Here is a 72,089-nt window from a genome sequence, read left to right on the forward strand (position 1 = left end):
ATGAACAACTACATCTACCTATGGCTTTGAGTGTATTATAAGAAGCTTAACAGAGTCTCAAACAACTGGAGTTTTCCACTGTAGTTTTTGTCCTCATTTACTCTGGTAATCATTCAAGCTTAGCAACATTGGTTGAATTCAGATACAGGTCAACTGTATTTTGATGAAGTTCAAGGAAATGGGTGCAGCTGATTGAGCAATACCATAAAAAAATTTATAGAGAAAAAAATATTATGCCTGTCCTGATCAATGTGATCATATTTTGCTTTTCATCTGATTCAGTACCGTTTCTATATATGGATTAAACTATCTTTCTGAAAATTCTAGCTAGATGGTAAGAAATTTGCCTTATTGGAAAATCTTTTGTTAAGAAATATCTTCTGTGATGCTAGATACATATGTCACCTCTTTTCTGCAAGTAAACAGATAAAATTCAGTATTTTTGACTGATCACCTTGCATAAAGTCATTTTCATTTGTTTGTATTGTATCTGCAGCACGACAATAAAAGTGGAGTTAAAAATTGCCAAATTTGTGGCTATTACATTAATAGTAATGGGACATGAGACAAGATTATAGGAATCAGGCCAATTGTTAGTGTATAGCCATGCATACAGAAACAACTGTTTTGAAGTGACCAGGACCTTGGCTGCTCTGATCAGGACACTGTAAAAGGCCTGACTGATAGAAAACATTCAGAGCTTAACTGTGGAAAAAAAAATAGTTTTATTCTATTTATTTCAATGCAGACTTGAATCAGCTAAAATCACAAGTCATTGAAACAGGCTGAGATTTTTTTTTTCCTCTTTGTGATAAACATTATGATAGACTCTGAAAGCTGGAGAAGGCAGGATAATAGCAGCAGGCTGTACCAATCTACTGTTTCACACTGAACAGCTTCTTGCTGCTTGAGTTTAGTCTCCCTGAAATGTGTATTGAATGTTTGGGAACAGGCAAAGAAAAGGAGGCAGAAGCTGCATCCTGTAGGATGCATCCACTGTCATTCTGTTCTAGACTCCTGGCACCTCCTGGAGAGGCTCCATCGTATCTGATGACTGGTGGAGCACAGAGCATGTAATGAAGTCATATTTGATCATCACTTATTAAAACAGCTGTCTGAGGTCATAAATACGAGGAACTGTTTTCATCACCAGGAGCACGCCCAGAAGTGTGAAGGTGATGATTAACGTTGTATCTCTAGTTCTGCTTCTGTCTTCAACCTTGTGGCAGATGCTTGTCTCTGGGGTTGTTTAAAAACCATCAGAAAATGTCTTAATCACTGGTGACCCCTGCAAGAACTTTGGTGGCTTCCACATCGATCTGACATACAGAGTGCTCCTGAGGCAAACATGAAGACAGGCTTTTTTTATTGATTAGCCAGATTGTCTAGCCTTCCTGTTTTGTCTCCTCATTGGCAATTAAGAGAGAAATCCATTGAGGGAGTGGTGGCAGTGAACCTTCCCCTCTGATACTTTAACCAGACCTCTTAGTTAATTTGAGAAATTGCTCTGTATCGACCTTGCTTTGAAGCAGGATTTCATCCTATGGCCCCATCAGTAGTACATATACATCTTCCTCTTAGGAAGCAGGCTTTTTCTAACCATAGCACCTTTTGTTTCTTATTTACAATCCAAATCCTATCACTGATTCCAGTAATCTTTGTTGCATCATGACCTGTCATTTCCTTGACGGAAAACCTGGGTGGGTTTTGTAATTTTTTTATTTTTTTTTAACCAAGATAATTCATATTAAAACAAAGAATAACAATCTAGGACCTTTGGGGGACACATTCTTGATGTGTTTTTAACATCCAGATAGTAAAGAGGCCACAGTGTTCCCCAGCTTGAAACTAAGACTGAACCTAAAATAGAACCTGAACATCCATTTTGGTGACTCAACTAAACTATGTGGATTAGCTTTCTACAACCAAAAATATGATTGTGCAGGTTAGGATAGCAATTGTTTATTCCAGAACACAGCATTTGGATGTTTTCTTATACATGTGACTCCTTTTGTGTCTGAGCAATGGAAAAACTGTACTTGGCTAATGAGAAATGAAGCATTTCCTCACCCTTTCCCCAGTAATCACTAATTTAATGCTCTACTCCAAATGAACGCATTGATCCTTTATCTCCATCTTCCCCATCTCTGCTTTTTGTCTTGTGGAAGGCCAGAACTTTCTTGTCCTTCTCAATGTGAAAGTGATATTTTAGACTTGGAACCATTTAGATAAATAATTGGGATTGTTCATAGTTTATGTCACCATGACTTCACTGCAGCTCTGTGATGAAGGGCAAAAGAACTTGGCTGGGGCAGAGGGGATGCCCTGGCCCTGGGGCACCAGAACAGGCTGGACCTGGGGCTGAGCACCCTCCAGATCTGACAACTCTTCCCCCTCTTATGCACATGCATTCAGTTTTGTGTGTGGATGATTCACCTTCCTGCTGTGTATGAGTTAAAAGAAAAAATTTTGTCTTTAAAATGATCCTTGAGGTTTGGTAAATGGAGGTGCCAGGGAAGCTCTGTGTGAGCAGAAGTATGATTTAGCATCTGTTCTCCTTGTTAGAAAGTGCCCCGTTGTACTCGGGGTGCCAAGGAGGATTTGGCAGGGGAGAAAGGTTTGACTCACCCAGGTGCCATCCCCATCAGCACGGAGCATTTACAAACCTGGCATCCACTCTCTCCATCTCCAAATCACAGCACAGACTGAAACGCAGTGATACGAAAGATTAGTCTTCATTCGGCAAAGTAATTGCCAAATTAAATGATGCCAGATGGAAAAACTAAAGGCCACGGTGTCAGGGGTCTGTCCATAGCCCTGGGCTTTAGGAAGAGGTAAATACACAGGTCTCAGCTGGTGCTGCAGGAGGTACGTGTCCGGCGGGAAGCCGGCGCTCGGACTGTGCCGAATCGATACCTGCTATCGAAGGGAGCAGTGCGCAGCGTTAGGGCCAACCCAGCGTTATCAGAAAATGATATATTGCACATTAGGATGGATAATTCATGTCGCCTTCATCGGCTCAGACCGTCGCGAAAATTCATAAATCATTTTCTCGTTCATGTATCGCCTAAGTGCGATTTGTCACTCGGCATCAGCGGGAGGGCGGCCGCGGATCCCCGCCGGATTCCCAAAATGGAGACCCGGCTGCGCTCGGAATCGCGGGGGCAGCTCGGATCCCCGGGCTGCGGGCCCCCCGGGAGGGCGGGAGGCGGCTCCCCCCGCGCCTATACACGTGTGTGGATATAAATATGTGTATGCTCCCCGCTGGCTGCTGCTGCTGCCCCCCGCATCACGCCGTCTCCACAGGAGCCTCGCGTGGGTGTCGCGCCTCGGGAGCACCCCGAGCCCCCGGGGATGTGTGCCCCCCTCCCAGCCCTACCTCCGGGGCTTCCTCCGGCCCGCACAGGCGGACACGGACACGGGCGGGCTCGGTCTCCCGGGTTTCGCCCGCGTTCCTCGAAGGCAGGAGACGTGGCCGCTCCGGGGGGCCACGGCGGCGGGGAGAGAAGGGCTAGAACTGCCCCGGGTGGCGTTCAGTGCCGGGCAGCGGCCGCTCCCCTATGGGCATCCACGGGTCGTTCCCGCAGGAAGGCAGGAGAGGCAGGATCTCCGCTGGCCGCGCCCGGAGCTGGCGGCAGCGGGCGGGCAGGTGAGCGGCGGCGCTTCTGCACGGGAAGGCAAGGCAGCGAGCTCCCCGTCCGCATCCCGCGGGCAGCGCCAGCAGCCGGGCCATTCTGAAAAAAGATTTTCAATTTGTCTGCAAAGCACCCACTGGAATCACCCCGCTACAGAGCCCGGGGGTGGGTAGGGAGCCAGGCAGAAGGGGAGAACAGGATGCAGTTTGGGGGAGAGTGGGCATCTCCCTGCCTGCCGCGCCGGCTGCCGCGGCCTCACAGCCGGCCAGGGGAGCGCGGAGCTGGGCGGAGAGGGGCGGCAGGGCCGGGGCCGGGTCCCGGAGCGGGTCCCGGAGCGGAGCGGAGCGCGCTGAGTGCCCCGCGGGGCGGCGGCGGCGGCGGCGCTGGCGGGCGCAGTGCGGCGCTGGAGGCGCTGGGGGGCGCCCGCCGCCCGCCACAGCGGCCGCGCCGCCGGGGGAGGGGCGGGGCGGGGGCGCGCCCGCGGCTCCGGGCGCTGGAGCCCGGCTCTGGACATCGCAGAACAGCTGGGATCGCTGGGAATTGCTGGGGAGCTTCAAGGCCGGCTGGCTCCAGCCCCTCCTGCCACGGGCAGGGGCGTCCTGCACCAAACCGAGTTACTGCCAGCCCCGTCCAGCCTGGCCTTGAATACTTCCTAGGATGGGGCATCCTCAGCTTCTCGGGGAGAGCTGTGCCGGGCCTCTCCATCCTAATGGGGATTCCTCTGTTTCCACAGGAAAAACGCGCCTGTAGTTCATTGAGATACGCGGACGGATCCGCTGCTGTGTGATGGATTAGCGATGGGGTTAGAGCAGGAGGTGCACGTCCCTGCTTTGTGCTGCTCTTCAAATAAAATAACATTTGGGGGGGAAAGCCTCCGCAAGAATTATAACTATTGTATTCTTTTACTCTTAATTTATTCATTCGGTAGCCTTAGGGACGTGGATCTCTCAGCCAGCACCGACAGCCGGTACCGGAGCGTTTCCCTTGGATTCCTCCGGTTATCCCTGAGAGAATATCGCACTCCAGGGATATCCGCCCCACCACCCTGAGCACCCAATGACAGGCAGTATTCCTCCTTCTCCCTCTGCCACCGCGCCTCACGGTCTCCTGTTGCACCAGCGGAAATTCCAAAATGGAAATAGGAAAATACCGGCGCAGGCTCGCGGTGCTTTAAATTGACTGGAGCTGCAAACACCGTACGGGTAAATGACGGAAAGTTGCGCTCTCTCCACTGTGGAACACACGAAGGGGCGGGGAAGGGGAATGGAACAACAACAACAACCGCAAGTTTCCCTCTGTTTACGCTTTTTTTTTTTTTTCCAAAAAAAGCTCCACTGGAAAGGAAAGTTGGTGGCGGCTGGGTGGAAAATCCCTCTCCAAGGAGCGGGGCTTGTTGACGTTTACCCGGGTTGCGTGTGTGTGTGCCAGGGACGAGCGGCGATCCAGCGGCCGCGGCGGGGGAACCATCACCCAGGAAGGGGAGAGAGGCAGGGAAGGAGGCAGAGAAGGGGGGAAGGAGGCAGGGATTGAGGGAAGGAGGCAGGGAAGGAAGGAGGAAAGCGGGCAGGGAGCGCTGAGGGGCTGAGGCGGCTGGCGCGCGCTCTGCCCGCTCTGCCCGCTCTGCCCGCCCAGCCCGCGCGCGGCCCCGCCCAGCCGTGACGCAGCGCCCCCGGCGCGCGACGCGACCAATGAGACACCGCCCCCGGGGGCGGTGCTGGGCGCCGATTGGTTGGCAGGAGCCGGGCGCTGCGCAAAAACAGCGGAGCGGAGCGCTGCCCGCTCAGAAACTGCTGGCAGAGATCGGCGGAGCCGGGCCGGGAGCGGAGCCGGGACGGGAGCGCAGCGGCGGCGGCACACATAGATACAGGGGCTAGGCGAGAAAGCAGCAAGAGAGGAAAAAAAAATAATCCCCACCGCGATCGGCACCGCCGTAAAAGCAGAGTGATGATGATGAACGTACTCGTAGCAATAACAGAAGAAAAGGAAAGACCTTTGACAGAGGAGAGAGAAATCTAAAATCTTTAAATTAAAAAAAAAAAAAAGGAAATACCAGGGACATCGGGGAATGAAAGTTTTGGGTAGCTAAGCTGCTCTCTGCCTTTTTTTTTTTTATATGAAATCTTTGTGCGGGTAATTTTTTTTTTTTTTTTAATTTCGCGGTTTTCTGCCTTTTCCTTGCATCCAAAGAGGGCATGCCCACCGGCTGTTCCAGCAGCATCTAGCCTCCAACTCCCACCAGGAAGACAAACCGAGGACAATCTTGAAATACAAAAATTTCCTCCTTGGAATTTGCTGCTGCTGCTGCTGTCTCTGCCGCCACTGCTGCTGCCGCGGTGCAGTGCCAAGACTCTCGGAATAAATAAAAGAGGGCTACAGTGTGTCTCTAGCTACAGCCGGCTAATAGCTATTTTAGTTGGCCGTACATCTCGAAGATCACAGATGAAGCGGGGACGCCTGTCTTCTTCGTTTGCTCAGCGTGTGAAACAATAATCCCCGTAACAGAAAGGAGGGAGATGGGGGAGAAAAAAAATCCTAACATGAATCAGAAGAAATAGTATCTAGCAACCCTCCCCCCCCCCAGCCCCCCCAAACCAACCTCTCCCCCTCCCCTTCCCCCGATCCCCCTCTCTCTCCACACGCTTGCAGGCGCGGGCACGCGCGCGCGCGCACACACAGACACACAGACGCGCGCACACAGACACACAGACACGCACACACACTGTACTGTGTATTTTCGAAGGAGGAGGTGGCTTTTGGAAGAGGAGGCAGCGGTGGTGTCGGGGAGGGGGGAATCTCTTTCCCCGTCTGGAGATGGTTGTGCTATTCCTCTTTGCCTTGCTCTGGATGGTGGAGGGGGCTTTTTGCCAGCTCCATTACACGGTGCAGGAAGAGCAGGAGCATGGCACGTTCGTGGGGAATATCGCCGAGGACCTGGGCTTGGACATTACAAAACTTTCGGCTCGGCGCTTCCAGACGGCGCCCAACTCCCGCAGCCCTTACCTGGAGCTTAACCTCGAGACCGGGGTGCTCTACGTGAACGAGAAGATCGACCGGGAGCAGATCTGCAAGCAGAGCCCCTCCTGCCTGCTGCACCTGGAGGTCTTCCTGGAGAACCCCCTGGAGCTGTTCCGGGTGGAGATCGAGGTGCTGGACATCAACGACAACCCGCCCTCCTTCCCGGAGCCCGACCTGACCGTGGAGATCTCGGAGAGCGCCACGCCGGGCACCCGCTTCCCGCTGGAGAGCGCCTTCGACCCCGACGTGGGCACCAACTCCCTGCGCACCTACGAGATCACCCCCAACAGCTACTTCTCCCTCGACGTGCAGACTCAGGGCGACGGGAACCGCTTCGCCGAGCTGGTGCTGGACCAGCCGCTGGACCGGGAGCAGCAGGCGGTGCACCGCTACGTGCTGACGGCGGTGGACGGCGGGCAGCCCCAGCAGCGCACCGGCACCGCCCTGCTCACCGTCAGGGTGCTGGACTCCAACGACAACGTGCCCGCCTTCGAGCAGCCCGTGTACACCGTGTCGCTGCCGGAGAACTCGCCGCCGGGCACCCTGGTGCTGCAGCTGAACGCCACGGACCCCGACGAGGGGCAGAACGGCGAGATCATCTACTCCTTCAGCAGCCACATCTCGGCCCGCGCCCGGGAGCTCTTCGGCATCGCGCCGCGCACCGGGCGCCTGGAGGTGAGCGGCGAGCTGGACTACGAGGAGAGCAGCGTGTACCAGGTGTACGTGCAAGCCAAGGACCTGGGGCCCAACGCCGTGCCCGCGCACTGCAAGGTGCTGGTGCGGGTGCTGGACGCCAACGACAACGCGCCCGAGATCAGCTTCTCCACCGTCAAGGAGGCGGTGAGCGAGGCGGCGGCGCCGGGCACCGTGGTGGCCCTGTTCAGCGTCTCGGACCGCGACTCGGAGGAGAACGGGCAGGTGCAGTGCGAGCTGCTGCAGGGCGACGCGCCCTTCCGCCTCAAGAGCTCCTTCAAGAACTACTACACCATCGTCACCGAGGGGCCGCTGGACCGCGAGCAGCCGGGCGGCGACGCCTACACGCTGACCGTGGTGGCCCGGGACCGCGGCGAGCCGCCGCTCAGCACCAGCAAGTCCATCCAGGTGCGGGTGAGCGACGTGAACGACAACGCGCCGCGCTTCAGCCAGCCCGTGTACCAGGTGTACGTGAGCGAGAACAACGTGCCCGGCGCCTACATCTACGCCGTCAGCGCCACCGACCGCGACCAGGGCGCCAACGCCCGCCTCGCCTACTCCATCCTGGAGAGCCAGATCCAGGGCATGTCCGTCTTCACCTACGTCTCCATCAACTCCGAGAACGGCTTTCTCTACGCCCTCCGCTCCTTCGACTACGAGCAGCTCAAAGAGTTCAGCTTCCAGGTGGAGGCCCGCGACGCGGGCGAGGAGCCGCAGCCGCTGGCCGGCAACGCCACCGTGCACATCATCGTGGTGGACCAGAACGACAACGCCCCCGCCATCGTCAGCCCCGTGCCCGGCCGCAACGGGACCCCGGCGCGGGAGGCGCTGCCCCGCGGCGCCGAGCCGGGCTACCTGGTCAGCCGGGTGGCGGCCGTGGACGCCGACGACGGCGAGAACGCCCGCCTCACCTACAGCATCGCGCGGGGCAACGAGGCCGGGCTCTTCCGCATGGACTGGCGCTCCGGGGAGCTGCGGACGGCCCGCAGGGTGCCGGCCAAGCGCGACCCGCAGCGCCCCTACGAGCTGGTCATCGAGGTGCGCGACCACGGGCAGCCGCCGCTCTCCTCCACCGCCGCCGTGCAGGTGGTGCTGGTGGACGGCGCGGGAGAGCGCTCCGGGGGCGGCGGCGGCCCGGCCGCGGGCACCGGGGCGGGGGGAGGCGGCGGAGGCTCCGGCGAGCATCGCCCCAGCCGCTCCGGCGGGGATAACTCGCTGGACCTCACGCTCATCCTCATCATCGCCCTGGGCTCCGTCTCCTTCATCTTCCTGCTGGCCATGATCGTCCTGGCGGTGCGCTGTCAGAAGGAGAAGAAGCTCAATATCTACACCTGCCTGGCCAGCGACTGCTGCCTGGGCTGCTGCTGCTGCTGCCCCTGCTGCAGCCGGCAGGCGCGGGCCCGCAAGAAGAAGCTCAGCAAGTCGGACATCATGCTGGTGCAGAGCTCCAACGTGCCCAGCAACCCCGCGCAGGTGCCGGTGGAGGAGTCGGGCAGCTTCGGCTCCCACCACCACAACCAGAACTACTGCTACCAAGTCTGCCTCACCCCCGAGTCCGCCAAGACCGACCTGATGTTCCTCAAGCCCTGTAGCCCCTCTCGCAGCACCGACGCCGAGCACAACCCCTGCGGGGCCATCGTCACCGGCTACGCCGACCAGCAGCCCGACATCATCTCCAACGGCAGCATTTTGTCCAGCGAGGTAAGGACCGGCACCCCCCGGCATCCCGCACCCCCCCAGCCCGCGCAGACTTCATCCCCGAGCATCCTTCCCCAAGCTCCCGCTCCTCCTCCTCTCCCGTCGCGAAAGGCGTTTTGCATTCCCAATCCTGCTCGTTTCTCCTTTAATCCGTCCGCTGCCTCTCCCCGCTTTGCCCTCTCATCTTTGGGGGGTTTTAGCGACAGGCGGGGGTCTCAGAGGCGATTGTGGGGTAGACACACACGCGCACCGCTGGCTCCCTCCCGCTCGGGCTGAGCAGCTGTTGCAGCCGAGCGTGTTCCCCCTGAGTCCCCCTCCCACCCCCCTCCGGTGCCTCTGAAGGAATCTGGGCAGCATCGTGGCGCAGAGATGCCCCCGAGCCTGCGGTAGCTGTGAGTGGATTGCCTGTGGGTTGGGAGATGGGCGGGGGGGGGTTACAGCTCTTTGCAGCATCTCTCCGCTTGACAAGGCTGAAGTGGCGTGGGGTGTAAGCACAGGATGCTCTGAAGGAAGGCTTTAAACGCGTGTGTTTTTCGGTCCTGAAATCTTTTCATGTGTGACTAAAGCTTTGGGGGAAACCCCCTTTGGGACTGTGACAATCACTGTAGTTAGCAGGAGCTTTAATTAATTTGTGAATTAGGGTTTTTGACTTTTCTTGACTCTGTCTGCACAGCTCTTTATAACCCCAAAGTTTGCAAAGAGCAGCAAGAAAGAGTTTCTGTAAAATTGTGTGCTGAGACTTAATGTCCCCTGCAGTCTTGCCTATGTTGTGTTGCCTGGTGTGTAGAGAATTTTTACTAAAGCATTTACCATGCCATATCACTCCCCCATTAATCTTTTTGTGCTGGCTTAGCTCATGTATATTGTCAGCACCTCTCTGCCTGTGCACTAGTGAAAACCTCACCTTCTCTCCTACCCTGAAACCTGAGTGCTGTCCAGTCTCACAAAGGTGGTTTGGATGGTGTTTTCTGAGGCATTAAGTTCTGCAGTGAAATTTCTAATATTGATTTGTAGTACTGCCCTTGCCTCAAAATGTCTACAAAACTCTTGACTTCTGCTGCTTTTTTGATGACTTGAGGGTATCTCAATGTATTTTTTTTTCCTTATGGTGCAATACCAGTACCATCTAAGCAGTCCACAACTCTAGAAATAGTTATGCTTATTTTTTGTGGGAGTCCTTGTGATGCTCAACAGTGTGCACTGTGAGAAAACGTCAGAGTCTTGTCTCAAAAAACTCCAGAAAAAAATCCCTTGTGCCTTCCCATCTGTGTGACTAAGAGCTGATTCTTTCCCCCCTTACGTTCTAGAAACAGATTTTGGAGGCCTACTTGCAGCTAAGCATTGCCATTTATAGTGACTATGGTGAGCTGCTCCCTTGTATATTCTCTGCTGCTGGTTACAGAAATATCAAGAGTTAAAATATCTCCCAATAATTTGTTTTCTCCTAGACAAAGCATCAGCGTGCTGAGCTCAGTTATCTAGTTGACAGACCCCGACGAGTAAACAGGTAGGAGCTCTGCAGCCTTGGTTTCCTCATGCATGCTTTAGCAAGTCTGAGTGCTGTGCAGAAATGTATTTACTACAGATGTGACTGGGTAGTAAAGCAGTGGGAAGTCGAATGGATGTAGATGCACCAAATAAAGTTCGATTTAAGGCTTTTCTAAACTGGTTTTCAAACTGACTGAAAAGAGAACAAAATCCCGGTTTGTACGAGTCTAAAACGTGCTTCAAATACTTAATAACACGCTTCTGTAGGGTCTCCCAGAAAACATTGTCTCACTGAGCTAAAGTTCAGCTAACCAGCTTAAGGAAATGCTACCAAATCACTTTTGCAGACCGCATGAAAACCAGGAGGGGCAATAACCCTTGCTGGCCTGAAAACTGCTCGTTTTGTTCAGGGCGGGCAGGGCACCTCGGTGCGAGCCGTGCAGGAGTGAGGGGGGGGTAATGCAGCGCCGTGTTTGGCCATGTGATGGCGGAAGAATGTTTTACGAGCTCCTCTTTCATGTTTATTCTAATGTAAAGATGTTTCTGTGTCTAGTTCTGCATTCCAGGAAGCAGACATAGTAAGCTCTAAGGACAGTGGTCATGGAGACAGTGAGCAAGGAGACAGTGATCATGATGCCACTAATCGAGGTCAATCCTCTGGTAAGTCTGATAAGAGAATGGAAATATTGGATCTTTAAGTAGGGAGACTAGAAGGAACAGTTACTTATAGGAATATAATACAAGAGAGGCATAAATAAGGTGAGCGTATTTATTTTTTGGGAGACTGGGTTTACATCAGCTTGCTGCTACAGGAGGCAGTTTTGAACCTCTTTTGGTCACGGGGCAGAATTTATTTTATTAATGTGGTTGGGGATGGGAATTGGTGTGTTATATTCCATCATTCACTGTAGCAAAACTTCCTGCACATTAAAACAAAGTTATTGGTACATTTGATAGTACATTTTCTCCTATGGCAGATTTAGAGAATCTCAAAGCATTAAGCAATTCTGTTTAGTAGGCACTTCAGCTGGCACAGCAGTGAGAAGTGAAGGAGGAGTTCCCAAGGGAAAGAATGAACCCAGTGATTGAATGACAGCCAGACTGTGAGGGTTTTTTTTTCCAGGGGATCAGTGGAGACACGTTGGGTGCTCTGAATGTGTAATACCTTCAAATTTTGGAGGATTGTCTGTTAATTCGAATTGAGGCACCATATAGAGCAAGTGGTCTCCATGTTAATAAGATATTATTAAATACATTTTCTTGACAGAGGAAAGAAAGGCTTTCAAAGGCTATGAATCACTTAGGAAATACACACATTGCAGTGTTATGCCCATATGTAGGGCTTGCTGTCTCAGTTCGCATACTGTCAGTTTGCTTCTGAAAGGAACATTTGTTCAGAGCCTGTGCATTAGAATTCACGCTCACCCTCTCACTGCATTTTAGCTACAAATGCTGGGCTTTCTTTCCTACCACAGCCTCCCCAGGTCTGGTACATCTTTGTGCAACACAGTGCTGCCTTTCCCCTTGTTTCCTTTGTGCTCTGTCACGTATAAAGATTTGCTACAACCGTGTCATACAAACCACTGTCAGTCCTCCTTTTCTGAATTCCCCCCGACCCCCACCTTAGGAGGCACAGGGCAGGGGACCCAGTGCTGCCACAGCAGTGCTGCCTCACCCTCCTGCTCTGTTAATGTCCCCTATTTTCCTGCTGCTGTAGTCACTGTGCCCTTAACGATGGGAAACCCAGGCACCAGGGGAAGGGGAGGCTGCCACAGGGCCTCTTTCTATTGCTGCAAGTCATTAATATGCAGACCTAATGAGACTTGAGAAGAGCCAAGAGTCTCTGGAGCTCCCTGCTTCTTGCAGGGCTTCATGCTAAGTGAACAGAGTGTCTATTTTGTGTCTGGGAACCTGACAACAAACCAGGTCTTGCCAGAAGTTTACATCTGAACACAGAGCCTCTTTCATTTTTGGCCTATATATGGCGTATGATTTATTATTGTTTGAAAAAGCCATGTATTTAGCCTCCCCCCACCCTTTCTTTTGCACTGTTTCTGATGCAGCAATCAGGGCTACTGAGTTATAAAAAGCTCTCTCTCCTCCTGCCCTCCCTGCATTCCTGTTTTTTTTTTTCCCTCCTCTTTTACGCATTTTACTGCAGCAGTCATCTCCATGAACATTTCAATCAGCTTAGTCCCTCAACATAATGAACCATAATAACCAAACAGGAGAGAAAAGAATAAACATCTGCAGAAGGGGCTGGATTTGACTGATGGTGGGAATATAATCACATAGTTGCACATCAACTGAAAGCTATTTTCTTTTAGATGCATTCTGTGCTGTTATTGTTGTGCCTCTGTTCTTTATGCTTTCCCTCCATTTTAAAAGTAGACTATGAATACTTTTCGTATTTGGCATTGATCCTTAGTGGGGTAAATTCTTCTACATTTCTATTTTATGAAATAGTAGAGAAAAACTATTCTGTACTTTTAAATAATTTCAAATCATTTAAGAATCTGATGTGATCTGTGAACTTCTGTATCTTCAGTGGTGATCACATAGTCAGTAATGAAAGCTGACAATTAGGCTTGGTCTACTCACAATTAGTAGGTTGAACCGAAAACTCAGACTACACCAATTTCATATATTGCTACTGAGATTTGAGAATAATTTGCATGCACCACTTTTTTAATGCTAGTCCCGGATGAACATTTCAATACAGATCTCTGTAGAAACTGCTTTAATCTTCTTCACACATATTATCTACTTTTCCTGTAAGTTTTGGGCTGAATCATGCTGCCTAAATGCAAAGAATGTGCCCTTTTACCTCAGTGATGACAAGATATTTTGACATAAATCTTCACTCTTGCTATGAGCTTTGGGGATGAATTTTAAGGGGAAAAAAGGAGCATAAATCTTGTTTGATCTCAAATGGCTACAGGAAATATAGAAGGAATGCCTTCTCAATTGCATTGGTCATTCTGATGCTCTATAATCAATTCTTTCTAAATTACTGAAGGAAAACACATTGATTGATAGCGTGGCAGCAGTTTGGGCTGTTTTATTTTCCCAAGATGTTACCTGATACTATGCAGCATCATATTTGTTTTCAAAAGCATCTGAAAATATTTAGTAGGTAATTCACAGTGGCAGACAAAACTCATTCCCCACCAGTTTAGTCAGCAGCATGTTCTGATGGCAGAATATCTATTTACTGCTCAGCACAGGACCTCTGCCACTGGTGAGCACTCCTGTGGCACACAAGTAGCTATTCTGTAGCAGTCCATTGCAATCCAAACTGTGGTGTCATGGTCAGTTATTAATTGGGAAGGAAAACATGTAGGATGAAAATCCATCACGCTGCCACAGCTTTATCTTGTAGAATTTAGAGAAAAATCTGAACTGTGCCGCTCTGCGTGTCATAAAATGTTTTCTTGGGTTTTGAAGTTAGATCATAGCTCACCTTTTCACAAAATATGTTTGCTTAAAAGTGATTTAATCATGGTTTAAATGTGCTGAAATGCATGTAAGGGATTCATATTTTTCCCATTAAAGTAACATAAATGCCTCACAAATATCCACATTCTTACCTACCTTAACACTGTTGAAGTACTAAAGTGCTGTCATCTGCTTTTTGCAGGGAATGGTAAGGAGTGACATGCTCAAGATCCTAATTTTTTGTGGATTTAATAGTTATTTCATTGACTGGGTTAGTAATCTGAGCTTTTTGAAAAAAAAATGACTTTACAAAAGTGAAGAAGTGCAGGAGTGTTTTGGCAAGCAGAGGAGGGGTTTCTCAAATGTTTGAGAGAAAAGCTGCTACTTGTTTTAGAGCAAACATAACTCACACAACACTTCTACCTCTTAGGAACACGCTGCATTTCAGCTGTGTTCTGTAGGAGTAATTCTCAAGCATGAGGTTAGTTTATTTCCCATGGTTGATTAATTTCTTGGCCTCCCTTGTGAAACTGCCAGCTTGGGTGCCAATTAATGCTCTGCATGTGTGTACATTTAAATTGTATGATTAGACACCTGTCCTGTAAGATTTGGACTGGTGCCATCAATTTATTTCGTATGGTTGCTCACTAGCTACTTGGCTTTCCCAAGCAGAGTCCTTCACAGTATTACCCTTTTTTTTTTTTCATGGAATTGGCACAGAATCTCAGAGGCACTTCAGGGAGGAATGCCCAAGATGAGGAGCCAAGTAGATTCACTGCTTAGTATATCCTGTAAAATGTATTAAAATATCCTGCCTTGTATATCCTATAAAATGCATTTTTTGATCTGCTTTTGGACAGTTTACATTGGTGACTGGCTGAAACCTGAAACTAGGCTTTTCCTGTTGGATTTTATGAAGGGAACTGGTAAGGGTTTAATGCAAAGGCACAGGGTGAAACACTGGCTCACACCTTTTCAGTACAGATTAGCTGAATGCCAAGAGGGTTCATTATGGCAGAGGAGCTGCAATATTTCAGTGTCCATAAGGAGAAGAGTAAGAGAGGTCAGAAGAAGAATTTCAGTGATAAAGGGACAGAGAAAACCAGTAGTTCCTCTGAGCCTATGCAGACTGACAGCTAAATCCTGTTTTGAAGATCACTTGGGCAAAAAGTCTATCTCAGATAAAGTGAGAGGGTACATGAAAATGGCTTAGAAAAGTGCTTTGACTGAAGCTAAGTGCTACTTCTGCTTTTTGTTTTTTTGGTGTTTTTTTTTTTTCCCCTCTTCTTCCTTGGCTTGCATGCTTAATAATGTTCACATCTCAGTGGTCCAGATAGGCCTTTGAAGCTGAGATTTGGAAGAGCTGAATATTCAAGATATTTGAGTCTTTATTCATGTTCTGATGCAGATGAAGTCAGTTTTATCCAAGGCAGCACACCAATTACTTAGTGAGAAAGAGTGATAATAACTTTGATTCTTAAAGTCCAATTCTAAAGTAGTTGACTACTGAGTAGGTTAACATCATTATCCTTATTTACCAATAGAAAACATGAATCCTGGGAAATGAGATACTTACTCATTGATAATCTAACCAAATGGATAGTTGTTCTGGGAATGGGAGCTCTGAGAAAATCTGGTTCCCTACATCACACCTATCTCACATCTAACTAGCACAGGAGAAACAGAAATGTCATTTCTTTCCAAGTAAAAGGCAAGGTTCTCAAAAAATAAAAAAAATAATCCACACATTGGAGAAAAACCCCTCTCAATAATGGTATTGCAAAAAATACTTTGTCAGCATTTAATTTGTGTTTTTTGTTTTTTGTTACATCTTTTACTGAGTAATTCACATGAAAGTGTTCACTTGTTGCTCTTGGTGTATGGTTCTTCTCCCTTAGTTAATTTGAGAAAGGACACATTGTTTAAAAATGAATTTAGGCCTAATTTTTTGCCTTGACAAAACAGTCTTTCAAACCAATTAAAACTCACAGAGAAATTTTGATTTTCTTCTTTTGAAATATGAAAAGGAAGCAAAATGGGAACATGCTTCCAAAATGCAGTGCTGCCAAGTATGTGATTCAAAGCACCTGAGTTCAGGTACTTCAGACATCAAACTTAATTAACATGTTTCCTAGTTTTTGGCAGCTTTTGAGGGAGGGACAGGGGTTTGTTTTCCTTTAAAATCTGCAAAGTCAGAGTTGTGGGAGAGTTCATATTGTCCACTGGCCCCTCTGGTAATGAAATGGGAGTGAGCTGGTGGCCTTTGTCATGAGTTGTTCTGTTTATGCTGCATTTGGAATAGTGCAGTGCTGATCCCTGTCAGAATTTCAGTGCACTGTCCTGTCTGTTTGTATCCACAAAGGACATTTGAAATTCCTAATTCAGAGTCACCTTTAAAATCTCAGTTTGTCTGTATGTGCAAGGTCAAACAGCATAGCTAAAAGAAAAATAAAAATACAAAGCGTTTTTCTTTGATGTGGATGTGTAATTGTGATGGATAGTTTAGTTCAGAAGGATCTTATATATATATATATATACATATATAAAACCAGATTTATGAGAGAGATGAGATGGAAGTGTTAAACTACTGCACATTTTGTTATAAATCAAGAACATGATTCCTGGGGTATGAAGGAGTTCTGTGCTGAGTATCTCACTTCTTTACCATGGTATGTCCTTCCTTCTTGGAAAGCCACAAATAGCCCTTGCTTTTCCCCAACCGTGTGTTAAATGTTTTTCAATTAGAGCCAGAAAATTCTATACTATGACCCACAGGAAAAAGGTGGGGAAGAATAGCCAGCATTCATACCACAGGCAGTGTAAATTGCATGGCTGCCCAGGGATTTTGAAAATAAGCTGCTAATTTGAATTTCTTTTCTGTCAAAATACTAAACCCGAGGGCTTGGTTCTGCACCTGTTAAACTCTTAGGGGCTGTTGTGACTGCTTCAAGCTGGAACAATTCCTAACCCTTGCCTCTCTGAACATTTTGTTCCCATTCTAAACAAGCATTTACATTTAGCTATGTGCTCCAGCAGGGTATATTTAAATTCCAATGTATATAATTTGTTTTTTTTTTCTTTTTACAAGTTCTCCTCTCAAAGAGAGAAGAAGTTTGCAGTACAAGCTCACATTATATATCCCCTACATTCATTACTTTTTTATTAAGAATCCTGACTTATAGTGGCTATAACATCTCTTTTATAATAAGCTGTTATATAATACTATTCAGTGCACTGCAGTAGACAAGCAGTATTCAAAAGGGAACAAAAAAAATATTTGTATAGAGACATTTTGCAGTTTAGCAGCTGATGTGAGAACAAAATAGTAAAATGGAGGGTAATATTCCAGGTGAAATAAAGATCCATGAAGGGAAGAAAAGGGTATATACTTGAATGTGTATACTTAAAACAATATTTTTCTAATCTTTCCTTCCCCATAGACTAAAGAATATAATTTAATACTTACCCCTAAGTTTTTCTTTCTCCTCCTGTCTTTCAGGAAATATTCAATTAATATGGTCACTGATACATTATCAGCAAAATGGAACTGTAATTATTTTCTTATTAAACATAGGGCAATTTGTTTTTTACATGTATCTTTGCCAAGAAGTCTGCAAATTGTAACACTTTCATGTTCATTGTCCCTTATATCTTTGGAAAGGCAAAAAAATATCTTTCTTCAGATATTTCAATACATAAGATACACACACACACGGTTTTATAAACATTTTTAGATAGTAATTTCTTTCTAGGTAGCCTGCATCTAAATATTTCTTTTCAGTCTCTGATAGCTACTACCAGTACAGAATTTATTTTTGCACTATTTTTCTCTTTGCCTGATGATCTTCATCTGATTCTTTAAGCAGTTCTGCAGTTCACATTTGCATTCTTCAACAGTTCACTGATCAGAAATTTATTTTCAGGCTTCTGCATGCCAATTATCAAGGCAAGCTTCTAATCGAAACTGGACCTGGCATTGTATATTGCTTAATTTAAAATTAAAAAGTCATTATAAAGTGAGATTAATCTGATACAAAAACCTTTTATTTCTCATTTCCTCATGATTTTTTTTCCATCTAAATGATTGCCTTTCTTACTCAAGCACTTGTTGATAGCTCATAATCATTGTTCCTTTCTGAAGAGATTGTTTTTTTTCTGTAGTATGAGATATTACAAAAATATTATTTATATAATTCAAATTAGAGTTCAAAACTGTGGTAGAATTCTTAATACTAATCCTCACACTGGAGATCAAGCTAATCCAGTTCTTTACAGTGTTCCCTGGTAAATGAGCTACATTGCATGAATCTTATTACAAGAATCAACTAGGTTGGAAAAGATCTTTGAAGTCATTGAGTCCAACCTGTGCCCTAACACCACCTTGTCAACCAGACCATGGCACTGAGTGCCACATCCTTAAAGTTCAAGGCACATCCTTGAGTTTTTCCTTAAACACCTCCCTGTTCCATTTCTGAGTGGAAATTCTTCCTAATGTTCAACCCAAACCTCCCCTGGCACAGCTTAAGGCTGTGTTCTTTTCTATATTACAGCTGTTCAAATTTTTTTCCTGTTTCTGTTACAAGTAGTGTTATTTTTTTTTTGTAATTCTAATGAAGTGCTTGTAAATGCAATGTTGATAACAGATTTAGTTCAGTTTTGATACACAGCTAAGATGCTCAGTTCTCCTTATAAATACAAAAAAAGGAGCTTTTTTTTTAGTGTGATGTTGAAGATTGTATTGGTTTAACCCAAACAGCAGCTAAGCACCACACAGTTGCTTGCTCATTCTCCTAGGATGGAAAGGAGAATCAGAAAAAGGTGAAGTTGTGGGCTGAGATAAGAATAGCTTAATAATTGAAATAAAGGTAATAATAACAAAATGGAGAAAGAGAGAGGAATTAAATTGAAGACAGAGCAATGATGCACACTACACTTGCTCACCAGGCACTGAGCAGTGACTGGCCCCTCCATGCCACCTCCCAGTTTATATAGTGGGCATGATGCTCTCTGGTGTGGAATGGCCCTTTGGCCAGCTCACATCAGCTGTCCTGGCCATGCTCCCCCTCAGCTTCTTGTGCATTTCCTCACTGGCAGAGCATGGGACACTGAAATGTCCCTGATCTTCTGAGTAGCTACCAAAGAATTAATGTGTTACCAACATTATTCTCATATTAAATCCAAAACGCAGCACTGTACCAACTACTAGGAAGAAAATGAACTCTGTCCTACCCAAAAGCAGGACAAACCAACTTGCAGATGCTGTGTTTATTTTAACTCTGTCCCCGTGATTTCATACACCATTCCTCTCAAGTATAATCCAATGACTTCGTGACTCTTAGCCAGGAAATATTCCTTTGGAAGGCTGATCTGAAAGTGGTCAAAAGCAGCATAGCTTGTCATTTGAGATCTTAATAGCATTAAAGGATTTGTAAGCAAACAGTTTGGTGTTGGCATGGATAATTGTTTGCTTATATAGGGGAAGCATTAACAATTTTTTCAATAGTATCCACAGCCACATCACACTGGACTGCAGTTGCCTTTGTACTGCTAATTGCAGTATTTTATTACAGGGTTCTGTCCCATTTCTTGGATGACTTGATAATAGCAAGGTCTACTGCAGCAGCAATGAAAACTGTCTCTGAAAAAGTGATGTAATGATTGAATAAGCTCTCCTGATCGCTTGAAAGCTCCATTCCTACTTTGTAACATCTGCTTTTAATATCAATAGGCTCCATCTGTATACCGATGTACGCACAGATAGTTCTTTTATAGGACTCATTAAGGTTTCATTTCATAACTGAAATCTGTGATTTCTAAATCCAGACTTTCAATTTCTTTGGTCAGAGACGCATTTATGTAGAAACAATTCCTGCATGTTCTTAAGCAGGTATTTTCAACCAGTGAACCACAGACATCAACCTACAAGCAGAATTGAACCTTGTAGGAATGGGTTCTAAATAGTGAGATCTGCAAGGGATTTTATAAGAACCACTGATACTTTTCTTGTGGTATTTTTGTGTCTGTGTGTGACATTCTGGCATTTATTTATGCTTGTTACAGGGTGTCTTTGACTTCTGAAGACTGGACAGCTAGATTTTTTTCGTGTTGTTGTTGAGGAGATGAAACTAGCGGAAGAAGTTCTTACGGCATTTCTCTTTCCGCTTCTCTTTCCTTGGCATAATCTTTCTTGTCTGTCAGCAGCTGTTCACGATGCTGAAGCTTATATCTGTAGTTTCTTTTTCTTTCATGCTTGCAGGCATGGATCTCTTCTCCAACTGCACAGAGGAATGTAAAGCACTGGGCCACTCGGATCGGTGCTGGATGCCTTCCTTTGTTCCATCCGATGGACGCCAAGCTGCAGATTACCGCAGCAATCTGCACGTACCTGGCATGGACTCCGTTCCAGACACTGAAGTGTTTGAAACACCAGAAGCCCAGCCCGGGGCAGAAAGGTCCTTCTCTACCTTTGGCAAAGAGAAGGCCCTTCACAACAGTCTGGAGAGGAAGGAGTTCGATGGACTGCTGTCTAATACACGAGCGCCTTACAAACCACCATATTTGAGTAAGTACTGCTCAAAAAGCTCTCTGGAAGAGTTCTCTTTGCTGGAGCAAAAATTAGCTCTTTCTGCTTTTCATGCTAGGAATAATACAGGCACAATCTTAGGAATGGGGGGGGAGATGACTTCTATTGGATTCAGGCACCAGTGAAGAAGGCATTGTTCAGTGCTTTTTAAAAAAAAGACAAAATCTTGCTTGTTTTTAGTGTGACATCATTGTCAGCAACAAAAGTGTCAGCTAATATTAGTGGGGGAGTTACTGTGTTTGCAGGGTTGCCCTGATGAAGGCAGGAATGATGAATCCATACTCCAATTACTCCATATTCTCAGAAGGCTAATTTATTACTTTATGATACTATATTATATTAAAGAATACTATACTAACTATACTAAAGAATACAGAAAGGATACTTACTCAATGCTAAAAAGATAATAATGAAAACTCGTGACTTTTGCTAAAGTCCCAATACAGCTTGGCCCCAATTGGGCAAAGAGTCAAAACAACTCACACCAGAAACCAATCAGGCAATCACCTGTGGGTAAACAATATCCAAACACATTCCACATGAGCAAAACACAGGAGAAGCAAATGAGATAAGAATTGTTTTCCTTTTCTCTGAGTCCTCTCAGCTTCCCAGGAGAAAAATCCTGGGCGAAGGGATTTTTTCAGAGAATGTGAAAAAATCCCACAGGGGAGTCACTCAATTTTGTTTTCTGATGCTAGATTATTTCCAAACTTTTCTTCAGTAGATGGTTTAAACGTTGGTGTTGCCAGGCTAGTGTTTTCTATGACTAGAGTTAAATTGAGAGAGCTTCTAGGAGTTTCTTTCTGTAACTGAGAAGTGTCTTGTGAGTAAGCAGTATGTATATTATTCTGAAGTAGCTGTTTTCATAGTTTGGAAGGAAGGGCCTTCAGTCTGATCATCTTTCAGCCTACATATTATTGACTCTTCTCAGTGCTCCTCTGTGCCTTCTGTCTCATTCCAAAATCTTGCCTCTTTCTTTAGTCACCTTTTGACTATGGTTATGTGGTATGAAAGAGTGTGATAGATCTCAGAGACCTTTATAATTCCTTTTGGAGTCTGAGCCAGCTGTAGAACCCTTGAATAGCACTTTGATCTAATATGTCTTTTTCATTCCATTTGATGCATTCTGTATTTTATTAGAGACTGTAATTTCCTTGACTTTGAGAATTTATGATGTTTATCTCATCCAAATAAGCCAAAGACATTAACACTGCAATATTGACCCTGTTTTAAAGCAACAGTGGTCTTTTAGGACAGCAGATTGGGGGTAAAAGAGAAAAGAATCTGTCTGGATGGTATTAATTTATTTATTTTCCTAAAGCATTTAGTTGTTCTGAGGGGTGGTGTGCTGGCAGTCCTGATATGTGAAGATCTTTGGTACAGATCATTCTTAGCACAGTTCTCCCTTCTAAATTGGCTGCCCTGGTATTTTCATTCATTTAGGAGAGGTCTTTTTACCACTCTTCTCTTTAGATTCACTTTACTGACAACTTTGTATTTGGCTATCAGTTCTGATCTGTGAAAGCTCTTCCTAAAAACCTGTCCTGAGACAATCAGCTTAGTTTGTGGCTGAATTACTTATTTTGGGCTAAAATGTCATGTGCCAATCATCCAGTCATATTCTAAAGATTGGTGGGAAATTTCAGTACGGCCTAACAAATTTCAGTCTTTGCTGAACTGATCTTTCATCATTTATTTCTACAAAATATTCTTCAGCACTAAGGCACAATCTAGCAGCATTGATTTCATCACTGTCACCTCAGCTAATTTTAATTTAACAGGTTTGGTAGCATCTTTAGATGGTCCAACCACAACCGGGTTCTGGTGCAGTATGGATGTTGCAGTGATGATTGTTATCTGACGACACCACAATGGTAGTTCTGCTCTGATTTGTTCCAGGCCTGGGAGTTTAATTTCAAATAGCAATGCCATACTTGTTTTATTGATAATTTAGAGATTTTAAATTTTGTTACACTAGCATAAGTAGTTTTGTTGAACAATGTCTTTACATAGATACATTGATCTACATCTTGCACTTTCCTGGCACAAGGGCATAAAAAATTGGAAGTAAAATATCAGAAGTAACCAATATAAATGAGTGTTATTACATAATCCACACTTGAGAATCCAGATTTAGTTTTGCTTTTTTTCCTTGAACCTCAAAACTAAAATTTCTACAAAACAAGAGTAATGCTTCTCTGGTTTATTTTCCCTTATTTTGGTGAGGGATTTTTTTGGGTTTTGTTTTGTGGGTTTTTTTCTTTTTTTGTATTTTAGACTATAATTTTATAGCAAAGAACAGGAACAACAAGAACAAAGTAAGCACTAGTTGTAGAAATGAGTAAATAATTTATTATTAATAATGTATTAAATAAATGAAGAAAAGTATATAAGAGGAAGTTGATTTAGGAAGGAACCTTATTTGATTCACCAGGTAATTGCAATTAAAAAAAAAATTAAATTAAACTTCTTAACACAGAAGACCATGTCAAAATCAGTTTGCCAGCAGAATGACTTTTTAAAAGAGATATGTGTGAAACACAACACTCATATTAAGCAAAAACACTATAAAAAGTTGAAGCATGTTTGAAAATGGTCACATGATAAACATGTGAGCAGCTAAGAATAAAAAGTGTATTGCAGAATGCAAAAACTATTTGAATTTAAAAGGCGTCTTAAAAAAAAAAAAAAACAAAGATTCTAAACAAATGATCAGAAAAGAGCAGAAATTCTAGCTAGTGACTTTGAGGATAGTAATTAGTGAACACAAAAGGGACACCTTAGAGCAAAATAGCCAAAGGGATGCAAACAATATAGACAACTTCAAAATACCAGGTGTAGTAAGGTAGGGGAGAACTGGTGAGTCTCTTGAGCTGCAGTTAGTGAGGACAAGGATGTGGCAGGGATTCTAAACTGTGTCTTTGCATTTGTATTTACCCAAGGAGGGACAGAGAAAGGCAGGCACATCTAGGAAGGCACCCATCCCAGGTAACCATTTTAAATAAATGTGTGAAAAATGGAAGAGGATGTTGTTGAAAAAATTGACTAAAATAAATAGAAAGGAGTCAGTGGATTACGTGTTTTTTTAATTTTCAGCTTCTAACAAGAGCTAGTAAGCAAAGAATGTCAGGAGTTGTGTTTGTCACTTAAAAATGTACTAGAAAACATTGTGAATTAGAGACCGATGAGAAGCCTCAGCATAGGACATACATTTGTAATTTAGGGGTTTTAGGAACAAGGCAGCTGGCATCTGACCAGGAAAGTAATGCAGGAAGATTGTCAATCTATTAGAATTTTGATAGAGTGAGAATTAATCAATAGAGTGTATTTGAACTGTCAGAAAAAAACCCTTTAGCACAGCTTCTGTGTAGTAGAAGAAGCTCCTAAAATAATCAAGTGTTGTCATAGGTCAAAGCCTTACCAGACTCTGTGCCTAAGAGGAAAAAATCATGAGGATAAAATGTTCCATTTACTTGGGGGTAAATGTTCCATTTACTCTGCAGAAGCAGAGTCCCCCAAGCGTTTATGCAGAAATCCATGGAGTTTTAAAAAAAAATAATTATCTGGAAACAGCAACCAGAAAAAGAGGGAAGTGTCTGCAAATGTCATGAAGGGGTTTGGGAGCACTGGCTCTCAAGTAGCACATACCCCTGATGTGCAGTGAAATGTGGGCAAACCTCATCTCCTTCCCAGGTCCCTGGCTCAGGAATGGAAAGCTGCAGAGCCCTGGCAGCACACTGGGAATGCTGAGGAGCTCACTCCATGGGGCTGTGCCCTTAGTCAGTGGCTCCAGAGGTTAGCTGGTAGCTCTAGGTGGGGCTTTCATGGTGCCACAGGAGTGTGTTTGCCCTGGGATTCCTCCAGTGTGCTCATTCAGGGCAGAACCTTCAGAAAGATCAAGGTGGCGGTGCATGTTAGCACGAGAAATTTGAATTCACCCTTAGAAAAAAAAAAAAGACCGTGGAATAGTTCCCTCAGAAGTTTCCCACAATGCACAGAGCCAGCAAGAAGGAAATAAAATACCAGGTTGTAAAAAGGGGAATTGAATTGAAAATACACTGAAAAAAGTGCTACAAAACCCCTACACAGATCGTGTCACTGTGTTCCTCTAGACAGTCTATTCATTCCATAGAAACACATGGCATAGCAGCAACAATACTGAAAATAACTCTGCAAAGTCATATCAAAAGCTTGCAACTAATTAATGTAGGCAAGCCACGATAGGGATGGGAAGTGAAGGAGGCTGCATGAGAACTGGGGAAGTAAACTGTGTGCTTTTGTTGGCTGGGCTCAACAGCAAGAGAGCAGCGAGGCAGAGAAACAGCTGCAGGGCAGCAGGGTCATGAGCTGCTCATCCACATTGGATCGTGCACCTTACACACTTGATAAAATACACATAGATCGCACACATTTGATAAAACGATACCAATTTGACTTAAATTGCAGTAACCTGTTGAACTTGTGCAGCATGATTGAAGCTGAAGGCTCCATATAGTGGGAATTTGGGTATTTGGGTCTTTGCGGTTGGAGGTTTAGGCTATTGCTTGGTTAAATGAAAACAGCAGCTATATTAAAAATTGTTATGTAGAAAAGTATACAAATCTCATATTTTCTTTTTGTTCCATCATCCAATTTTCACTTAAGCCATTGGACTTACTCATATACCAATTTCCACATAAACATTCATATTCTATGTATTATTCTGAATGAAATGTAATGTAAGTAGATTTCTAAGTACTTAAATCTATTTTGAAGACTATATTTATTTCTGTAAGTTTTATGTAATTGCTATGAGTAAAAATTACAAAGTTATGATTGGATCAGTAAATTGTAGGATTTTTGAAAATAGTTTCCTCATAGAGTGACTCCAGAATTCTCCTAACTTACATAATTTTCTTACTGTGCAACTAACACTTACTACTTGTTGTTCATCCACGTGGTTTGAACAGTGCATTTCTGCAGACAGTTAAGAAATTTTCATAATGACTTGAATGTTCATAAAACATGAAAGAAATTCTGAACTTCACCGGAGAAAATAAGTGAAATAACACTGGTGAGGAAAATAAAATGTAGCTTTTAAAGAATTCCTATGCCTTCAATTCTAACCATTTATAGCATTTTTTGCTTTCAGTGGTGGTTATATTAGCCATTGTTTTTATAAATATATTGCTAGAGTTCCCAAAATCCCTAATCCAAGATTCAAACTCTGTTGGACCAGATTCTGTAGGATATATAACAGAGACTATCTCCACAATGAATACCTGATCAGTCTGATTCTGCTCTATTTATAATACTTTGAACAAGGTCCTGACATGATAGCAGTGGAAACAGCACCATTAAATCTACCTCAGGAGTATTTTGGTCTATAATTAAGAAGAAATAGCTTTCATTTTTTTTAAATCTAATTTCTGGTTCACTCTAGATGGGCAATAATTTTATAATGCTTTAGAGCTTTCCTGAAGTTTCATACTGACATTAGCAACAGAATAATTTTTCTTCCTATTAAAGGGTTTGGATTTTTTCAATATACAAAAGCAGTCAAAAATTGCCATAACACCTGAACTTTCTATGTAGAAATGCTTATTTTGCTCTAAAAAAATTACTTTGGCAAAGCTTAATCTCCTTTGAAGGCAGGTTGAAATAAACTACATAAGGGCACAATTTCCTGCATGAAATAACAGTGTTTATACAGGTAGACATTCTGAAATAATGATTGTGTTCTAGAGTAGCCCCCTTGTTAGCTCTGCAACATTTTCTACATACGCTCAGGCATTTTCATCCTCACTGATGAAAAGCTATCATTATCATAGAAAGTATTGCCACCACCATCAACATATTTTTTGTACGAATCAGGATTTTATCATGTTAGGTAGGACACAGAGGATAAAAAGTTGGACTCTTACCCAAAGAGCTGGTGTCTAAGCAAGGTGAATTGGAAAGGGGGAAAGAATCCCTTTCTTCTTGAACAGTTGTTCATTGTTCATGAATTGGACCATTAATTTATTTAAAATAAACTACCACAGAGCTGACACAAAGCACAGTTTAACTTATAGTTATTATCCACATCCCTGAATTAGATCAGAATAAATGACCTAGAGGAGAAAAATGTTCATGTATTTATACCACGACAAGAAGTGCCTCACAATCCTTTGATTATTTTTCAAAGGAATAAAAAAAGTGCATGTAAATATTTATTGTGTATTTTGAACTAGTTGGGATCATAAAGGCCCAATTCTGTATGCCAGGATTTGTAACACAACATTTTCTACTGATGTCTAGCATAAATATTTGAAAAGATGTTTTAAGCAAGAAGTCTTCACTGTCTGGAAACAACTTTCCAAAAAACAAAAAATAAAAGAGGGAGAGAGAAATTACACTTTGGTACAGTCAATATGACGGAAGAAGACATTTCTTTCATTTTTTATTTGTTTAGTTACACCTCATTTCTGGGAATTATTTGGGGAGTTTTATCACAGCTGTGATGGACATAACAGTTTTCCATTTACATAAACATCAATAAGAGCTTTTTTGAATGGGACACTCGATTAATTTTAAAAAATGAGGCCTTCCTGCATTTTTGCTTTTAAAATTAGCCTACGTGATTTCTAATACAGATCAGGTATAAATTTGTGAGCTGTCTGATCCCTTCATTAATAGGTTTATAAATTCAATTTGTGATTTTCGCACCCACTTGAAGTAAAAAGGTACAGAAGTAAAACCCAAGAAATTAGCTCCAGTAAATTGGAGTTCTTGGTCTAAGAAGAAAACATCATCATGCTGGATTAAAAAAAGTTGTACAAAACAAAATTTTTGAAACAAAATGTTTTTATTGCTTTATGTACTTGTTTTATGAATAAACAAGTTTGGTGTGCACAGTAAAAAGTTGTTCCTTTGTGAATAATACAGTTTTGTGGTCAAAAAGAGTTAAAACTATGTGGATATCCTGCCACAGTGAAGCTCCTGACTTATATTCAGGGGTTTATCCCTGGGGCAGGCCACAGCTCTGATTTCTGCACAGATTTGTGCAAAATTGCTCAGCAGAAACGGAGGATGAGTTAAAGGGCCACCATCTAATAATGCTAAGAAACCTAATGGAATTTTTTTTTTCTTTTCTAAAAGGTCTAGTAGAGCATTCCCATATTTGCTGTATTTGAAATGCTGAGGTTTATTTCCTCATAGCTCAAGTTTGCCACTTCAGATACATCACCCCTGTGAGGTAAATAAATCTTACAAGAAACCTCCTACACCTGAAATAAAACTTAAACGTGTGCGCTAATTACAATATAATTGAGGGAGAGCAAGACTCTGATGTACTTTTACTCATAATAGTAGGTTCTTTATGATCTTGAGTAAACCACTTCTGATGATTCAACTGTTCAGTGTTTATTGCATAACTTCTGAAAGGTATTTTTATCTCACACTCACGACTGGTTCACGTTCTTCTTCTGAATATATTCCTCTTGCAGCTCCTGCTCAAGGGGAAGAACACTTACAGAGCATTATTGCAGCAATAGAAAGGAAATGGATAGTTCAGAAAGCCAGATTAGAAAGGAATATATAAATGCAGCAAAGAAAACTTGGCTGTAGCCCAATAAAGCCTATAAATTACATTATTTTAATCAATTTTTATGGAAATAATATAAGAAAGTGAAATATTTGTTCTTTTAATTTTAAAGCACAGGTGATAGCTATTAAATACTATTTGCTTCAATCTGTTTGTGTAACTGTGGTCTTGGAAAAAAATTAACAGTGTCTGCCACTGTACAAAATACTGATTAAAAACTGTGCCTGTCCTTGAGTTTACATAATGTCTTTTATCTGAAATAACTCTAGAGCACTTTCCAGCTACAGTGGAGGAAAGTAATTGGAAAAAGTTAGGAAAAAAAAATAGTGAGTTTTATTTGAAAGAAAATTATACTTTTAATTAGTCCTAAAAATACAGAATTTCAACTGCTTTTTTTCCTCTAATGGCAGTAAAAATCTGTATTTGCCACTTCTGACTGGAATGCATAGAAGTCTCGTGTATCTGAGCTCTCTCAGACTGCTGCTATATTTATTCATTTAGGTCAATTTTGGCAGTGCTTATGTGTGCTGTGCATATACCATCTGTGGAGATTTTTCTTTTTAAATGATGAGATACCATTTTCTGTGTTCCTACCAGTGGAGTATGACAAAGTCTGAAAAACCTAGCAGAAAGCTTGCTTGAAACTTTAGAGTAATTTTTAAGATTAGTGTGCTATGCTGGTTTAAAATTCCAAAATGCCTTTTGTCCCATCAATTTAAATCCTATGCCAAAAGCAATTTAGCCACTTAGGGACATGAATCCCTCTGGGAAGCATGGAGATGTTTGCAGTTAAAATTTTCAAAGGCACTGAAGTTATTTATTTTTGATAGGCAAAATTCTATTCATTATAAATAAATGCTGTTCTCCAATGTACAAAACCTCCTTGCTGTGACAGTCAGGAGCTGGAGAATTGAATGTGTGCCTGATCCTGGGTTTGTGCACAGCAAATCTTTTCCTCTCTGCGTGCCTCTGCCCAAGGAACTCCTTGGCCTGCAGAGCAGAGGCAATTATGCTCGCTTTGGGTCTTTTCCTGTACACAATAACTGTGATTTTCCATGGGCATTTCCACTGCTTTAATTTTTAGAGGGTTTTCCTTTCCTTTTTCTTACTTTTTCTTGCCTTGACCTAAGTGGGAAAAATAGGGAAAACCATTTAAAGAGTGCAACAAATAAGCGGTGAGATGGGGAAGCAGTGCATCTGTTTATCACGTTTGGACAAGCACGCTGTAGGGATCGGTGTTGCTGTTTGTCTGGCTAGCCTGTAAACAGCTTTATTTGTGTATTAACCACTGAGAATCCACATTTCCATGCTAGTAGTCTGATGACTGCTGCTGGGAAGTAGCTGTGAATATATTTGTTTTAGAAACATAGCATGGCGAGGTCAGAAAAATGAAAAATTAGGTATTGGGTACCTTTTTGGAGAGGAAGTAGGAGATACAAGAAGAATATTATTTTTAACTTCAATACCTGTTGGAAAAACTAAATATGATGTGGATTCACAGAAAATCCAAACTCTTCTGAGGTAATTTGAGTTCTTTCTTTGTTAGGATAATGATCTTTATAGGTTGAAGAAAATGCAGTGGACATGGAGAAGCAAATTTTCAGAACTTGGTTCCTAGATTCTGCCTAAAAATCACAGGCATGTATGAATACTTGCAGGAGTAAATCTGCATTTTTTGCATACACATGAACCTATCTCATATGTGTAAAGGGTGTAACTTTACATGACATTTTTACAGCTCATCAGAAGTAATGTGGCTTAGAAAGGGAAAATAAAGGATGCAGAGTAGATCCCCCAAAGAAGTCCAGGGATGACAGACTCCTGGTTTTGCAAGTGAGCTGAGTCTTCTGACTTTATCTTTTTCACCTTCAGCATCACAGCTGCCTTCAGCCCTGGAAAAAGATCCATTATGAAACTGCTTGAACACAACCTTTCTTTATTCATAAGGGATTTTATAGATGCTGATAGTGTGAATTCATCTTTTGTCAGAGTAAAATTCTGTCACTTTGTGACTTTTTTAGTTGACTGTTTGGGCTTTAATTTAACATCCATTTATGCTCAATTGGAATTTAGATGACAATTGAATAGAGCTGCACACAGCTGTGGGTATTGATAGGAACTGAGATCTAAAAAAGTTCTACCTTACAAATGAGATGCAGTAATAACTTTTTTTCTGCTCCACTTGAGATAAAGGACTGTGTGCTTTGTACTTCCACGCTTCTTTATGGCTACTCTGATGAATTAAACAGGATCCTTTCCACCACTGGAAGGTCGTGGTCTGTACTCTCACACTCTCTGGCCTGTCTTTAACCTGTGTCAAGCAGCTTTTTTTCCCTAAAAAGTCTGGGACACGGTGCCAGGGACGACAACTGAAAGCAGATTGAATATGTTCACGTGCTGAGGCCCACGTAGATTGCTTGATATGGCTGAGAAATTTTAATGATGTGGGCATAAATCATTCCATTCTGGTAGTCTTAACTCTAAAGAATGGTGATGGGCAAACTTCATTTATGGATAGAAACAAGCCAATATGTGATTTTGAAAAAGAGAAGTTTTGAAAGGCTTGTGACAAGGCTTCTTACACTTAAGTGTGTTATCTTGGTAAACTGGGAAAGACTCCCTGAAATCAGAGTGTGTGCTGCTCATGACAAGCAGTGTGCTTTAAAAAAGAGAATAAAACATTCAGAAAAAGAGTGGGAACATACTTGTCAGGTCCTAATGCCAGCTAATCCCTGCTAGGAAAGAGGAATGTTGGAAAAAAAAACATCATGGCAAAGATAAATTGGATAGGAATTCATCGTGTGATGCTGATGTAATGCTGTAATGCATGTTACCTCATGTAAGAACAAGTAAATTTAATTATTTCAGGCCAAACCCTGCATGAATAATTTAGACACCTCTGAAGGACACCAAATGGTGATCTACATGTCTGCTTCTCCCTGGAATCTATAGGGAACTGAGGCACTTATGAGCAATTTAGGAGGAATGGCTCCTATCCCTCCTCTTCTCCCCAGGGCTCTGAAAATTTTAAGTCACATTGTAGCTGGCCTTTAATGTGTTCTGCATTGGTTAACCCTCAAACTGAAATGTTCATTTTCAGGCTTGTCAGCTGAAGGAAATGTGTACTGCAGATTTTGTAAGAATGCAATAAAAATGGTGAATTTTTAAAACAAGGAAGAAAAACAAATGGAGAAAAAGAAAAGAAGATTGAGGAGAAGAAATTACTGTTGCATACATACATATAAGCAATTTTTGTTAAAAAAAATAAGAAAGGAATCAAATAGGAGTTTTACTAAGCATGATACCAAAATTGTTAGCTTATAGTGAGTTGCAAAGAATGTGAATTGGTGCTACAACATGTATGCAAGTAGAATAAGTTGTTGACAGAGAATTTGGAAATATTCTTAGGGAATATGCTCTGTGCTTTAAGTTTGACATACACCAGGAGTAATTTGGGAGTTATTTAATAGGCCTTAACAACACAGAACATAATTATAAGAACTCTTGCAAATTTAAATATTCCGTGGTGATGTCATGCATTGTCTTTAGTGCTTTCAGGTAGATAATATAGTTATAATAGTACAGAAAGACAAAGAAGCTTTATTCCCACTGTATCTTGTGGAAAAAAATGGTCTTTTGTGTTTTTACGGTACATTATAGAATACAGCTTAGTGCTTTTCTCTGCTGAGTTGTAGTAACTAAAAAGCATTGTTTCGGTAGTAAATAATCAGAGCCAGAGATAAATCAAATCTGACATCTACTGTGCCTCTGGCTGTTGCTGGGGGTGGAAAAGAAAAATTCTCTGTATTTAGAACAGAAAATCAAATGCACATGAAAGTATCCTGTGTGCAGCAGAACATTGATGACAAAATCCAGGGCTTGATTCAAAAGTCAATCCCTCTTAGTCATGTGCTTGATGTAAAGCACATGTTGATTAAGGTCACTGCTTACATGAACTGGGAATTGGGTAGTTGTTCTTAAAAGCTTTTTTTTTTTTTTTTCTGTTTTTTCCCCTTTTTTTTTCCTTTTCCAGAGGATTAGCAAAGTCCAGGTAGCAAATAAATCTCAGATCACCCATTAGCACCAGAGAAACATTATTTCAATGGCTGTCATGATGTGTCAGCATTTGTATCAGGCAACTCACTTTCCATAACAAAATAGTTGCATGTTCTAAACATTGAAAATACCTAAATACCTTTTAAGTATGTATTTTCCAATCTCAAAGCTAAAAGAAGTGGCAATATGTGTAAATCAGCAATTTGGTCAAAAATGTTTTTCTAAAAATAATGGTAATCTGATGTTGGTCTGGAACATGATGTTCAAATTTGAAAAGTGGCAGTTTTGTGCTTAAGTGCAAAGGACAAACCTCTCTCCCCCTTTTCCTGGAGTAGGTAACACTACTTGTCAGGTTTAATGCATTATGGTCAGTGCAGTATCCAGCACTGTCAAATTTTGGCATGGTTGAGAATCCGTCTTTCTTGAACGGATTGAAATGAATATAGACATGGAAATGTTATGCACTCAATGAAAGGAGAAAGAAAAGCAGAGTATACGTGGTTACATCGTTTTCTTTAAACAAAAGACGGGTTTTTTTCCATAATCGTATTTGTTCCAGAAGTAAATATATAGTCTCAAATGAAGAAACTATTTTTATGGCCTGTGGAGATTATTTATTTAGCTAAAATCAGGCCTGTTTCCAGAAAACTTTCAGTGCAGGAATAAAAACTTTTGCATTTTGGCCTACTCTAATTTATTCACAGCCTGAAGACCCAGTGCTCACAATTGGTTTTCTTGTTTCACGCGAAATCTGGGTAATTGTACCCATCAGTCCGAATGCTGTCGGTTTATTTTAGAAACAATATTTATATCTAGGATTTTGCAGATGCCAGAAGGAACATTTCAGCCATGCTGAATGCCATATTGTTATGGGGTGGGGGGGAAATTCTACCCTGGGGCAAATGACAGGTTCACGTGCAGGAGCTTCTCCTGCCTTGCCTGTGTTGTCACATGCCAAAATTCAACAGGCAGAACGTGGTCTCATTGTCACCCAACACCTGTAGTGGCCTTCAGGGCCCTTCAGACACATCCTAAAGCACACAGACAGTGATCACCAAAGCCAGCAGACTCATTTACATTAGGGGAGATTTGAGCTTATTTAATTATTTATCTATATTTTCAAATGCAAAAGTAAGTATGTTCCATCTTTCTTCTTTTTTTTTTCCCCTCCCCGAACTATTTGATATAATGCAGAGTTCAAAAGTATCACATTAATTGTGTAAAATAAAACCCAGATTAATTGTGTAAAAAATTAAACCCACATTGTGTAAAAAATTAAACCCACATTAATTGTGTAAAATTAAGCATGGGCATCTGGAATGCAAGGTGTTTTATCCAAGATTTCTCCACAGAATATACAGATTTGAAGAACGAAATCACTGCACTAAAGCCTTGAAAGAAAAGGAAAAAAGTTCCCCTTAAACTAATTCATGAGGAAAAGATATATGAGTAAAATGTTACTTTTATATTTGTGTACCAAAGTTTATTGGCCTGGATGAGACACTCTCTTTTTATAATGCCATTAATGGAATATTCATAAAAGATTATTAGCGATGCTTTAGCAAACTTCTTTAAGTAATAGATCACTTTTAAAATTAAAAAAAAAAAAAAAAGACTTTATGGATTGCAAAATATACTGAATTGACACTTGCAGTGACTGGAATGCTTTTTTATCCACAGAACATGGGTGGCAGCAGAGTAATCCCCATCCTCCATCCCCCAGCCCCAGCCCCAGCCGTGTGTCTCACCCTTTACCTGGATGCACCACTACGAAGGGTGAGGGAGCTATGGCAGTTTACTCTGCATTCCCATTCACTTGTTGACCTCTTTCCAAAAAAGCCATACTTGCTGATATCTGAGCTCCAAGCTAACAGGAGCAGCCAGGTTATTTCTCACAGAATACATTCTACCACTGCTTAAGTCTTGGTCTCTATTTGCTTGGGTGGATTTAGAGCAGTCTGGTTGGTTGGTTGATCACCAGAATTATCATTTTCTGGTTCTGGATGGGACTTAGTAAAGAGCCATGTTTCATATGCTACAGTTAAGATGTAGACTGTAAGGCAAACCATCAAAATATGAAGGACAGTTAAAATTAACAATGCAGATTTACAACCAACCTTGCCGTAATGCATATGAAGTGATTAACTCCTTTTTTAAATTATTGCTCACTGCAAGTGAAGCCAGAATAGCTGGGCTGTTTCTGAGTGAAATGCAGGAAGTTACAGCACCCTGTGCTCCTTCATCATTTGCTGTATTCTGTGGGGAAGGCTCGATGGTGAGGCACACAGTTTGTATGGGGCACCCACAAGAGAAGACAGTGAGTTGCGTGCTTGCACAAGAGCCTGTGTGAAGGCAGATATTGCTTGGATATTGTCTGAACTTAAAGAATGCAGATCTGAAACAAGAAAAAAGTTTACGTAGTGGCTTTACCCCTGTTCTGCTGTTGCAGGGGGCTTTTGATTTAAAAGAAAGGGGTTTATGTCATCTTTCTCCTAAGTGAAGGGGGATCAGGAGTATATCTGTAACAGCAACAGCATGCCTGGTTTTTTATATTCTTCAGAAATTTTATTGTCTAGCAGTTCCTTTGGATCTTTAGGCTGTTGGCACTTATAGGGGGACTCAGCAGTTGTTCTGTTAAGAGCAGAAATAATGCTGTGGGAGCTTATGGAGCTCTTAAATACAGTCCAGAGGGAAAGTGACAATGGTTATAAAAGGTATAGGATGAGTTTATAGTATGGGTTTTTCTTTTGCTGCTTGGGTTGCCAGCTGTGGAGGGAAGCACTGAGCCCTTTCTCCGTCCCCTTTAGATTAGCTAGCACTGCTAAGCAGCAGCAAAATTTGATTTTGAGAGTTTGAAGGTGTTCCAAGCACAGGCAATCCCTTCTAGGCTTTTCCATAAGAGGAAATGCTCCTGCCTGTACTCACAGTTTATAAAGTAGTAATCCAACATCGAGTTGGATGCAATAGGATGATTTGCAACAGGGTGAAAGGAAGATTTATTAAAGAGACAAGGGCTTTACAGTATTTTCTGTTCATTTCTGATCCATGAGCTAGGAATAATTACTGCATACTTTACTTTCTCTTTCCTGTTTATTGTGTTAGTGTTTTTAATTTCTTTTTCTGTTCAACTGCCACTGATGTCTTGACATGTCTTCCCTTATCAGTCTACACAGAATTAGCTCACTGTGGATGGGAGGCTTATTAGGGTGTCTTGAGCAACAAATGAATCTTAATATATTTTTGCCAGTTCTTATTTTATTTATTTTATTTTTTTTATATTTTATTTTATCTTATTTTATTTTATTCCATATAAATTGTATGCATTAAGTACTCTTACTGTAATGCTCAGAATCTTTGTTGTTCCAGGAAGGATTGATGCAGCACAAATCTTGTACCCTAAGAATTTTAATTGTAATGCTTGTGAATCTTTAATCATCTTGCTCACGTCAAATAATATTAGAATATATTAGTATAAATTACATTAGTATAAATTACATTATCAGAATTATGGAACTGCTTGTGACTAAAGCCTTTTTTCTGACTACCCATACTCACACAGACTTGAAGGTTCCCTGTGTACTAGTTTGAGAGTTTGGAACAGGTGGTAAAATAGGGATGAAAGAGAGAGCTGTGATCTCAGAGGAGATATTAGGCACCAGAAATTATGGTGTTCTTGTTCCAGCTCTTACACTGACTGTGATACTTCCATTTCTATAGCACTTGCCATCTCTGGATCTCAAAGTGGATTATAAAGAATAGTGATTTAAACCTTCCTGCACCTCTAGGAGATAGGTAAGCAATATTATTCCCATTTTACAGATGGAGAAATTGTGATACAGAGAGGCTTAGTGTTTGTTATTTAAAAGCTTATTTATGAACACACATGCATGCACACACAGAGAACTGGAAACAGATGTCAGAACTTTCGTTGCTCTCTTTTTTTAAGTTGAGTCCACCCTCCTTTCCATTTAACCTCTCTGATTTATATTCCCCATCTGTAAAAAGACGGAAACTGGTATAGACATGCAGAGATTTGCTTGCACATAAATTTCTGTGCAGAACCAGAAAAACAGCCAAAAGTTGCCTTTAAAATCCAATGCTTTTTATGTGTTGGCAGAGGATATTTTAAGATTTGGTACAACAATTTTTGTAGGTGGGGAGAGTTGCAGTAGTTCTGCAACTTAAATGCATACTATTTAGTTATTGCTATAAAAGGGCTTGATTGTTTTGTAATATAAGCATGTTAACTGGAGATTAAAAATTTCCAAATGCATCAATTTACATGGCAAAAGGCCAGACGCAGCCAGTAACTCAGTCCCTGCATTATCTGGAAGATGGTGCCACATCAGTACACTGTGTCAGACAGGAGAGGGGCAGTGGTGCTGCATAAAAGCAGTGATTGCCCCAGCTGCATCTCTGCTTATCTTTCTCCCAGCAAAGTCCTACTGTGTCTGTAGTGCAGCACGAGTTCCTCAGTGGCAGACACCAATCTAGAAACTATGCCTGAATATTTACAAGAGAACTGAAATTATGACTGAACTTTGGGAAAAAAGTTTTAAAGATCCAATATAAGTCTTGTTATTTTTTCTACCATTACTGGAATGATTGTTTCTTGTAATATTAAAAAAATACTCTTTAAAAGATATTTGGATACTGGATTTATCTGATCATTCACTGCACCATGAAGGTTCTGATCTCATTATTCTTAAAAGCATTGTTTAAAAAACATCTTGCAGAAGCTTTTAAAAATTCTTTCTAATTCTGCTACTAATTTGCTACAGAACTGAAACATTGACAACCTCGTCTATTAGATGTTTTATTTTTAACAACACATCTGGCAAATTTCTGTATGTTGAACAGACAGCTTATGCAGAAATGTTTTTCACATTTTTCTGTGTGCACCCTGTAGCATAGCCAGGCTAGATTAGACAAACATCCAACACCCACAGTAACATTTTCCTGTAAGTAATCTAACTTCCAATCTAACTTCCTTGTGATACAGTACCCCCATTTCATACCTTTACTGGTGAATATATATCTAGGAAATAATTATGGCTAATGTATATATTTATGTTAAATGGAACGGAGACTGGATGTGTTTATGTGTCACCACGCAAGCATCAACCTGTACATTGATTGAAAGATTAATTTGAAAGTTAAGATTCCTTTTTGTTTCAGCTGTAAAACTTCACACAGAGAAGCAGACTGAATTTCAGGTAGGGATTTAGTTGATTTGGAGCTAAGGTAACACCTGATATTATCACTCTAAGTTTTACCAGATAAGAATGGTGCTGATGCTAATTATAATACTTGAGTAAATGAGTTAGTTCGTTGGTTTAATGTGTGACTGAGATCAGAATTTAACCTGGGGTCTTCCTGAATGCTGGTACAAATCACTTGTTACTTTTGCTCCCAATTACAGTTAAATTAACCAGTGTCTTGAGGTAATACAGCTACTGCAGCTGGTGGATTAGGATATGGCTTTGCTAATGCATTGACCTTCTTCATCTGTGTAACATGAGTTAATTTTCAGCCCGACAGTAAGTGCTGAAATTTGAATTGTAGCACTAATGTACCATTTTTTTCATCTGTCAAACCAGACTGAAGGGTCATTTAGTGATGAGGATAATGGTTCACTTTGAAAGAGAAGGAAAACTAGCTTCTGAATTTTAGGGGGCATTCTAGATCTTGCTTCAAAAAACAAGCTGAACTAGGGGAAAATTAGCCTGTGACATTCGAGTAATACTTCACCTGTAAGTCTGAATATTTGCCTTATACCGACTCTGTACAGGCACATTGGAATATTTGCCATGACAAGTTAGACAGAATAATAAAACAGCCTATGAAATTTGATATTCAGGCTATCAAGCCTCAAAAAGAGGCTTTCTCTGAAAAGTGAATCAACATTAAACTGTTTGCTATAATGGGAATTTCCAGCGTCAGTTTGTGACAAGTTTTGATTGTTTCTCTACACCCTAAGAAACCCTAAAGCTAAGAACTGTTGGAGACTGATTTTTTATTTTTGTTCCTCTCAGAAGTGTCTTTCTTTCTTTCCTGCAGCACGGAAAAGGATATGCTAGTCACTTCTACAGGACTTACCTGAAGCAGCATGATTTGCACAAAAGAAAGTCGACCAACAAAAAGCATCAGCTTTCAACTTCATTATCTTGGCCATCCAGTTCTGTGTAACTGAAGGATTTGTGTGCTGTTGGAGACATCCTGGCCAACAATAGGACCTAATTGCTCTCAGCAGGCCTGAGAAATGAGTTGAAATGTGTAGAACTGTAGAAACTTCAGAGGCAACTGATCTTGCCTCTCTGATCAGTGTGTGCCTGTTTACAGCACTATATATCTTTCTCTCTCCAAAATGTCACTGAGCCCTTTAGATGTTTATATTCACCACAAAAAGCCAATCGTACAGATAAAAGAGATGTGCATTATAAATGCAATATCACTGTTTTAAACTTGACTGTTTTATATTATTTTTGTGTGATCAAGTGTTCCCCAAACTATTCCAACTTTACAAGAGAGATTGTGATCATGTTCTTTTCACCTGTGGGTCATAAAAATGTTGTTAATCTGAAGACCCACAAAATTATCAAAGACATTTCTGTAGTTTATACACCGTGTTGCAAAGTGTTTACTGTACTATTTCAAAGCTTCTAAATAAATATAAAATATATATATATTATATTATATATAATTTTCCGAAAAACGTGGTACAACTTAGTTGATTTTTAAATGGATTCATACAGTCTACACCATACACTAAAGCGAGAAGATAATTCAGGGTTCCTAAGCTATCCTTGCTAAAAACAAAAATAAAATAAACCTTTAATAGTACTTCCCCAAAATTCGTATTTTGGTCGATCCTGTTTTTCTTGTTTAAAAAAAAAACAAAAAAAAAAGCTGTAAGCAACAACATTTTGTCCAAAAAGTTGTAAGGAATTTTCAATGCCAAAGATGCAGCTGTCAATATTACCCCAATGAGCGCTATGTACTATCAGAGGTATAAACCACTCTCCATTATTTTGATTGTGTTTCTATGGTTTTTAATTTGGAATCACAAAACCTTTTCTAAGGCTCTATAAATTCACCTGTATATGTTGTTAAAAAGAACACTGGGTGTCTGTACATTTTGCAATGTAAGATATAATGTAAGTGAAGTTAAGTATTTTAAGAAAATCATCCCAAGCTCATAAATATGTATACATACATACATACATAAATACATACACACACACACAAACACCCACACATCTCTCTTTAACATAGTTTTGTGAAACTATACAAATATATTGCCTAAAAATATTTCTCTTGTGGCTAGGAATAGTTGTCGATAGAATTCAAATTACAAAGGCAAAGTGTATGCCAGACTCTTTTATCACAAAGGAGATTTCCAATTAGGAACATGGCACATTCTCAGCTGACCCCTGTCCCACGGGAGTTCAAATGGTGTTGGCCACCATCTTTGTTGGGAAAAGGATTAAGCCCTTGCATATAATCTTTATGTTCTGTAATAATTCTGTGGTCTGAAACAGTATCTTAGAGCGTTTCTTTTCTATGAAATATTGAAAAAAGTAAAATTTTGAAGGTAAAGTTTAAAACTACTTTCATGTCCATGGAGTTTAAGTACCATTTACTAAATGTAAAAACCTAGTAAAATTTTTTTCTTTTTTTTTTTTTTGTGCTGTGATTTTTTTTCCCTTACAGTACTTTAATCCATCAACTAATGAAAGCAAATGAGAGCACACCTTTGTTGTCAGCCAATGCCTAGCCAAATTCAAACCAATCTCTTCTGATGATTCAATATTAAGTAAAACGAGAGCAAATGTTTCATTGGTTGCAGTGGGATTTGGATCATGCCATTATTTTGGAATTCTGTTGTCCCCACCAATGCTGCCATGGGATGAATGTGTGAGAGGTCACTGCTGTGTCGTAATAGAATTTGGGTTTCTCATTTTTGTTTGTTGGTTCTGGGGTGTTTTTTTTTTGTTCTCTTTACTGGCAGTTTCTATTAGATAGGAGTATATAAATCACCTGTATGAAAGCCATCTTGCTGTGGATCCAAATATACACAGGGAATCCAACATTCCTGATCAAATTCCACGAGTTCTTTGTACAACTAGTGGACTGGGCCCTGATGTTGCTAATTTAATATTCCAAACAATTTAATATGTTAATTAAACACTTTAATGTGCACGCCTACCACGTTTGTATAACGACAAATTGTTTCATGAGATCCTTTTAAAAATGTGTTTTATACAAAACCTAATTCAAAAATCCCCCAAACAACTTCAATAGCTATTGATTTGAGCAAATCCAACAGTGAAATGTTCCTCCTGCTCCAGGTAGCAGACCTTTTAGTTGCCTACAGGCTTCATTTATTTTATGAAGAAAAGCAATGGAATTTGTGACAAATATTCCATTTAAAGGAGATTGCTAGATTCTTGTGTCTGCTTTTAAAGCAAGAAAGTCCTTGCCATTCTGAAACCTGTTTCTAATTCGGTTTTTAACAGACATATATTGTAATTTATGGTTGTTTTTTGGTCTTTGGGAGGAAAAGGAAATTGTTTAACTTTCTATTTCATGGAAAGCCAGTGTTTCTATTTAATGAAACTCTCTTCACATTTTGCATGCCAGTTTTTTCATTTTTTTTCAAAAATTATTAACCATATCATGTCCTATCATTCATTTCCAAAACTGAACTCTTTCCATCAAGTATGATATACATACAGATTATTAATATTTTTTTTATTCTTATTTGATGTTAAATATCATTGGCATTGGTCCATATATACACAGAAATCCTTGTGACTTCACTGGGATGAACTCAGTTCATCCTAGAGAGCTCCTAAAGGGAGTTATGGTAGGATGCAGAAGTGTCAAGGAAAAGGAAGAATTGAAGTACTACAGCCTGAGCTTTTGAGATGAAGCTGTAGCTCCTGCTGATTTCCCTTGCTCACTGTGAGTTTTGGTGCACTAACCTTTGCTGGCACAAGCCTTGGGACACATTAAATCCCAGTACATAGCTGCTGTCCCAAGAGAAGGGCAAATTGGGCAGTGCAGAGGCTCAGTTTGTCCTGTTCCTTTGTTTTAGTGGGCAGGTGGCCACCTCCCTTTGAAATTGCCTTGTTCAGCATCTCCCAGATATTCCATCACACTGCTGGGAGCAGGGGCAGGTCTGTGAATGCCTTCAGACCTCTCCCAGTGTGTGTGTGCCTCCTCCTCTGAGCACAGGTGATGCAAATATTGAAGGACTCTCATCTGCAGATTGGACCCAACAGTGAACTGAAAGTAGTCAGGAAATGTTTAGGTTGGGTATTAAGGGGAAAGATTGATGCCCATAAAACTGAGATGAGGGAGGTTTTGGCATTTTCCTCATTGTAGGTTTTCAAGGACAGTGCAAAAAAAAAAAAAAAAAACCAACAAAAACCACCTGTAAGGGATGATATAAGGGTAATTAAAGCTGCCTCAGAGAAAAAGCACAGAGAAGGCTCTCAGTCCTGTTGTTCTGTACTGTTCCTGGTGGGGCATGCTGAGCTTTGGAGGGGTTAATCTGTGCACAGCTGTAGGGATAAGAATGTTCTATCCTTCAATTAGTTATTTGAAGCAATATTTAATGTCTCAATTTACCATTTATGAGCATAATAGAACAAGCTGCCTGTGAGAATAACTCTTTGGAGTAAATTAGAGTTCAAGCAGAGAAGATAGGGTCTTATAAAAGATAACAATATGGAATCAGGTCTGTGAATCTTTTTTTTTTCTTTTTTAAACTCCTGATTAAGATATGTAGCAATAGATTTCTAAGCAGCTTGCCTATTCAAATTCTTCCAAATCAAACTTCAGTTTCTTCCAAAACTTAGAAATACTAACATTTCACTACTTGAAATAGAATTTCAATTTTTTAAAGCAAGTTTTTGCTAACATGCCTATTGAGGGAAGGTATTTCCATGAACGTATTCTTAAATTACTGGAACAAGGTGTAGTAATTTAAATAGGTTTTTTTTTTCATTAGTGTTGTTGCAAAATTAGGTGAAATTAAATACACAGATAAATACAATTTGTAAAGATTCCTGCATTATAGCCTCTATATAGTTGTGAGGGAGATACATGTGTGTGTGTATGTGTGTGTGTGTAACTATAGTTCAAATTCTGGGAAGTTGCCATGGGATTTTTTTCCTTACAGCTCCTATCAGTAAATGTAAACAAAAGGGTAGAAACACACGTTAGGGTACTACAAAACAAGACTTGTTCCTTAGTGTAGAATGGAGTTTTGCATTCAAGAATTAAATTCAGCCCCTTCTTCATGTGTTAAACCCACAATCAAGCACACAACTCATTTTTTTTTTTTACTTCCAAAATGTTACCTGCTCATAGAAGGGGTTTTTTTTTTCATCCTTTTTTTAAAGTAATATCATTCCTCAGGGTAAAGGGTGGATAAATAGATAGTCTTCCTAGGCTGATAAATTGCAATTGCAATTTTGCAAGGCTGTTAAATATTTGTATGTCTTACCTGGAGAAAGCCGATCGTAACCCGCCACTGTTCCATGTTCTTCTAGTCTCAAGTTTTATGGCATTTGGACTTGTGAATTAAAACCTATACAAAGGTGTAGGGGCCAAAATAAGCATCTTTGATATGCATTCAGTTATTGCAATTTGATTGCAAAAAATTGGCATTAGGTGTCTATAAAGGGTAGAAAGGTGTTTATTCTGTTCTGTTTGCAGTAATGTAAAAGACAGCCAGTAGGACTTTATTATAATATTGTGCTATGACAAATTCTGAAACTGTGAGTCAAATCCTTTGCACTGATCCCTACAATCATAGATCAAATTCTTCGTAAAGACCTCCTTAATTTTATTTTGTCTCTAAGAAATGGATACATATATATATATATATAAACAAATATACACAGCCATTACAATCCATTGTTGAGCATCTGTGTTTTTGTAGATATCCTCATATGTAAGAAATAAGCAAGAACTAACTTGGACAGATTTCTTGAACTGAAATTGTTTTTGAATCTGAATTTGTTAATAAAGTTCATGATATTGACAGACATCAAGAAAAATGAAATCTCTGTGGGTGTAGCTCTCCAGAAGGCAAACGCTTCACTTTTAGGAAGCCTCCTGTCAAAAAACTGTATAAATGCAACTGCTGGAAATCTTGCTGAGTCAAGATGAAAGATGCTGTGCTAAAGCTTTCTTGTTCACTGTGTCAGCACTGATTAAAGTGTCCTCTGGATGGTAACCACTTTAGGCAAGCAGAAGATGTCAAAAATTGCAAGTGCTATTGAGATAATGTTTACCATAACTGTGGAAGAGAGACAAATAGGTGAATTTATACTGAAATATTGATCTATATCATACAATATGGAAAAAACAGTTAAATCAAACATTTAAGAAAAGACAATGCTTTCAAATACAGGCACTTTAATCTTTGAAGTTCATCTGATGCTCAACTTAGAAGCATATTTTGGGTAACTCATCTTTGATTTGCACTAACCCTGGAGAGCAATGTATTGTATGACAAAGCCTTACCACTGCATGATAAAGGGAATGTAACCAAACCAACCTTAATTTATAGAAATCTTGGATCCAAACATTCAGGCTGCAAAACTGTGCTGTATTTTATATGCATCAGAGCCTAATTCCATTAAAGGCAGTGGCCCAAGTTGCAGTGATATGAAGGAGAGCAAAAGGAAGTTTTCGTTTCTTTCTTTATGCATTTTTAAGCAAGAGCAGCCTGCAGTAAAATTATTTGACATCAGAAAAAGGGAAACTTCACTGGCTTTTCTTTTAAAAAAGCTGCACAATCCAGCTTGGAAATTTGAAACTTTGGACATGGCTATGTGTCAATGTAAACCAGATATTTCTAATAATTTTATCTCAAAGCAAAACAACACAGAATATAAATGAAGTGATATAAATGTTTAGGTTTTCTATTAAGATAAAGACAGAAATGCAGTCCTGAAAAGACAGATTCATGCTTTTATTATGCAGAAGTTCAGACAACTAAAAATTCATTGGAACAGAGTATTCTTACACTGCCCTAGTTGTTGGTTGAAAATGTGAGCAAAACAAGCAAAAAAAAATCAACCTCAACCTCATGGATGTTTCAGAAGGTTTTGCTCTGGAAGGTAACAGATCCTAAGAACATTATCTCCTTTCAGACTTGGCTGAAAGATGTTTTCTAGCATCTTTGCTGCCCTAACATACTTGGAGTGTAAAAGCAGCCCTCTGAATGGTTTGCACATTCACCTCAGTGGAGAGTTCTCATTTGTTGAGAATAATCTGGAAAAACGACCTAGATGAAGCCTGATGTCAAAATTGCCTAGTAATTCCATGCCCATCACTACAGCTTTTCTAACCAGGGATCAGAATAATTTAAGGCTGAAATGTTTTGGGATGCTGATGGAAAAGCAGTGGTATGGCACTGTTCCTATGTGGAAAAAAAAAAAAAAAGAGACAAAGAGAGAGAATATTCTCTGCTCTTCCTAGTCTCACAGACATCATTAATTGATACTTAAATAGTGTTTTGTTCAGGAACATAAATACCACAAAAGGAGAAGGATTTCACCATGAGAGCAATATATTTGTTGTGGCTTGTGCTATATTAAAAAAAAAAAGGAAGAATGCAAGCAAACATTCTCATTCTCAACCCCCTGAAGATGATGCTAAATGATGCCCTTGGAGCTCACAGCCATTCAGTTTTTGAGAGAGGCTCTGTTTGATTTATATTCTGGCTGTCAAAAAAGAAAGAAAAAAGAGACTGCACTGGAAATTAATATAATTAATATAATCTAGGGGAAAATGCAATATACCTTGTAATAACATCATTAAACCTCACTGAGCTGCCTGAAACAATCTGTTGAAAATTAAACATACAAGCAAACAAACCCCCCAAAACAAAACACAAATCTCTTTCTTGGCACTCCAGGCACACATTTACATTAGATCACAGCTAAACTGAAATAAAATGGCTGAGGTATATATGGGAGGGATCACATTTTTCTTACACCTGTTTCCAGGGGATGGGAAGGGGGGCAGTCCTGGCATCCAGCACTTCCTTGGGGACAGGAACATTCTGGAACATTCCTCATCCTATTGTGACAATTTAAGAATTTACATACTTAGTTCCAGATGTATTATTGCATATTCTTCTTCAAATACAACTTTTTCAAGGATGATACTTCACTGTGCTTTTGGACCATTTATGTCAGCTATTTTTGAGGGGTCCCTCTCATTAGGAATAGTTAAGTAATAGACTTACCGGTCTAACTTAATTTTTCTTTTATAATTATAGATGGAGTTCAAGCAGCCCTTATCATATAGAAACTGTGATTAAGGCCCCCAGGTTTAATTTTGCTCCTTTGATTCCTGTTGTCACTTCCTGTGTTACAACACAGGGAATTAATTTAATTTTATTATTAAAGAAATACAATTTTGTTCTATTTAGTAAGTCTGATCTAAGAAATACCCCTTAATTAGGAAAAGATTGAGGCAAAATCAAGTAGATAGCTGTTTTTCTTTTCTTATATAAATAATTTCCAGACCTACCACTGTTCAAGAAGGACATAAAATGCAGTAACAGAAAATATTTGAAGTCTGCACTTTGATTCACTGGACAAGGGAAATTGCTATCCTGTTTCCTTTCTATCTGGAGTAAACTGGAAACCACTGTTTGCATGCAAACTTTTTAGGTGTTTAATTCTTCATTCACAGATTTAAATCTACTGCTTTACTGAACACATTGCTAATATTCACAGATTTAAAGCTTCAGGGGAAAAAAAAATAAACAAACTCAAAACATCTTATGTTCTCATCCCAAATATAACTTTCAGCACTGGGAAATATATGGAAATTGAAAAAGATATTTATTTGAAAGATGGATATTTTTATTGATAGATTTTTTAAGATAGATTTTTAAAGATAGATTTATTTGCTGCTGTTCTGTGTGGTTTCATATCCTTTATTAGTAACCAAAATATACTCCAGCGTTATGACAGATGCCTGCATCACTATCATTATTTTCCTGAGGCACAACTGAGAAACTCCATACTGCAGAGGTGGGAACAAAACCTAATTCCTAAATCAAAATAATAAGGTAAAAAAACACCACAACAATCATTATGCAAGAAAATAATGTAAAATCACATGGGTGCTACCATGCTGAGCTCTCCCCACATCCAGGTTAATGAGCTAACTAGCAGTCTAGAGAGCAATATGCAATTTGGTGCCCTTGGTCTCTCTGTCAAAAGAATATATAATTATTCTTTTCAAAATGGGACAGCTTCAAAGAGAAAAATGAAGAGCTCTTCATCTTTCCACTCAGAGCCTAAATCCTTTTGGATATGATGATTAGGGAGGGTTGGGAAAAGGAAATTGGGTTTAGAGCCCATCATATTAAAGAAGCATTTGTCCTCAGTAGCCAAGATTATGAGCAAATACTATGATCATATGGCATAAAAAGGGCCTCTGACAGCATTTCTTTGTCTGGTAGTTTTCTGCTCAATACTTTTTTTCTGCAAACACCTAAAAACAGGATCCTGTTTTTGTTAAGATGTTTGTTAAGGTGTTAAAGACTAGATACCTACGATTTCCTGGGCAGATGGTATGACTTCTGGAATATTTTACCAGGATGTGAGAAATCTGTATTCAGTTCTTTCCACCTCGTGTAATTTCTGCATCCACACCCAGCCTGGGTGTGGAAGAATTTCTAAACAGCAAGTTGGAGGATTCTCTCCTTTTCTACTGTTGCAGTCTGCAAGATCATTTAAACCTCCCATGGCTGACCACTGATTAAATACAAACTCATTTTCTTGCTCTCCAGTGAGTGTGTGATACTGTGCAAGAACTTTTGCTCGGTAGGTGTTTGTAGATGACACAGAGTTTGGCAGTAGGTGTATAACAGAGAGCTTTCTCCTCTTCCAAAGGGAGAAATCAAGAATAAACCACCCCTGAAATGCTGTTCATGTAGATGAATGTCTTACCAGAAAATATTTGGACATAGCAGTGGCAAGGGCCATGGTGGTGTTCACAGGGGTCTTAGGATGAGGGAAGAGACAAGGATCTGACTCCATGTTTCAGAAGGCTTGATTTATTATTTTCTTATATATATTACATTAAAACTATACTAAAAGAATAGAAGAAAGGATTTCATCAGAAGGCTAGCTAAGAATAGAATAGCAAAGAATGATAACAAAGGCTCTGTCTCGGACAGAGAGTCCGAGCCAGCTGGGCTGTGATTGGCCATTAATTAGAAACATTCAACATGAGCCAATTGAAAATCCACCTGTTGCATTCCACAGCAGCAGATAATCAATGTTTACATTTTGTTCCTGGGTCCTCTCAGCTTCTCAGGAGGAAAAAATCCTAAGGAAAGGATTTTTCATAAAAGATGCCTGCAACAAAGGGCAGTCTAAAAATCCTACACTAAGAGAATGCATTGCTGGGAGGGACTTACTTGGTATTTACTCAGCAAATGTTGAAAAGTTCAGATTCTAGATAATTGAATACATTTTCTGCAAGGTCTGTCCTGAGTCATCCTGTTGATGACAACAAATTTACCATACCAGTTGAGTTGTTTCCCTGGAACAAGTGCCTGCACTCCAGCCTCATAAACTGCAAAGGCACAGACAAGACACAAAGTAAGAGTGTGGCTCACAGAACTGCTGGTAAAAAAGAGGATTTGCCCACCCCTCAGTGCCCAGGGTTGGGGCTGTCTCCACCTGCTCTCTGCTTGGGAGAGTGGGCTATACGCTGTCCTGCCACCCTTGGGAGGGCCCATCCCCAAAGCACCTTGACATGAGGCAGTCATTGCTCCCAAATCTCTTTCCTTGCAGCAGGATCAGAACTTTGAAGCCATTACCAATACAGGCTGACCTAACCTGTTGCTAGAGACTGAAATAAAGCAGGCACGATATGCCTCCATTGTGAAAGGGAGATCCCAAACGTGGTGCAAAAAGAATATTTCATTTTAAGATGCAGCTTTGTTTTGATTATTTTATTTATTTGATGTTATATTATTATGAAATACTAGAGTATTTAGATTGCAAAATACAAGTTGTTTCAAATAAATCAAACAAGAATGTTTCCTGTGCATATGCTGTCACTTATATTACTTGAGGTCTTCACTTTACATACTTGGTCCTGGCATTCTCTTACAAAGGAAAATCTTTCAGACATATAACAGAGATCTGTCTCCCTCTTTCCCCAATTTTCCCCCCTTCTGAGACATTTCAATTGGCCTCACCAAATGAAAAAATAACATAATGGGAGACATATGAAAAGAATTTCATTTAAAGAATTTTGTGCACTTGTTGGCGTGCAGGTAAAATCCTACTTCAATTCCTGTTTTATCCAAATAAACCAAGGAGCAAAATGTAGATTCTTAGCCCACTACAGGTCAACATCTTGCCCTGACAGGTCCATTGTAAAGAGGGCAAATGGACACATTAATTGAAATACCAAATATCTATGTAGAACTACAATGGTATATTTATATTTTATAACTATAAAATATAAATATATGATACAGTTATATTTTATAGTAAAAATATAACTTATATAATAAGGTATATTTTATATAATATATTATACTATATGTTATATATTTTATATATATAACATATATATATATAATATATTATATGTTTTATATTTTATAAATATATTATAATTATAAATATATAACTATAAATATATAATTATAATTATAAAATAATAAAATATTATAGTATATTATGATATATCATAATATATATTATGTTATGTATATGTTTATATATAGTATACATAGAATATATATAAGTATATATCTATATTATATTATATTATATTATATTATATTATATTATATTATATTATATATAAATAATTATATATTATATATTATAATATATAATAATATATATTATAATAGATATTATTATATTATAATATATATATTTATATATAATAACTAATCAACGAATGCAAACTGTATTAAACAGTGAGATATGGGGTTGTCCCTCTCAAAGGCATAGCACAGAGTTCACAATTTAGGGAAGAAGAAATGAGTTAATATAAAAAAGTATCTGAATGCATCACTCTGCTTTCTTGAGATAGACTAATTATACTAGAAGTTTGTCAATTTGTCATCAGCCATCCAGACTAAATTAGATTATATCATTCCAGATTGTATTATTAGAAGTAGAGATCTCTTTTTGCTCCCATCCTGTTCCCAGGATTTGTGCTCCCTTAGGGCTTTTAAAGAAGAAAGAGGAGAGCAGCAGACACTGTTCTGTCTTGATGCTGGTGAGAATATCTCTCTGGACTGATCTTGGATTTTAACACCCTCTTGTATTCCCCCCTGCACTTTTTCAACACACAGGAGCTAAATTGGGAGAAAATGTCTTTCTTAAAAGATCAAAACCGTAGCAGGCTTTGAACCCTTAAATAATATGGAAGATCACAAGAAGCCTGTTCAAGTCAGAAGGATCTGCTTATCACCCTGAATTATATCAGTACCATCTTTCTCTCTATTGCCCTGAGAATGGGCAGAATCAAAGATAAAATAGCATAAAAAAAGACACCCTGTGGCCTGCTCATCTCTGGCTGCCATTTGTATGTTAAATCACCAGCAGCTGTCATGATCAGAAAGTGTGGGAGTCTGGGTTGGAGGAGATAAACATACACAGACAAAAATTAGGGCTTACCTCCTTAAGGGAAGGCAAAACAAAGTAGAAATTGAGTGGTATGGACAGTACAGGTGGTGAACAAGTAACTAACAATGTTGTTTGAGGAATATGGGGCAAATTCTGTGTTCATATCTCAGTACTTCTGTCTGCATCACTATAGTGTATTGCTTCTCAAAAACTGAATGGAGAACACTTTTAAATGTCATTTTATTAGGCATTTTTATTAGGTTTGGTCATGTGTGCTTATGTCATGCTATAGCTACAACAATCAACAAAAGTTTGGAGTTCCAGAAGGTTGCAGCCAGCTCTCCTGTTTGGGGGATAACACCATCCATTTCTTTGCACAGTGAGCTCACTTTGCTGGGACTTCAGCATGGAGCCTGCCTTTGGTTACCTTTCTTTGAATGAACTGGGGAGCAGGCCATTCCTGCTGAGGAACTGTGTGGGAAATGGATTTGTAGAGAATTCTCAAAGCCTGACAGAAGGCTCACATAGTGTGCACCTGTAAGCAAACCTGGAGATAAGAAATGCTGACTTAGAAATGCCATGGAATAGGACAAACATTGTTGAGAGAGAAAACAAGTTTCAAAGGATGGCCTTGCAAATGAGACTAGATACTTTGGACAAATAGAACCATGAAAGATGCATTGTAGTAAGACCCACGAGGGGTAATTTTTTTGATGATTAGCTTTAAAGCATTTACAGCATGGTGTGGGTAAACTGATAGGCCAAGAAACACTTAGAGTGTACTGTAATTAGGAAATAGTTGGCTTCTGATTGTGATGGTGTGAATTATAACATCTGTATTGCCTCACCCTTCTCATGAGACTGAAACTGGAATAAAAGTTTTTAAAACACCTCTCAGTTGCTCCATCTCTAGGTCAGGAGAAGGGTTTAATCTGACAAAACTATCCCTTGGTCTGTACTCAGGCTGAAGAGTGGATCCTTTACAACTCACAGCCAAAAAGAAATCAGCTGTGGAAAGTAATTTTTATCAAAAAGTGCTTCATGGCTGTGGCAGTTTATGGGTGGTATCCTCCAATTTAGTTTTCCCACTGAAACCGCTCCGAACCTTGTGCTGCTCACTTCTGCTCCCTCTCACTCTCCCCCTGCAGCAGGATGGACAGAACTGGAGGCACAAAAGGAAAAGACCATGTGTTGAGATACGAATAACTTACTGGAGGCAGCAATGAAATAAGGAAATAAACAGCAACAGCAACAATATTAACAACAAAAGTGTGAGGGGAGGGGGTGAGAATCACATGCAAACGCTCACCACTGTAGCATGCAGAGCCTGACAATACCCAACCACAGCCCTCTGCCCCTAACTGTAAGGCAGCTCTTCCTCTGCTCCCCCTAAAAATGATACCAGGTGGCATAGAATATCCTCTAGGTCCTGGCCATATCCCACTCCTGGATACTGCAGAAATTAACCCTGTCCTGGCTGGAACCAGGGCATTGTCTCCAAACAAGGATTTAAAAAAGTTCTGAGCAATTGCAGGTCAAAGGGTGCTGGGAATATCCAATGTTTCTCAGAAACATGTTGCTACAGTAAGAAGGAGCCTGACTTCCTTTCTCCCCAATTATGGATGCAGCATTTCCATCACTTTTATTTAAACATTAAGCTTTCTTTGTTCAACAAACAGAAGGCACATTTACAGATGTCTGCTGGGAGGGTACCGTGAATTTTTCTGTCTCCCTTAGCTGCATATTTATGCAATCCATGCTGAGCACTATTTTACAGGTAGGAACTTATGCATGAAACAATGTTGAATTCCACTTGTTTGTAGATTGAGTAACTTTCAACTGATAGAGTCTCATGTGTTACATCTGTTAGCACTTCACTGGGAAGTAGCTTTCCTTGATGGCCTGCCACTCCTCAAGAAGGATTCTTCCCTTTTGTTCCTAATCTCTGCACAGCATTACTTTCTCTTTGTTAGATGGATCACTTCTCCAGAATTCACAATCTTTAATAAACACATCATCACACAAAATGCTTTCATCTATTCTTTAGATTTTGTAACATCTCTAGAAATTATTTTGTTCCTTCTACGTGTTTTGCATAAGGTTGTCAGCAAACCTATTTACTGCACTCTTGGAGAACTAAAGTTTTTACTTTCCCTTTGTTCTTCTCCCAGTTCAGTAACTCTTCACCAGATGGCTTGCACTCTTTGGTGGTGGTTTTTTAACCATTCACTGTGACAACTGAATCAATGATACACAATCCCAGGGCTCATATATCCCACTGATGTCAATGTAAAAGAAAGATCTAAGATGCAGATTTTATTATATGCAAAATACTTGCAGCAGAGTCTTGAATTTTTACATCTCAGCATGTGTAACAAATTGACACCTTTAAATTTCCTCATAAAAATAAGGGTATAGTAGTATATACAAAACTTTTTGTAGTATATACAAAAAGGTTACTCACACATATAATAAAAATTCTGCTTCATATTATGTGATTTGCTGATTAATGAAATGCATGCAATGAATCAGTACAAAGACAAAATATCCTTTCTTACCCATACTGGGTGTGGATAAACAAAAATCAGATTTTGGTTTAGCAATATTTTTTTTAAAATAGCACATAGGATACCCAGTTGTAACAGTTTAATTATTAAAGGCAGTAGCAGGATTTAGACAACCAAAAAAAAGGAACACAAGGGAAAATACCCAACAATGAGAAGTGGGAACCCAGTCTATGTGGTACTGAAGTTCAGCTGTACTTCACAAAAGATGTGTAGGAAATATGGCCCAGTGACAGAGGGTAAGCAGGGATGGAGAAAGCCGGAGAATTTGAGCTTTTCTTCACCAAAATATAAATTCTGCAATTCCACTACTTGTGTAAGAACAGAGATCCATCTGGGGACTCTTAGCCTTCAGAACTAATGAAGACAAAATACTCAAGTTTCGGTGTGTGCGACCTTTTGGAACTTTGCAAGTTTGAATTGTTGCATGTCGTAGCCTAGATTGATCCCATTTAAGTTTAGACATCAACATTAGGTGACCCCATTAGGATATGGCAGTAAGCTGCTAAATAATACAGGGAAAGAGAAAATTGTATCAGGCAAAGTTAAAATTGAAGAAGCACTGGAATGACTGGTAGTGCTGCCTGGTTCCTGGCCAAGAAGCAGGTCAAAATTACATAGACTTCAAATGCTGATGGCTTCATTTAGGCACAAAAACTTCAATACAATAAAATCTGTCTTAAAAAGCCTCATCTTCCTAAGGCAGAAAGTTCTCTGAAGAGTTCAGATGCTGTGTGCTGTCCAGAGAAAGCTTCATTATTTAAATCTTGGCTAAACCGAGTAATTGCATTCCTACAAATCAATCAGAACACAGAATCACAGAATATCCTGAGCTGGGAGTGACGTACAAGGATCATTGAAATCCTGGCCTTGCTCAGGACACCCCAGGAACCACACCATGTGCCTGAGAGCATTGTCCAAATGCTTCTTGAACCCTGTCAGGCTTGGTGCTGCGATCACTGATTGCCCTGGGGAATCTCTTCTAGGGTCCCACCACCTCTGGGTGAGGAAACAGCTTAAACCTCCCCTGACAGCTTCATGCTATTCCCTCATGTCCTTGTAGTGAACCACTTGGACCTTGTGGCTAAACTTTGCTTTGAACAAGCTGGTTTTGAAACTGTCATTAAGAAATAGATCCTGAAGAGTAGCAGTGTTTACATATCTGTCTCTTTCCTACACCTTGAACCAGGTGCAGCCTCAAAACTCAGGAAGTTTACTCAGGATCTTTGTTCAGTGTCGTATTTTCAGGGTCCCTCGTGGCAGGAAAGAAATGATGAATCTGACTCCATGTTCTTAGAAGGCTAATTTATTATTTTATGGTATTATATTATATTAAAAGAATGCTAGAGTAAACTATACTAAAGAATAGAGAAAGGATACAGACAGAAAGCTAAAAGGTAATAATGAAAGACTCGTGACTCTCTCCAGAGTCCTGACACAGCTGGACTGTGATTGGTCATTAAGTAAAAGCAATTCCCATGTTGGATAAACAATCTCCAAACCACATTCCAAAGCAGCAAAACACAGAAGAAGGAAATGAGATAATTATTGTTTTTCTTTTTCTCTGAGGCTTCTCAGCTTCCCAGGAGAAGAAATCCTGGCAAAGGGATTTTTCCAGAAAATATGACAGTGACAGTTCAGAAGCTTTTTCCAGGCACACCTGGACACACAGACATGGACACACCCCCCCCATCCCCTTGATGCCACCAGACTTCCAGAGTCTCCCAAGAAGATGCATGCCCTGCTTCTGGGGTAGGTTTGGGGGTGTTTACTGGAAAAAAACAGGGTTGTAAAAACCCCAATTTTTGATGTGTACATCGATCCCCAAGCCAAATGGACCTGGACTGTATGTTGCAACCCCAGACAACAATCACCCACTCATTGCTGGTGCCATGGGTGGGGATCCCCCTAGTTCTTCTTCTACCTGTCTTTCCCTACTTCTCCCTTGACAATTTCCTCTCTTAGGGTGACCATACATCCCAGGATGGCTATACACCCCTTTTCCAACCCATTCCTTTCTTTTCCCAGCTACGGTTTCAAAGCAGTTGTTCTAATAAAATTCTTTGCTCGGTTATTTAACATCATTTTGCTTTAATCCATCCCAGGGATTCTTTAGCAATGAACCTGGTTGCCCTGCCTCAGAGGTGGCTTGCAGCAGTCCTGCCACGGGTCACCAGAGGGAAGATATCTGTGCCTGCCCCTCCTCTTTCCCTCAGCAGGAAGCTGCAGCCAGCTATGAGACCCTCTCTTCTGCAGTCTCCTCAGTGAATTCAGCTGCTCCTCCTACAGCTTCTCCTCAAGACTCTTCACCATTTTCATTTTTTGGACATTTTCTCATTGCTGATCATGGTTCAGCAATGCTATTCCTCAATGCAGTGCTCCCACTGAAACGTCCCAAACCACACTCTGCTCACCAACTCCCCACTCCCCCTTCCCTTCTCCTGCGGAGGGATGGGGAGAAGAAATGGAGACACAAAAGGCAAAGATCATGGATTGAAATGAGAGCAGTTGCTGGAAACAGCAATGAAATAAAACCAAACATAAAAAAACCAATAATGATACCAGAGGGTAGAAGACAGGTGAATACTCACATGTGATTTTCCACCATGCAGAACCCAGGGCTTCCCTTGCTGCTTTTTTCACCACTGGCACAACTGAAAGGGACCCTTTTCCTCCTCCTCCTCCCCACCCCCTGTGCAGAATAAATAAACAGAATAAATAGGTGTAGAGAATAAATAAACTCAGAGTCCTAGCCATGGCCCCTCCTGGACACTGCAAAAAATTAACCCTGTCCTGGCCAGAAGCAGGACAAAGCTTTTTTTATATTTCTTACCTTGTGGTGCCTAAAACTGGACACAATACTCAAGGTGAAGTCACATGCAGATGCTGGTGGCACAGTTGGAGCCCTTACCAGGGGAAGAGACATGTCCATCTCTGTAAGAATTGCTCAGCAATAACAAAAACATCACTGAATTATCAACACTGTTCACAGCAGAAATCCAAAAACACAGCCCCACACCAGCTACTACGAAGAAAATTACCTCCACCAAAATCAGCAGAAAATTTAATTTCTTTTTTTAACATTTTAGTTACTTCTAACCATTATTTTAAAACAGAAAATAGCAGCTAAAGTTCTAAATCAACAATAGAAACTCAACTAGTTACTGCAGTTCATTATTAGCTTGGAAGAAAACAGAGCAGCCACTATTTCCCTAATTGTCCTTAAAGTCATTATTACATATGCAAGTACAATTTGGTACTCTCCAGAGCCTTTCCCTCATTACACTCTGTGATTCACTAAATTACACGATTGTGATTAGTGAGGCAATGGGTGTCCAAGTGGTATCAGGCAACTACAGGGCTCCTTTTGCCGAGGTCAATTTAATTACATTGTGCATGACAGAAACCAGGCCAACTGAGTACTGCCTTTGCCATCAGCAATTGACACCTGAGTGTTAATGAGCTGGTAATTAAGACTTGGCACAAGCAGGCACATTTTAGTATTTGGGACTGGGATTACCATATGCTTCAATGTCTCTTTGCTAAAAGCCTGAAGGTTTTTTTTTTTGTTTTTTTTTTTTTTTAAATATGCGGGATTCTAAAATAAAGGGAAATTATGGCATTTGCAAATAACAAGCAAGAAAACAGTTTTAATCAGGACTGCATGCTGCCTGTCATAATCTTCTGAGAAATCCTCTCCTCCTGCTTGTAATCACTTTACCAGCATTTTATTTTTTGTAGTACATGTTGTATTGGGTAACTGTGGCCAGGTTTTGGTCGTGGGATGGGGGGAAGAGGGGACACTACAGGTGTGGCTTCTGTGAGAAGCTGCTGGAAGCTTCCTCCATGACCAGCAGAGCCAGTGCCAGGTAGCTCCAATATGGATGTGGGCCAATTAGAAATGGCGGTAACACCTCTGTGATAATAGATTTGAGAAGAAAAGGAAAAGAAAAGAAAAGCTATTGTTGTAATTGTGGCAGAAAAGAATGGGGTGAGAAGATGTGAGAGGAGCAGCCCTGCAGACACTGAGGTCAGTGCAGGAGGTGCTGCAGGCACCAGAGTTGGGATTCCCCTGCAGCCCATGATGGTGACCATGGTGAAGCAGCTGTGTCCCTGCAGCCCATGGAGATCCACAGGGATGCAGAGACCCACCTGCAGCCTCTGGAGAGCCCTGATGACCCCTGCTGGAGCAGGTTCCTTGGTAGGACCTGTGACCCTGTGGGGGATCCACACTGGAGCAGGCCATGCCTGAAGGACAGCCCCGTGGGGAGGAGTGACTCCTGTGGCGGCAGTTTGCAGGGAGCTGTTTTTGTGGGGTGGACTCACACTGGAGAAGTTGATGGAGAATTGTCTCCTGTGGGAGAGACCCCGTTCTGGAGCATGAGAAGGATTCCTCACCTTAAGCAGCAACAGAAACCATGTGATGATCTGACCTTAAACTCTCTCCTCCTTCTCTCTGCTCAGCTGCAGGGGAGGAGGTAGAGTGGAGAAGGAGGGAGGGGTAATAGGAAGGTGTTTTTAATATTTTACTTTTCCTTATGCCGCTCTGATTTTGTTATTAATAAATTCAAGTAATATTCCAAATTCGAGTCTGTTTTCCCTGGGACAATATTTGGTGTGTGATCTCTCCCAGTCTGTCTCAAACCATGAAACCTTCCTATACTTTTTCTTCCCTGTCCATTTTCAGAGAGAAGTGATGGAGTGGCTCTGGTGGGTTCCTGGCATCAAGCACAAATTTACCAATACATGCTCACATTGGAACTGCCTATAATCAGAGGCATGTTTTAAAGTTTGTTTATAAGTAAAGCGGCATTTTTATTAATTTCACTGCTGCTGTTTGGCCTAGAAAAAAATTAATCAGAGCTGAACCTGTACTGAAAAAATTTTACTTAAAATTTAGAAATCAATGCAATATGTTTCTCAAAGAACAGAAAAATGAAAATGGATTAACATTAACAGAAATGCCTTTAATTTCTAAAAAGCTATAAATACAGAAATTTAGTTTTACTGTTCCTATTTGTTTTGGGGTTTTTTTACTGATTTCCCTAAATTGTTGTGATATCTTCTCCATTTTTAAAATGAAATCCTGTGTTCCAGTCTCTTCACAATAAAGCTTTATAGAATAAAGTCATAAATCTCCACACTTCTAAATATCCAGGATGCAAGTCCTTGAATCTCTGGTATCATTCATAATATTGGTTTTAACTTGTTGTGATGCTTTTCTCAGCCAAACATTGATTCCCAGGCCCTTCCTAGAAAAAGAGAAAGGCAGGGCTTTGCCTGCAGTGCGTCCCTGGGGAGGGTGGCCTGGCTGGCTGCTTTAGCAGAAAGCAGGGGGAGAGACAAAAAGCAGCTCTGCTGGAGCTGTCTTCCTGTAGGGGGATGCAGTATGGGTAAATGAAGGTGGTATAGAATGTAATCTTATCCCTAAAGAGTTGCAGCTGAACCAATTACTAAAGATTAGGAGCAGGCCTAATGTTAACAGGGCACACCTGCAGCCAATAAGAAGAAGAGTGTTATAAAAGAGTGGATTGGACACCTCAGTGCTTAGAGGAGCTACCTACAAGAAACATCAAGGAGGTATGAAACTCTAGCAATGTGGAACCCTTGTAATGTAATGACAATAGGAGTTTTGTAATGTAATGACAACAAATGGTGACCCTGATGTGATTCAGGAAAAAGAACTTGACTATATGACCCTCTTGATTTGGGGAAACAGGATTTGACTATATAACCCTGTGGATTTGAGGAAAAAAGACTTGAATACTAAACTATTGGTAAAATATATCAATTGCAGCTATTGGTGTTTGTTAAATATGAGTATAAAAGATTTTGAAGATAAGTACTTTGTAAACTGAGATAAGCTGCAAAACTGAACCAACACTCAGAAGTATATATATATTTGTACTGTAATATGTTGTCTGAACATCTGTATAACTATTGGCTCTGAATGAAATATATGAATATGTCATAATGTTAATTTATTTGAATAAGTACTTCTAGAAATGCTGCAACTCTGTTGGTTAAAAGCAGAAGGGGGAATTGTAGGGGGATACAGTATGGGTAAATGAAGGTGATGTAGAATGTAATCTTATCCCCTAAAGAGTTGCAGCTGAGCCAATTACTAAAGATTAGGAGCAGGCCTGATGTTAACAGGCCACACCTTTAGCCAATAAGAACAGTGTTATAAAAGAGTGGATTGGTTGGTTGAGGGGACCTGGGGTCAGTTGGCTGCTGCTAGGACAAGGAAGAGTCAGTGCTAGAGGAGATGCCTATAAGAAACATCAAGGAGGTATGAAACTCCAGCAATATGGAACCCTTGCAATATAATGACAATAGAAATCTTGCAATATATATGACAACACCTTCCCACTGCCTTTACTTTCCTCTACAAACAGTCCCTACAGACTGTCCAAACTTATGAAGAAGAGAGAAGGAGATGTAGGAGTGCGATCCCAAGGAGAGCTGAAAAGTGACTGGCATGAAGGAGAGCTTGATGATAGTTCAGTGGGGGGGAGATGGGGAAGAAGACTGGAAAATTAGAAGAAAAAGCTATGTGGTAGGGAAACACAGTCCCAGAGATTGTGTCTGAAACATAATCCCAGAGACATAATTCCCAAAAATCATAACCTCATAAAAGTTAGAGAAAGTTAGTAGGATATGCTATGTGGTAGGTAAGCCACCTCTAGAAAATAACCCCAGAAAATTGGTACTACCAGCATGCATGTTGAAAATATTTAAATTTTAATTGATGATCATGTTCCTCAAGTCCTGTGACCCTTTGCAGCTCAACTTTAAACTTAAAATCTCTCTGATTTATTATTTTAAGATGAGTATACAAATGGGGTAAGGTGAATAAAAAACACCCAAATGACTTTCAGCATTTTTGAGGTTAACTCTGCATCTTCAATGCAAGGAATATTATGAAAAAAGTGATTTCTGTGATGCAGTGTGTAGCTATAATTCCTGTATCTCAATTTTGTTAAATAGTAGTGTGATATGATACTGTCAGTCCTTCCATTACTGAGTTTTACCTGGGACCCTGGCTGAGCACCCAAGCCTGCAGCAAGCTTTAGAGCCATCTGTGATGGTGTTCACAGGGGTCATGGGATGAGGGAAGAGATGAGGACCTGACTCCATGTTTCAGAAGGCTTGATTTATTATTTTATGATATCTATTACATTAAAACTATACTAAAAGAATAGAAGAAAGGATTTCATCAGAAGGCTAGCTAAGAATAAAATAGGCAGGAATGATAACAAAGGCTCTGTCTTGGACTCTCTGTCCAAGCCAACTGGGCTGTGATTGGCCATTAATTACAAACATCCAACATGGGCCAATCACAGATCCACCTGTTGCATTCCACAGCAGCAGATAATCAATGTTTACATTTTGTTCCTGAGGCCTCTCAGCTTCTCAGGAGGAAAAAATTCTAAGGAAAGGATTTTCCATAAAAGATGTCTGCAACAGCCATGGCTCCCTTGTAGCAGCTGCGATTCCTTTATGCACTCAGACTGACTTAATGCAGTGGCTTAGACAATTTTCTGGTGGCTTTATGAATCCACAGGCTGTTCACATCAGGTGAAAAATGTAGTAACTTTACTGAATCTTACTTGTGGGATTAACTCCTGATTTTTTCTTCAATGGAAGAGGCTGGGTTTTTTTTTTTAATGCAGCTGAACCCTCTGTAGGCCATACAGTATTTTATATGCAGATTGCTATAATTATGCTTTGAAACAGCTTTGAATTCCCAGTGGCTTAAAGGAGAACATGAAAGGACAAATGGTAGAGTGAGCTGAAGGAAAAGTAAGTGGCATGTATGTCCATCTAAAATTAGGTGTAGGGATGAACAGCTCCTTACACAGCCACGCCGCCTCTTGGAAACTTATAGAAGCATCTCTGCAGCCACAGAGGAAAACTTGGGTGGCACAGGAACACTGCCTGGGGACAGATTATCAACTTATATTTTCCTTTTTTAATAGCAAAAGGTGAGCAGGGACTGAGTAAGGCAGGAGAATGTAGACCTCCAGGGAATCTGCAATCCACCACTAATCCACATCCCAAAGTAACACATATGGACATTTTTGAGCACTTCCAGGGGTGGTGATTCCACCACTCCCCTGGGCAGACTGTTCAAATACCTGACCACTGTTTCAGTGAAGAACTTTGTCCTAATACCCAATCTAAACCTCTCCTGGAACAACTGGAAGCAGTTTCCTCTTTCCCTATAAGCCCTTGTTAAGGTGGAGGTTTTTTTTCCCCTCTATTCACAACAGGCTGAGACAGATGGAACTTTTCCATCTGGAGAAGGGAAGGCTCTGGGGGGACCTTCCAGTATGTGAAGGAGTGAAGTGGAGATGGATTTTTTTACAAGGGTATGTGATAGGACAAAGGGGGATGGCTTTAAACTGAAAGAGGGAAGATTTATACTAACTATTAAGAAGAAATTCTTCACTGTGAGGATGATGAGACACTGGATCAGGTTCTCCAGGGAAGCTGTAGATGTCCCATCCCTGCAAGTTTCAGCCCCAAGCTGGATGGGGCTTAGAGCAAGGTGATCTAGTGAATTCTTCTGCTGGGGGCTTTTTAAAAACTTAACTTGAAGTGCCTCTGTTTTGAGTAGCACCTAAAGTGTTCAGGCCAGGTGCCATCCAGGCAGGGCAGGGTTAATGGCACACCTGGGCAGGGTCAGTGTGGAGGGTGAGGGGAGGGATTTAAAGGAGGGGGGGAGAAGGACAGATCTGGTGGGGAGTGCGCTGCGGCCATGATCAAGTGGGTCTGGCAGAGGTGAGTGAAGTTGGTGGTGGGCCAGGGAGCTTGTGGCTGTGGGCTGCGTTAGGGACAAGGCACAGGGAGATGCCTGGGACAGCTCTGAGCTGTAGTGGATGAAGGCTTGAGCTCTTTTGTTGTGTGTTGGTGCCCAGAGGCAGTGAAGACTGGTTAGAGAGTGGCAATTGGAAATCTGGGCTGATCAGATGACATCTGGGCTAGAGATTCCCCTACTGAGAAGGCTGGGTCAGTTGTGTTGGTCATGGCTGGGGCATCGTGCTCATGCAAAGGCTTCCTGTATTTACACAAGGCTTAAAACACGCAAAAAACCCTACCAAGATGCCTCAAGGGTGCTGATGTAGGCTTGGAGCACTGTAGGGTGATGGTGTTCACAGGGGCTCTTGGATGAGGGAAAAGACGAGGATCTGACTCCATGTTTCAGAAGGCTTGATTTATTATTTTATGATATATATTACATTAAAACTATACGACAAGAATAGAAGGAAAGGTTTTCATTAGAAGGCTAGCTAAGAATAGAATAGCAAAGAATGATGACAAAAGCTTCTGTCTTGGACAGTGTCCAAGCCAGCTGGGCTGTGATTGGCCATTAATTACAAACATCCAACATGGGCCAATCACAGATCCACCTGTTGCATTCCACAGCAGCAGATAACCATTGTTTACATTTTGTTCCTGAGGCCTCTCAGCTTCTCAGGAGGAAAAATCCTAAGGAAAGGATTTTCCATAAAAGTTGTCTGCGACAACTTTTTGTCGATGGTATTTTGGAGCATTACTGTGGATGCATTTCCCTTCAAATCAGTCCCAAACATTGAACCTCAAAACTGGGATACTGTTTTTTTGTTGACAAAAGCCAGCCTCTGTTCTCTGCTTATTTTTAGTATTATAAAAATGCTAAAAAATCAAGGCATAATAAATGATGAAATAAAGCTGTGCAGAAAACAACTGCTCTAGAGGTAATATTTTCACAATCTTTAAGTTCTGTATGCATATTGATAAAAGCTTTTTTTTTTAAGGGTGAAGCAGTAGGAGATTTGCTTCAGCTAAAGACAGGCTGAAGTCTAAGAATTTAAGAAACTTTCTCTGCCATGGTTGAGTGGTGGTGGTTGTGTAGAAGCTTTAGAAATATCCCCCTTTTTCATTCAATATCCACAGAAAGCCACTGCCTTGATCTAGCTGGTTTGAAGACTCTAACAGAAAGCTTCATTTTCCTCAAGTACTTGAAAATGGATTATCTCAGTTCAGAGGTTATAAAGAAACAGTGAGAAGCCTGAACATGAGCTAGGATTGAGTTGTGCTATAGCTAGATGTGTTTAAATGGTACTAATATTGAATTGTTTGTGGTTTGGAATGGCTTGGAGATGGAATTGAAAACTGTGGTAGTTTTGGATTTTTGAGAATAGTGTAAATAGCCTAAAGAGATAAAGGTTGTTACTCTTGGGTGGATGAACCATTTGGAGCAGCTCCCCAAATGTTTTGACTACATGTCTGTAAAAGGGAAAAATGTATGTATTATAAATTATACAAATGCACTGCTGTGCTATTGTGGACATCATAAAATGTACACAAAAATAGAAAGGACAGAAGATGAGGTAAAGAAGAAACAATCATATTTAAAAAAAAATATTAAATGTACAAAAATATTTTTATGGACACCAGTGAATTGTCCCAGTGGCTTAAAAGATGACATGAAAGGACAAATGGTAGCCTGAGCTGAAGGAAATGCAAGTGGTATGTATGACAAATGCCACTGACTTAGAGCATCTTTATAGCTGAGCAAGTAAAATAACTAACTCTCAGTGTGGTAGAAACAAGCAATGGCACAATTTGAAGTGCGTTTATGACCTGTGCAGTTCATTGTCCTATTTCTAACATGCTCATGTCCTTCCCCTCTTTCTCTGTATTCAAATTCTTCACTAGATTATCATCTTTGTGTGGTCATAAATATCTTAATTCAAATTCATTGGCAGTGAGAACTGAATTTTTCTTGGAAATACTCAATGAACCTAGTTCCACCCTTTGCTATGATCTTATCTTCTAGAGTTCTGAAAGGCACGACAAGTTTTAATGAAATTTTTAGATTGCGGCAATAGCTGAAAACTTGGATATTTGAAGTTTTTTGAAGGGATCTTGAGATCAAGACCTATTAATTTCTGGGAAACTGAACACAAGTTGGTGTACTGAAGTTCAGGCTTAGGTTCTACTTTCATTTTTAGATGCTATTTATTTTCCCTGCTTCTAGCTGTTCATTTGCAGTCAGAAAAGCTACAAGAAGACCAGTATGAACAATACGTTTTCTTCCCTGTAACCAACAAATTTCTGGCACTGGGAAGAGAGAGGGAGCTTAGTGAGAAGGATGATTTTTCTGGTAAGATCTCACATCTTGCAATTATTTGGTTTGTCTTCTTGCTTTTAGTCAAGGAAATTTTTTTTAAAAGCTTTTCTTGGATTAACATTTTAGAAAATCCTTGTGGAAATGAGAAGGAAATAGGTTGTGTGTTTTCATTATGAAAGTGAATCCTTGCTCCCCACAGGTGTGTAGTAGCTTCACTAACTCTAACAAATGAAAGATGAGTAATTAAAAAGGAGAGTTTCCATGTTCAGCAGCTCATTGGTTCTATAACCTCACAAAACCCAGCTGGTGTGGTCAGGGTGTGCTTTAGAGGGCTGAAATCAGAGGGGAAGACACTGCATGTCCACTGTAACACAGTGCAGGGATCCTTGAGCCTGTCTCCAGCATGAAATCCTGCCCTCAGTGAGCTGTTTCCCTCCTGGCTCCCCAAAATAGATGCAGACCAGTGCTGTGGCTGCTGTTTTACTTCTGGGACCTGAGCTGGTGTTTTTGCAGGGCAGTGCACTGTGCTGACTCTTTATTGACCTCTTTGAGACCTTTCAGCTGATTTGTACAGAGTGATGCCTGCAGACTGTGTGGCTCCTGACAGCTTCTGCTTAGTGGGATAAGCAAAAGTCTTATATAGTATGTAGAGCTTGTTAAAAACTGGATTCCAGAGTGGAATTCCTGAACAGCAGACCTCTCCAGTCAACTGACAGGGAATGCTGACTGAAAAGAGGATGCCAGTGTTTATTTTTTTTTATTTATATATAATATATATAATTATATATATTATATTTGTGTGTATATATATATATATATATATTTATATGTTATATAATATATAAAAATAGCTATTTATATTATATTTATTATATTATGCAGGAAAGTTAAGGTTCTGATTTAGACAATTATCAGGCAAACTGGCAGTGAGTTCAGGTGGAATTTCAAGGAATAGGTTTGTTGCTTAGCATCTGGAGTAGTGCAATCAGGGTGCATGACAAATATATTGCTGATCAGGCCAGCTGAGTGTAATATTAAATGTATGTAATATTAAGTCATGGCTGCACAGGGAAGGGAAATTGTATTTGATGTCCTGGTTGCTGCTGCACTCTTGGCCATATTTTACTTTCCATGGCAAAGAAGGAGGGGGGAATTGCTCCTTTTCCTGGTGTTCTCAGGCTGAGGAAGGCTCTGGAGGACAAAGTGGAGTGGTGAGCTAATGAGAAAGGAAGAAAATGGAGGTTCTGCTTTCAGCAGGGAGCTGCTGGCCAAGCCCAGCTGCAGCAGGGGACACAGATTTAAAAGCCCTAAGAGAGATTTTTCTGATGGCTGTTCAACTTGAGAATTTGCTGAAAGCTGTTGGGCTGGTAATCAGGACTCTGAGGGACCCCTACCCCTATTTCAGAGATCTGAGTGGAGGGAGAGAAATGTTTCTCTTTCTTATTCTGATAACCCCCTGGATTTTTTTTTTTGTTGTTTTTTTTTTTGGGGGGGGGGGGGGGGGGTTGGTTTGTTTTTTGTTTGTTTGTTTTTTGTTTTTTTGTTTGTTTGGTTTTGTTTGGTTTTTTTTTTGTTTTTTTTTTTTTCCTGCTTTTGTATTGCTTTGCAAAAGGCTGTCTGGGTGCATTCTAAGACAATACTGTTCGAGTCTGTGAGCCTGTTCTCTTGGAAGAGGCATAAAAGGATTAGGCAGCCACCCTTCCAAGTTTTGTTGAGCTCAAATCTTGGTGTGATCATGGATTTTTTGTTTCAACCTGGTCTTTTTCTTTTAACGTGGAGAAGAAATTTGATTCGAGGAATTGGAGATTATCTCTTTCAATAGCAAAGATGCTTTCTTGGAAATTTAAGTTACAGATACATAACCATTTATTTTTTCGTTATGCAGGCAGTTTTGTGTTTTTTGATGCATAAAAATCTTGGTTTTCTTTATTTAAGAAAAAGTCTACTTCCAAATTGCTTACATATTTCCTTTTTTATTCATAAAGGGTAAGGTCTCTGAACTTTTCTGATGGAAATAACCTCACTTAATTTGAAAGAAATTGCATTTCATCCTGCTGTCTATAAGGTACCTTGTTATTGTTGTTGCATACAATAAAATTGCTTCTTCCAAGTCTTTTTCTGTGAAAATGCCTTTAATTTTGCTGGTGAGGAAGTTATTTTCCCTAGTGCCTGCTTCTTGCTTAATATCTGTCTTCCTTCACTACATTTGGGAGCTCAGATGTAGGTAAACAAGCCTGCCATTGGAAGATGCAAAAAGTGGTTTAATTATTGCAGCCCTTATCCACCCTTTTCATTGCTGAGACTACTTTACATTTATATTTTGGGGATGCCACACTGATGGCTGTGTGGGCTGGTATGTTGCATCTCCCTCACCAGCGATTTATTTCTTTGAAAAATCAGTGTTTGAGAACTGTGTAGATAGGAAGGTAGGTGTCAAGACTGAAGCTCTTCATTCCTTGCCCTCTTACAACAAAATATGACTAGGGGGGCTGGTAGGTCCCTCTTGCAGGGCAATGTCTCCAATGGGCTCAGTCCCAGGGTTTGCAGATACTTAGTTTTAAAATAATTTTCTGATGGTGATTAACTTCAAATGCACCCAAGGCTTAAGATGCTGACCTGTAGCACATGGTGTCCTTCTCATCCCTTGAACCTCTTCCCATTTCTTACAGATCCTGCAGGATAAATGGGCAAGGGTTGGATTTGGATGACTGAAGTGAAACCCTGTTAATTTTACTGTTAGACTGATTTTTGTTGGCAAAAGAAACAAATATGAAACTCTCGAGCTATTCCTATCCATTCTGATCTTTTCTTACTGTTTTTTAGCAACATTCAGCTTAGATCTGAGGTCTGGGATCCCTTTCATCTCTCCTATCCTCATTTGCTTTTGAGAAACCATCCTTTCTTTCACTTTGACTTGTAAGACTGGATTATCTTTGACATGAGAGCTGTGGCTCTAGTGAGAGGCAGGAGTGGTGGTGAGGCAGGTTCATGCACCCACTGATTCACAGACCAACATTTGCCTTGAAATGCAGCTGCATGGATTAACCAGGTACCCTCTGTGGGCTTGCCCAGAAGCATACAGAGTTGTGGGATGACTACAGCTTGCTTAGCTGCACCCTTTTCTATATTGGGATCAATCAGTTTTGTTGATTTTGCTGTCTCAGGAGATAAGCTGTGGTACTTAGGGATTCAGATCGTGTGACTTAGAAATTCACGTGAAAGAATTTGCGTCCATTTGCAGGTGAGAGTTAGAGGATTTAGCATGTTTATTCCACTATTCTCTGAAGAAATCAGACTAAAATGCTGCTTAAGAAGGTAGGTTCCATGCTAAGGATTATGCAGCACCCAGAACAGTAGAGAGGACAGAATTCCAGGTGCTGTTGTGAGCCTTCCTCAGCACACTGAAACCTCAATTTGCTTGGAGCCTCAAAACTGCTACCTGCTTTTCATCCAGGAAATGTGGACTTACATATGTCTGTCAGTCCCTGAACCTAGTTTAAAGCCCTCTCCATCAGTCCTATCAATTCATGGTCTAGAATCCTTTTGCCCTTGTTAGGCAGATGGGGCCATCTGATTCTAGCAGGCCTGGTGCTAAAAAAAAAATTGCCCCATGATCAAAAAAACCCAAATTTCCACTAGAGACACCAGCTGTTGATTGATAGTGTGGGTTCTCCTGCTCCTTCCATCATTCATCCCTGCTACTGAAGGGACTGAGCAGAACGCCACCTGTGGGGAGCTCCTGCTCCACCAACCAATTAACCCAGAGCCTTGAAGGACTTTTTAATTACCCTGGCGCCCTTCTGATCAACCTCAGCACTGCCAGCCAAGACCAGATAATATTAAGGGGGCAAATTATATTATTATAGTAATATATTAATGTTTTATCAATATATTATTATTAATTATGGCAACAATGATATTAAATTTATTATAGCTAGGAGAGAGATGGTAGAAGACTGTTAGTCTAGATAGGGAAGTATATTCTGTTTCTTCCTGTATTGCTCTTAGAGAAGAGAATAAGTAGCATTTAGAGAATATGTATCTATAGTATCTGTAGTATATCTATGTGTTCTATAGTATCTGTAGTATATATACTTATATATACTATATATATAAAGTGGTATTTTGAGAATATATATTCTATAAAGAATATAAGTGACCCATCTGCCTGTGGGTCACTTATATTATTTAATTCCAGGAGCAAGGACTGCAGAAGCCCATCCAGCAACGAGATGGTTTTGAGTGACCTGATAGATTGCTTCTGCTTAGGTTAATGGTGGTAGTTTGAAGAGTTATTTTTTAAATATTTTTTAATGCTACATACTCTTGTGAAATTCTGTTTGCAATGATAAAATATATAATTTGTTTTTTGAACAGAAAGTTCTTCACTGTGATTATTCCAGACTGACTTTAAGGGAGATGTGCAGAAAACATGAAAGCTAACCAGAGGAGTGTTAGAGTCTTTTTCATGGCTTTCATTACATACTGATGAAAAATTAGGAGATGACTCTACTTTTTCTGATACTTTATCAACTGGATTATAATTAATGAAGAGTGGAGAGAACTAGACCTACTGCTGTTCTTTAAATAATTTTAAAAAGTGGTAAGCTTCATTTGCTTGCAGTTTTGACCCTAACTAGAATAACTACAGTAGTTAGTAACTCTAGTAGTTACTAACTAGAGTACTTGCAAAATAGCAAACAGAAAAGAGAAGAAAGCAACAAGAATAACCTGTGCTATTCAATAAGGTCATGTGAATTTTCAGAATGTATTTGCACATATAAGAAAAAAAAAAATTAAGGAAAAAAATTCTTATCCACAGTTCATTCTGAACTCTGTAGACATCTGAAGAACCTGATCCTGTATAACATTACTTTGTACATTGAATTTGAAGTTCAGCCTTTAATTTCTGGTATAACTTTGGATTATATAATTGCTTTGAAATAAGACTTAGCTGAAAATGATTTGAGCTGCATCACTTGTGAGGAGCAAAAGAGGTGACTGTTATCTCTGAAAAGTATGAAGGACAAGTAGTGGAGCAAAGAAGGCACTAATGTACTCAGAACAAATATGTATATATCTGACATTACAGAATTGTTATAGAAGGAGAGCTGCTGGGAATTTATTTACATAACCATAAAACACTTCCTATCCCAGAAAACGTGCTGGACTGGGAAAAGTTGCAAGCTATTTAATATGACAGAACAAAAATCTAGCTGCTGCTGGAAACAGGAGGTGAAAACACAGAATGGACGGGTGATATTTAATGAACAGTAGCTGTGTACTATTGAACATCAGAAAAGGATCTATATAGCCAGATTAAAGACAGATGACCTTTTTATAGTTTAGTTAACCTTTTGGTCACTTTTGAGAGTTATCACTTAGGAAGATAAAGGTCAAGCTGGAGCTTGGTCTTCATATATTATTTTTTTCCTGTGATGAAAGTTATGCCTCTCTGTTCTGCTTTCTGAGGGAGCTGTAGGAGGAGTTCAGTTTAACCAGAATAGTGTGTGGAATGCTTTTATATTTTTTTAATCCTTGTCAAAATGATTTTTGAAGAGGGAATCCTTTTGTACTAAATGGATAGTCCTTGATCTTTTCAGTATCTTCCTGTTAGTGTAAAAAAAAGAAATGTGAAAGAGATCAATGTTTTAAATAAATTGATGCATTACTTCAAAATAATTGCTCAAAATTGCACCAACTAATCTCTGGTTCTAGATGGGAAAAAAAGACCAAGCTATTATGCTCATGAATTCCAGAATAAACCTCAGCAATTTTATTACAGTAATCTATGGATTAATGGGTGTACAGACTCCTGACTGGCCAACTGTTTGTGGACATGACAAACTGATTTATAGCTGCTAGGCCTTCACTAGGAAATCTGTCTAACAGTTGCTGAATTTCTGACAGGTTATTGGTTTGGTGTCCCGTGAAGTTTTTTGGTCTTTTTTTTGTTGGCTTGGTTTATTTTTTGGGGTTTTATTTTGGTTTTTTTTTTTTCCTTGGTTGATTCTATTATAATTTTTTTTTTTGCATATTATAGTCCAAACTTTATGTAAAATTGCGGGCTTTCTTCAGGCAGATGTTTGATTAATTTTTAGCATTTAGGTTGCTGATAGAGGTGGGCAGAACATGTTCTGAATTTTTTAGGCTATTTGCATCTACACTTTTTTAGCTGGCATGGGATCAAAATGAGGTGAAATTTTGTATCACACAGGAAACAGATGCATTTATATATCTAGGTACCCAAGTATTTGTCTTGGTTTCTATGGATGTGTTGAGTAATTCCCTGGAGAGTGGACTTGATGCACAGGGAAGGGGGTCTGTGGGTGAGAGATACTGAAGCTGACACTTCTGCTTTTCCTTCTGCCTCTCATGAGAGCAGCAGACAGGGACTGACAGTAGTTTTGAACACAAAGACTAAAATGTGTAGAAGATAAAGAACTGCTCTCTAGGTGCAAATAATGAAATATCTGGCAACTACCAGTTGTTTTTTTTTTTCTTGGAACTTTAATGTTTACAGTAATCAAATAAGTCCTATGCTAACATTAGTTTTAATGTATGCTTTATGGAAAGTTTGAATTGAATAGGGAAACAAAATAACTCTTCCACCAACCCTCCTGGAAGGTTATGTAGGCTGTGGAATTGTGTGTTGCACAAGAACTGGCCAAGTGGGAGTGTTTCTAGGCCAGCTTTTAGAACCATTAGGGTTGGAAAGGACCTCCAAGATCATGGAGTCCAACCTTTGATCAAACACCACCTTGTCAGCCAAACCACAGCACTGAGTGCAACATCCAGCTGTTTCTTCAACACTTCCAGGGGTGGTGATTTTACTTTCTGAGCAGCCCATTCCAATGCTTAACAACCCTTTCCATGAAGAAATTCCTCCTGATATCCAACCTAAACCTCCCCTGGTGCAGCTTGAGGCCTTTTCCTCTTGTCCTGCTGTTTGTTACCAGGGAGAAGAGGCTGGACCCCCACTTTACAACAACTTCCTCTCAGGGGGTTGTAGAGAGCAGTAAGGTCTCCCCTGAGCCTCCTTTTCTCTAGGTTAAACCACTCATTAAGCTCAGCTGCTTCTCACAGGGCTTTCCCTCTACGCCCTTCCCCAGCCCTATTGCTCTCTCTGGACAGGCTCCAGCACCCCAATTTCTTTCTTCAAGTGAGGACCAATCACTGCCTTGCTTCTGCTGGCCAGACCATTTTTGATACCAGCCAGATCACCATTGGCCTTCTTGGCCACCTGGGCACACCTGGCTCATGATGATTATGCTGGGGGTACCTATTTCTTCCCCCTTGCCCTGGGTAAATCTCCTCTTCAGTTTCTTTATGCTATGTGCAATTGTGCAGGTTGCTCCTCTCTCTCTCTCCCCTAGTTTTCAGATAGCAAACTAATCTGCTTAATCCTCTTCCAAAGAAGATTTTCCCATATCTTTGATTATCCTCACAACAACATTTTGCATATTTTCTACTTTTTTGATCTTTCTGGAATGGGATTAATAGGATTGTATGCAGTATGGGTTCATAAATAAATGTCTGTATGGTGTGTAGGAGGAATGGTGTGACAGTGTTCACAGGGGTCTTAGGATGAGGGAAGAGACAAGGATCTGACTCCATGTTTCAGAAGGCTTGATTTATTATTTTATCATATATATTACATTAAAACTATACTAAAAGAATAGAAGAAAGGATTTCATCAGAAGGCTAGCTAAGAATAGAATAATAAGGAATGATAACAAAGGCTTGTGGCTCAGTGCTCTGTCTGAGCCAGCTGGGCTGTGATTGGCCATGAATTAGAAACAACCAACATGGGCCAATCACAGATCCACCTGTTGCATTCCACAGCAGCAGATAATCAATGTTTACATTTTGTTCCTGAGGCCTCTCAGCATCTCAGGAGGAAAAATCCTAAGGAAAGGACTTTTCATAAAAGATGTCTGTGACAGAATGGCTTGCTGTTTTTTGGTTTACTGTTCCTTTCCTAATAATCTCAAACCCTTTATTTGCCTGCTTTTGAATAACGAGCTAATGCCAGTATTTTTTTAAGTGATGACTCTCTCCTTAATTTATTTTTGTGAGGCAAAAATATTTTTTTCCTCCTCAATGTACATCTTTGCATTCATCTTCATCTTTATTCATCTCCTTAAGGTACTCTCCAACCTGTCACAGTAATCCTCAGCTCTTAAACTCTGAACTCTATACCCTCTTGTCCTTTCTCCTTGTGCATCATCTTCTCTCTGCCCCATCTTGAACACTTGAGTGCACTGAGCAGTGAAGAGCCATATATATTTCAAGGACTAACTTAGCAACTGCTTTGAAAGGGCAATTTACTTTTTTCATTAATAAGTGATCAAAAGATAGGAAATAAAGGGTGGGATCTTCTCTCATCTAATTACAACTCAGTTTCTTTAGGAGCCTTTAATGAGGATTTGTGACAAAAGCCTCTAGGAAACATGAGTATACTTTATTGACAAGATTATCCCTGTGTTCCATGACCCCTTTGAAGGGCTTCAGCTTGAACTGAGAAGTGGTTTCTTATCCCAAACACATCAGTCTTCTTTCCTTGGTTTGTGTTCATGTCTGCT

The 72,089-nt window shown here is 40.6% G+C and overlaps 1 protein-coding gene across 3 annotated transcripts; it reads left to right on the top strand.

Annotated features, from left to right (window-relative positions):
• Positions 1-3,251: 3,251 nt before the first annotated feature.
• On the top strand, positions 3,252-43,232 carry PCDH10 (protocadherin 10). Of its 3 annotated transcripts, XM_071455338.1 has the most exons (8): positions 3,252-3,649; positions 4,369-9,044; positions 10,490-10,548; positions 11,083-11,189; positions 20,224-20,529; positions 33,851-33,946; positions 35,888-35,962; positions 38,231-43,232. In XM_071455338.1, the coding sequence occupies exons 2-7, from the start codon at positions 6,447-6,449 to the stop codon at positions 35,920-35,922; spliced, it is 3,201 nt and encodes a 1,066-aa protein (XP_071311439.1). In that variant the 5' UTR covers positions 3,252-3,649; positions 4,369-6,446; the 3' UTR covers positions 35,923-35,962; positions 38,231-43,232. The 3 variants fall into 3 exon arrangements, with proteins under 3 accessions (XP_071311439.1, XP_071311441.1, XP_071311442.1); XM_071455340.1 differs by lacking the exon at positions 33,851-33,946 and having other exon boundaries at positions 3,253-3,649; XM_071455341.1 differs by lacking the exons at positions 33,851-33,946; positions 35,888-35,962 and having other exon boundaries at positions 3,254-3,649.
• Positions 43,233-72,089: the final 28,857 nt, after the last annotated feature.

The sequence above is a fragment of the Agelaius tricolor genome, unplaced genomic scaffold (assembly GCF_023055355.1).
Source record: "Agelaius tricolor isolate 1412-34295 unplaced genomic scaffold, bAgeTri1.0.p SCAF_47, whole genome shotgun sequence".
NCBI classification, from domain to species: domain Eukaryota; kingdom Metazoa; phylum Chordata; class Aves; order Passeriformes; family Icteridae; genus Agelaius; species Agelaius tricolor.

What these genes read in the sequence shown, in the direction of transcription:
- PCDH10 (XM_071455338.1), top strand. Translation starts at nt 6,447, where the DNA reads ATGGTTGTGCTATTCCTCTTTGCCTTGCTCTGGATGGTGGAGGGGGCT. An exon ending in TAATCGAGGTCAATCCTCTG is followed by an intron (nt 11,190 to 20,223) that starts GTAAGTCTGATA and finishes TCATGCTTGCAG; the next exon opens with GCATGGATCTCTTCTCCAAC. An exon ending in TTACAAACCACCATATTTGA is followed by an intron (nt 20,530 to 33,850) that starts GTAAGTACTGCT and finishes TTTTATCCACAG; the next exon opens with AACATGGGTGGCAGCAGAGT.